Here is a 72,089-nt window from a genome sequence, read left to right on the forward strand (position 1 = left end):
ACAGATGATTGGCAACTTGTTTTTTTTTTTTTTTTTCTTTTCCATTTTTTATTAGGTATTTAGCTCATTTACATTTCCAATGCTATACCAAAAGTCCCCCATATCCACCCACCCCCACTCCCCTACCCACCCACTCCGCCTTTTTGGCCCTGGTGTTCCCCTGTACTGGGGCATATAAGGTTTGCGTGTCCAATGGGCCTCTCTTTCCAGGGATGGCCAACTAGGCCATCTTTTGATACATATGCAGCTAGAGTCAAGAGCTCCGGGGTACTGGTTAGTTCATAATGTTTTTAATCAGAGATTTGAATCACAGAAAAAGCCAGTGAGAACAAAGAGCATACTTCATATTCTGCCCCCACCTACCACCTCCTTTCCTTACATTCCCTGGAGCAAACTGACAGCTGGCGTAGATTGTATCTACACCAGATTTGTTCCTGTAACTTACAATCAGAGGAGCTTCACTAATATGTGGGCTAAAGATGATGATGATAATTTAAATCACTTATGGATTTAGTCTCAATCATTTTAGATATAAATAAAAAGTGATCTGTATATAGTTTGGTATGATTTCAGAATGGGAAAATTAGTGATAATAAATAAATGTGGTGTGAGGGTGAGCCTTGGTGTGAATCTAGAGCACATATGAATGTTGGCCTTTTGATATCTGTTCTGTTGCCAGCTCTGAGAGAATTTGCTTGTCATTTAACCTCTACAAGGCTTTGTTTCCTTAATTGTAAAATGGAATTCATACTTAGTCTTAGGATTGTTACTAACCTACCTTTAGAGAAAGCAGCTAGGCACTCCTTAGTAGTCAAGGGCAAGTTCTGTTAAGGAAAAAAGCTAAACTTTTGCTTTTAATTTTTTTCTGGTTCTGCTTTTGGTTGCTTCTGGAGCTGGATAGGACAGAGTCCAGGCATGAATGAGCCAGAGCCTCCTGAAGGACTTGGAGGGATTTCAGATGTTGGAAGTAGGGATGGGCTGAGGACCTTGAAGGGGAAAAGAGAAAATAGAGTCAGGCAAACACAGGTCAGCTTACCTGAGAATTTTGCTTTTGCCTTCTCCTGGCTGAAAGATGTCAAAGAAATTGGTTGGCAAGATAAAATAACCCCACTTCAGGAATGGCCTCCTACTTGACTAGTCTGAGACACCAAGGCATTTACAGGTCCTGTCTCATTTGTATTCTGTCCCCCTGCTCCATTAAGCCTCTTAAATAGAGGCTCTCAACTCTATCTCTATTGACATTTGAGCCCAGAGTTCTTTGTTTTGAAAGAGTGCCTCATGCATTGCAGAAGGTTTAGCTGCATTTCTGTCCTTTATCCTCCAGGATGACAAGTGGAAATGGCTCAGGCACTGCCAAGTGACCCATGATTGAAGTGGTGGCATATGGAGCCACTCACCCCTAGTGAGAATCACTGTTCTAAGACAATCACTTTACAGAAGATTGGCAACTCGTTTTTAATCAGGGACTTGAATCACAGAAAAAGCCAGTGAGAAGAAAGGGCATACTTCATATTCTCTGTCCCACCCCACTCCTCTTTTTAGAAACTTGAGAAGGTAACTTTACTGCCTTCTGTTCAGTTAAGGGCTTGGACGACTGAGACTTCCTGGTTGGTGATCATTATCCTTCTAGATTCTAACTGTTAATACAGGCTCAGAGATTACCAAGTGTGTATTGAGTGTATTCTAGGGCTGACATCAGAAAAGTTATAAAATGACTACTATCCTAAAGCCAGCTGTAAGCATATCAAACACTCTTAAATTTCTCGAATACCCATAGAAAGCAGCAGACACCCCAGGCAGGTGCCATACTCACTTACTTGTCTTGCTGAAACTCGGTCCAAGAAATCTGACAGGAGTTATGTGACTACATTCACAAGAACCAGAGAAGCCACAAGATACAGAAGCAGTGATCTGGGCACACTGCTTGGATCTGCAGATCAATTAGTGACATCTCTCTGTAGGAGAGGAATCTAATCCCTGGAAGGCAGGACTAAGAAGGAAGAGGAGGCTGGTTTACATTTTCTTGTCATTTTATAGTTTCGGGGAGGGGCTGGTGACGACTTTGCCCATAGAAAATCAGAGCTAGGAGAGAGGGCAAGTGTCTGCTGCAAGAGATGTTTTGTTCTTCCTCTTTTTAGTACAGGTGAGGTGGGGGAGGGGGATGAGGAATCGCGGAGGAGAGAGAGGAGGAGGTGAACACTGGTAAGGAGGGAGAGGAAGAAAATGAGGAGGGGCAGGAGGAAGAAAGGAGGGAGAGGGAAAAATCATTATTAGCACATATTACTGTTTTAAAGAGCGGCGTGGAGCTTTGCTCTGTAAATAGTCAGTAGAGGTCAGGAATGTTGCTCCTTCCGTTTGCTATTGCCCCTACTTACAAGCTGTCAGTGATTTGGTGTTAACAGAGTAGAACCAACAAGCTTTGAAGGCTGGAAGTTCAAGGCCCAGAGCAAGTCTGATGGGTGGCTTCTGAAGAGCTCGGAGGTGATTCATTAAACCTACTCCTTTAAACAGTATTTAACCCAAAGTCTGTGCAATTCCCCATGTGATCCTGAGCAGGGCAGCAAGCTCCATCTGCTCCGGTTTGCTTTGCTTCTGGAGAGATGCAGGAGAATTCCTGCTGATCCTCAATGCGGGCGCACAGCGTGCCTGCCTCCCAAGGGTGGGTGCAGCCTGCTCCCTTTCTGGGGTTCTCACTGCTTTTCAGGTTTTGCTTGTCATTGAGAAAGGCCACTGCACTCGCTGCTGTCAGGCTTTGCTTACCAACTCCTCCCCGTTTCCCACTGAAAATCAAATAAAACGAGAACACCAGTGATTAAATTTATTGCAGCAAACTCTCAAATGGAATGAGCAGGCTCGGATGGAGGGCCTGAGGCACAGCTCTCTGCCAAGTCATCCGCCATCATAGTTCATGCACTTTATAATATCCGTTTAGAGAAACTGTAACAGCCACTCTTTATACTGCCGTTTCAAACAAACAGGCACTACTTTGTTTGGGTTGCTGAGGTTTTTTGAATAGCTGACCTTTATTAAGCTTGTATTGCAAAATACATGACGCTGTAAACCTGCTTCCGAACAATATTAGCTGAAAAACGAATATTTGTAGGAAGGGAATTGATTCTACTATTAGATTAGTCAGCAACTAAAGAACAACTCTGGAGTAAAAAGAAGACTCAAGAGTGAATGCATTACAAACTATATAGTCTGGAAAACACTTGTTCAAAATATGTGCATATGTCTTAGTCATTAAAAACTTAAAAACGTACTGGAAAGTCATGTACCCAAGATAGCTTCCTATAGATAATTAAAATGAGCATTGTCAAGGTCACTGCGGGAGCGTGTGTGTGCATGCATGCATGTGTGTGCGTGTGTGTGTCTGTGTGTGTGTTCGTGCATGCATGCGTGTGCATGTGCATGTGCATGTGTGCGTGCGTGCATGCATGTGTGTGCCTGTGTGTGTGCGTGTGCGTGTGCATGTGTGTGCATGTGTGCGTGTGTGCGTGCGCGCATGCATGTGTGTGCACGCGTGTGTGTTCGTGCATGCATGCGTGTGCATGTGCATGTGTGTGTGCGTGCATGCATGTGTGTGCCTGTGTGTGTGCGTGTGCGTGTGCATGTGTGCGCGTGTGCGTGCGCGCATGCATGTGTGTGCGCGCGCGTGTGTGTGCGTGTATGCATGCGTGTGCGTGTGTGTGTGAATGCATGCATGTGTGTGTGTGCGTGTGTGTGTTCTCTCCACCACTTGGAACATGAGGCTCATACTTAGGCTGTCAGCCTTAGTAGCAAATAATTTTATCACCCTTCTACATTACTTTTTTGAGACAGGGTCTCTCAGAAAACCAGGAACCTGCCATTTTGGCTAGTCTGGCTGGCCAGCAGCACTCTAAAAAAGATCTGCCTGTCTCTGCTTCCTGTCAGTGGTGGTGTGACAGGGGTGTGCTGTATCAGCTCCAGGCATCAAATTCAGGTCCTCTTGCTTTCTGGATCAAGCACTTTAGCTCTCCAGCCTTCATATTTTTCTTTTTGAAGTTAAAAGCCAAGTGTATGACTGAGCCCGGCCACTCTCAGCTCTTTTCATCTATCACTTTACATTTATCAATGTAAGTTCTTGAATTGGAAGTGGATGAACTTTAACATTTAACATTTTAACATTTTCTCATGCTTTCCATGGATAATTGCTACAGGAATAAACATAACACTCACAGACACCATGGCGCTCTCTCTCTCTCTCTCTCTCTCTCTCTCTCTCTCTCTCTCACACACACACACACACACACGTTTCTCAAGGTGTGTGAAACAGTGCTTGCAGTTACATGGAGATGCTAGTCTCAGGCTTTGGTGATTCATATGCACTTCCCCACTTAGCTGCAAGCTGCAGAAGCAGCAGGTAGAGGGGAACCTGCTCAGAGTGGCCAGGTTTTGTTTTGTGTGTCAGTTAAAACAGAAGCCCCATCATTCTGGACTTGGCAGCTTGTTAGTGGGAAAGCCACCAGGAAGCTGGGAGTTGGTAATTTACTGCACAAACCTATTCCCCGATACAGCTACAGAGCAGCAGGTGGTTGTAACTGTAGCAAACAGGAGCTTAAAAAATGGAATAAGGAAACAGAGGAGCTTATTATTATTATTTTTGCACTTGTCACTGTGGCTGAGAATGTGAGAGTGTTATTCTTGTTCATTTGGGTTTTTTCTTTTTTTATTAACATGCATCAAAATGTATGCAGGAAGGCGCCTCCTCCCAGGTCAGTGCGTTAAACATCGAGGGGCTACTCTGTGTTCCAGGCTTGGTGTTGGGGAAACTCATTTCCTGTTTTAGATTTCGGTGTGGAGCCAGCGGTGCATACAGCTTCCTAATAAAGTAACAGAAGCTCTCTTCTAGAGCACTCGACAGGAAAGATTTTGATCATGGAAGGAAGGGACCTTCTAGAAGAAAATAAATGGGAGTGAGAGGTCTAAGTGGAACAGAAGTGTATTTGAAGGCAAAGGTTGTGGGAAGAAAGAGTTTTCAGAGAATCTACTGAAAATTTCAAAGTACATTGAGTTCAAGAGGAAAAAACTGGTGTTGCTTATTCCACGGCTTTGACAGATACTCTCATATTTGAAAACTTCCCTCTATCAACCCATCTTTCTTGAACAAGACCAATCACAAATCCCAACCCTCAATGGAAGATGGCAACTATTTCTTTCTGTTTTTCTCTTTAGTTAATTAATTATTTTATTTATTTACATCCCAAATGTTGCCCCCTTCCTGGTCCCCTCTCATAAATTTCTTCCCACAACCCCCTTCCCCTTCGCCTCTGAGAGGGTGCTCCCTCCTAGGTATCCCCCCCCCCTACCCTGGGGCATCAAGCTTCTACAGAATTAGGCACATCCCTGAGGGATGGCAGACATTTCGTATGTCATGAAGTGAGAGAGCAGAAGGGACAATCACTAACAAGGCATGGAGAAAAGGAGAGGTCGTGAAAAACAAACTAGAGACGTCAGAGTGTAAAAAGACGGCTAGATCTGAAATAACTCCAGGTAATTCAGTGATCCGTTGTTTCAGAGATGTAAGGGAAGCTGCTCCCTATGCGAGTCATACAAACTGAGCATAGTCGTGATTCACCCTGATGAGAAATTTCACAGCAGGCCTCGATAAAGAAAACAAGAAAATGCACCAGGAGGCTATTTCTAAAAGGTTAAGACCATTTCTCTAAATGAATCAAAATGTGATATTCCTAAATGGGAGCCCTCAGTCTATAAAAATGTTATGGGTTCCTACAGTTTCAGAAGTTTAATATGACTCCAACTAAATTCCAAAGATTCCTTTTGAAATTTGTAGTATGTGCTGCCTCACTAGATGGAAAAGTGTTTTTCAAAATCTAAACTCAGATTTTGTGATAGTGAAGTAAAAATGCAGGAAATTTAATGACCAGCACATAAACAATCCTGAAATGGGTACTTGCATGCCCAAGGACTTAGAATGTGATTGACTTCTTTCTAATTAGTGAACAAAAGGTTAGTTAGTTTGTGGGATGTTGGGACAATTAAATTATATATATATATATATATATATATATATATATAATGTATGTTTTAATAGTATACAAGAATTGAAATATACATACTTTGTTAAAGAGTTAGGAATAGAAAAGAATGCTGTGTGAAGAAAATGACCCCCCTTTAACATTTAAAATAAAGATTTGTGGCTTGGTTATTAAAATAATAAAAGTAGAAAAGTATTTCCCGCATCCTGTTCAGTGGGTTAAATCCCTGATACTAGAACAGCACCAACGGATGAGTGAAAAAAATAATAAAAAACCAAAGATACTACCAGAAAGTTGCAAAAGATTAAAGCATTTTTTAAAGCTCTGGACTTGTTGATTTTCAAATTTTGGATAGAGTTTGCCAATATAGTATTTAATATTCATGAGACAAGGAGAAGGAAAAATCTTCTGATTCAGGTTAGTAGTAATTCAGTGTTGACAGGTGTTGGAGAATAACTCAATGTTCACTCATTGTGAATAAGACACAAAACTTGTGTCCAATTCCACCCAGACATTCCTCTTATGGAACTTTAATCTTAGATGAACAATCAAAATTGTGTATCAAGGGGCAAGACAGCAGTAAACAGCACTGTATCTTAGCTATAAAGAGCCCTTTGTTCCAGAAACCCAGGTTCAGTTCTCAGCACCCATATGGGAGTTCACAACCATCTGTATCCCTAGTCCTAGGGGACCTGATGTCCTTTGTTGGCCTACTCACAGGCAAAATATTCATAATATGTAATGCATATGAAATAAAAGCAAAGGGGAAAAACTAAAAGCTATGTATTAACACTTATGAATTAAGTTTTTTCCATATGCTTTTAGAACCTCAGCTAATAAACAGAAATCACTCAAATCTCCAAAAAAGAGAGACTAGATGTATTTTGATGACAGACTATGTATTTTACTGAATAATGCATAAGACTTTAACAACATGAGACAAATAGTTCCTATTCACTTTTTATTGAAAAGGAGGAAGAAGGAAGAGGAGGAAGATGAGGAAGACAAAGAAGAGGAGGAGAAGAAGGAAAAGGCAGCTGGAGACCTGGAGGAGGAGGAAGGGAGACTACAGCACCATCCTAATGTTGAGAACATTGTCAGTTGTGTAAATACTCGTGCACTGATTACTTTTCTCATCGTTATGGCAAATACTCGAAAAAAAGCAATATAGAACGGAGGTCTATCCCAGACAAAGACTTACGGAGCAGTCCATCATTGCGAAGCAGGCACGGCGACAGGAGCATGAAGCAATGACTCACATTATTTTCACGTTGGAAGTCAGAGGAGGGCCAGGCTCATGCTCAACCACTTTCATTCATTTGGGGTCTCCAGCTCACAGATGGCACCGCTCACATTTAGGGTAGCTTTCCCACCTCAGTTAGCCACATTTAGAAACTCACTTACAGACATGCCTGGAGATTGGTCTCCCAGGTGATTATAGATCCTGTCAGCTTGGTGTTAATACTAATTAACACAACTGACAAATCTAGTGATGGACTCACAGAACCGGAAGATCCTCAAGCAGGGCTCTTAAGAAGCAGCCACATTAAACCTATTTTAATTTCATTCTTTTTGTTTTAAAAACCCACAAAGAGAAGATGAAATAGAAAAAACAGAGGCTCTCTCTCTCTCTCTCTCTCTTTCTCTCTCTCTCTCTCTCTCTTTCTTTTTTAACAGCTCAATTTCAGTGACTGGCACAGGGCATTCTTTCAGAAATAATGGCCTCATCTAATCCTCAGAATGGAAATTCTAGGAGCAGTGGCAGTGAGCTTGGCCTTAGGGTCTTACATGTCTTAACTGACTGGGAGAATGGACAGCTGAAGTATCCCAGAAGTTCCCCTCCCCTCCAGCCTCTGTGCTTAGCTCTGCCTACAGTGTTTTAATCCAGAGCCAGGGGAAGTCGTTTTGTCTGCACTGAAACTAAAGGGCTGGTGACACGTGGGACTGAACTTCATTGCCGTGTGAAGGTTCATACCTTGCACTCTCTCCTTAGTCCTTAGCTGCTGTGGCTTTGAGGTGTAGCATTATGTAAAATAGAACAAAAGTACTTTATTCTTAGAGAGTCTGACAGACTGGAGAATCAAAGGGGATGGCAGTTAACATGGACCTAGATCTTTTATCTTTGGATGTAAGACGAACTTATTTAAAAGGGGCTAGGAGATGAATGAGAATTTCCTATGTCCCAAGAGGAAATGACAGGGCTTGACTAAAAATGAGGCATACTGAGAGTAGGACCTGGACAAACAGAGGATGTAAACTCATTTAGTAGATCATGTTCTACACCTTTTTTCCCTCCTCTCTGTCTTCTTTCCCTCCCACCCTCCTATAACATATGTATTAAGCATCCTTGGTATATTACTATACCCCCAGAAACATGGCTTTAAGGTTTCAGACATTTTAGGTCCTATCGGAGCTAGCTGTGATGGTTTATCCTGACTGTCCACTTGGAAGTCTCCAAAAGATTAGCAATCATTATATCTGTGAGGGAGTTTCCAGAGAGGACTCGCTAAAGAGAAAATAGCTCACCAATATGAATAGTACCATCCTATAGGCTGGAGGTCTGGATGGATAAAAACCATGGGGGAAAGCTGAAGTCAGCTAGTATAGATATTACCTGTGCCCATTCTAGCTAAGTTGTTCAGTTGCTGATGAAATCTTAGTGTTGGTTTAGTTTAGGGGCTTGTTTTGTTACATCTTCAAGCCTGACCTTGACCCCAGAGAGTCTCTGGTCCATGGATCATCTTCTGGTGCTGGTGGTAAGTCTGAAAACTGAGAAGGATGATAAAATGTGCCCTTCGATGACCTTACATCTTGGATCTCCAAGAGACTAGAGCTCACATCCAGCCTAAAGCAGAAATGCTGGAACACATGCTAGCTCAACAGATGTACTCAAGGCTTTGCCATGAGAGACTGTCAAAGGGCCAGCCCTTCTGGACCTTACATCACAAAACACAGTCTTTCCCTACCTTCCTGACCTTTGGATTTTACTGAAGAAACAACAAAGGGCTAACACTTCCCTGGAATGGAGAAAGTGAAAGATTTTACTCCCTATATCTGAAAGTTGAAAATTAAGGTCAGAGAAAGAGTGAGAAAAGGCTCTCTATTTTGAGCTCATGGTGAGGCAAGGGCAGCTGATCTGTGAGGTGGGCACTCAAAACCATGCTGCTTCTGACCTTGGCATGTGAAGGCAGACTCTGTGGAGGGAATAATGAATGGCTACACTTGCTCAGGCAGGAAGATGCTTTTCTTCATCTGGCCTACAGTTTATGAGAGGAACATATGGGCTCCTTCTTCAAGAATCTCATTCTTTTCACAACAACTCCCCAGACCCTTTTTACCTGAATTTTTGGATTTCTTTATTCCCGAGACTCAGAGTTTATTGTCTCTATTTTTCATTTCCCACCAGATATTCATCATGTCTTTCTGTTTTGGATCTCTGCAATTTGGTTCTATTTCTGATCTCTGACTATGTCTATTGGGGAGATGAAATTTCTCCTTCTTTTTTTTTTCTGTTCCCTGGAGGTAAGAATTTTAATCTGTTCTCTCTTACTCTTTTTGATCATGAGTGGAATAGCTGCCACCCTGAGTGTTTACAAGGCAGACTCCGATTGGTAGCCAGTACTGTCATTGTGTTCCGAAAAGTCCATGGTACCTGCAGCTCTAGCTGAGGGGCTCATTCTTCCTATGTACTGTGTACCCTGATAACCTTCTCTCTTCCTCCCCCTCCTCCTTTTTCTCCTCTTTTTCTCTTTCTCCTCTTTTTCTCTTTCTCCTCTTTTTCTCTTTCTCCTCTTTTTCTCTCTCTCTCTCTCTCTCTCTCTCTCTCTCTCTCTCTCTCTCTCTCTCTCTCTCTCTCTCCTCCTCCTCCTCCTCCTCCTCCTCCTCTGCTTCTTACTTCTACTTCCACCCCCTTTTCTGGGCCTTTCTCAACGAAATCCTGAACATCTCCATTCGGTGCTGGGAGATTGAGATTGGAATTGTGTGTGTGTGTGTGTATGTGTGTGTGTGTGTGTGTGTGTGTGTGTGTGAGGGAGAGAGAGAGAGAGAGAGAGAGAGAGAGAGAGAGAGAGAGAGAGAGAGAGAATTCTCTGAGTCAGTTTGTATAAGAGAGCTCCTTGTGGACCTTCAGTTTTACACCTTCATAGTATGCAGTCCAGATCCTACCTAAAAGTCTGAGCATGAAGTATTTCCCACTGCTCGCTCTTTCCCATCTTGAGAAATGAGTGTGTGAGCAAAACGAAGCAAGGTGATTTTCAGACTTGCATCTTACAAAGTGCTTTAAATGCTTGACAATGATGAAAGAAGACATATTCCTTGTGTCAGGAAGAGCTGGCCCGAGGCATATTTGTCAAGTAGTTAGCAGTTTGTCAGGGCACTTCCTTCCTTCACATGCAGGCAGTTTCCTAATCCTGCTTCCCATTTTCAGTTCACAGTTGACCCCTTGCCCTAGACTCACTTATTGTCCAACCCCCCCCCCCCGCCCCGAGTTAAATAAGTTCAAGGCTGAAACAGCTAGGGTGTTTAAATTATAGGGTATTTTGAAGCATGCCTTTAGCACCCAAGAGAAATGCAATTCAGAGTACTGTGAAGTTGGGGAGCTGGAGCAGAGGGACCACTTGGAGTTGTGAGTTTATCAGAAAGGGAGGAGACTCCCATTAGAGCTTGCAATAGGTTTTCTTTTTGTTTATTGTAGATGGAAGAACTCCAGAGTCTAACCGAGGGACACCAGGACACTGCTCCTAACATGGAGGATGGCCCATGCACTGAAGACTTTTGCCTTTCTGTGAAGGAATGGTGAGGTCAAACATTTGCCATGGAGACAGTAGCTCACGTGGAATAATCTGGTGTCTTGGCAAAGCCCTGATGAAGGCTTTTTTCTCTGTTGATCTTTTATGCTTCTGGGATGGCCCAACCCTTGACAAAAGAAATCATGTTAACCGAGAGGAACACATAAATAAAAGTCCTGACTAGGGACTGGAATATATGCTAGATCAGAGAGTTTAAAAATGCTGCTGGTTTGAGAGGCCAAATGATTAACTTATAAGTGATCCAACCACACCCCTGGTAGCCACAGCTCTTCTCCTTAGATGAAGGATTCTCCTACAAAACAGCTGTCTGGCAACACCTGAAGTGCTCCTGCTGCTCCTCCCCAACTCCTGCCATTTAAAGCAGGTCTTTGTCCCCGAACCTCAAATCAAGGTAGCTTTAAATTATAGATTTACTTTTATCTGGTGTCTTTCGCATGTCCCCACCATACTGTTGTTCCTTGAACATAGGTTAAGCCACATGGCATGGAATGATCCTCCTGTCTGGGAAACCTAGAAGAGAAAAAAAAATCACCCTTTGTTCTGTGGGACTGAAGGACCTCTCTTCAGAATCATTTCTACTCTGTCTGTGGTATGATATCAGTCTGTTTCCCCTGAAGCACCTTCCATTCAAACCTACAGCAGCTTTTCCGAATTTTACCTGATATTTGGTGACAAACCTGGCTTTGAATCGGGGGCCTTTTAATACTATACACCAATAAGCAACCTGGGACTGTGGGAAAGGGTCCCTTGGTAAGGCAGGGTTACCTGTGGTTGATTATAGGGAATAAAATACGGGCATAGTGGGTTTGAGGTGGCTACTGTGTTGCCAGAGGTGATGTGGAAAATTTAAGTGAAAGAGGTTGTAATGTTTTTAAGTATTTGTTGACAAAGTAAATATGGAAAAGTGTAGGGAAGATGTCTAAGTAGAAATGGGTAAAAAAGATAATGTCTTTTAACTTCAGAATTTTTCCAACATTGGATTTTTTTTTTGTGGCTACTTTTTTCTTTGAATTCCAGTATATGAGAAGTGGATCAATGGTTCATTCTAAGAGAATATTTTAATCAATCGAATATTAGATTTTGTTAGAAATCTACATTGGTATCTCAGTCTCTTAATAGACATTCATTGAGAGCAGTGAACTCAACCAATCCAAATGAATGAGATAGTTGGCTTGTATCTTTAAGGCTCCAACTGCATATGTAGTAGAGGATGGCTTCATCGGGCATCAATGGGAGGGGAGGCCTTTGGTCCTGTGAAGGCTCTATGCCCCAGCATAGGGAGATGCTAGGGCGGTGAGATAGGAGTGGGAGTACCCTCATAGAAGCAGGGGGAGAGGCAGGATAGGGGGTTTTTGGAGGGGAAACCGTGAAGGGGAATAACATTTGAAATATAAGTAAATAAAATAATCAATAAAAAATTGAAGAAAAAGATTGCTGCCTAATATTTTGAAAAACAAAAAGCAACCCCCCCCCAAATCCCCAAACACCAGCTTTTAACATCCATGGCCTGGATATTATAAGGAAAGCATAGACTAACTTATGTCAAAGGGAGAAGGGGTGGTTTGCTGTGCTTTGTTGTTAGTTGTTTAGCTGCATGCACTATCTTGACTGAACTGAGGGCATTCAGACAACTGGTAAAACAGTGTTCCTGATGGAAGGCACTTCCCACAAAGATGAGCATTTGGAGGAACAATAGACTTGAGTTGCTTAGCAATATGGGTAAATGTCATCCGATCCATTTTGGGCCTGAATATAGCAGAAAGATGGAGGAAGAATGAATGGCCTCCTGCCCTGGATATCAATGCTCCTGAGTCTCACTGAACCTACAGCTTTGTACTTTCTCCTCCAACCTTGTAGACATGATGTATTTGTGTGTGTGTGAGTGAGTGTGTGTGTATGTGTGTGTCACACATACATCCATATACCTACCTGTCACCTATCAATCATTTCTATCATGTATCATCTATCTATCCTATCCTATCTATCTATCTATCTATCTATCTATCTATCTATCTATCTATCTATCTATCTATCTATCTATCTATCTATCTATCTATCTATCAATCTATCCATAATTCTATACCTATCACTTCCATAGTTTCTATTATTTTTTAGGCAGTTCTGACAAAACACTTGTCAGCTGTGTCTCTCCACGCACATGAAGTTTGATACCCCATTGTTCTCTAACAGCATGAGTTAGAAAGCCCCATTCTTGTCCAGAAGTTATTCTGCTACCTCATTCCTGGTCAGCATGAAGGAATCTCCTTTCAATTTGTTCTGGACGTTTCTTCTTCCTCCTCCTCCTCCTCCTCCTCCTCCTCCTCCTCCTCCTCCTCCTCCTCCTCCTCATGTCTATCAGTGTATTAGCTGTGACAGGCTAAGCTATGCTTCAGTAACAAACAGTGAAGTGCCCATGGCTATGACAAATCTGTGTCAGCTGGGGCTTTCTTCCGAAAATGATTTGTTCAATAAGTTGTACAAGCTCTGTCATTATCACTGATAAACACAAGTGGAATTAAAAAAAAAAGTGAGCCTATAAGATCAGACTGATGTGGGTTTGACTTCTCCACACCAGTCCATTCCCTGAAAATGCAAAATTTGAGAAGTAAATGATGCATCACCCGGAAGGCTCTTATTTCACTGCACAAATCACAGAAAGTACTCAATGAATGTTACTTCCATTCACCCTCATCTGACTATGTCAGTCAGTGGATAATGAGAACAACGTCATAATTCAATGTGTCTTTATACCTTACTTACATCCCTCTCTCATACATATGTATACATATGACTCAGATATATGTATACATATATACGTATGCCCCATTGTTCTTTACATGTACTTACATACATGTATACATATATATGAGAGTAAGAGATGGAAGGTACCAAAATGTCAGGCTCACTCTTCCAGGTCCACCTTTGTTTTCCCCGCAGATTTAGCACTGAGTAATGTAACCAGAAGCATCCCTGGCCATCAGAGCACTGAGCTGCAGAAATAATCTTGCTCCTCTTTCTAATTAATCTAGCTACTCCTCAGAGCAACTTCAACAAGCAGAAAGAGGAAATGTTTCAATTACTTTTCTCCAGTGCTGTAATCCTTTTGCAAGGGTGTTCCGGTGATGTCTTCTCTCTGCCATCAGACACTGAAAAAATAAAATATCAGTTTTGAATCAACAGGCTGCTTTTCCTCACTGGCAGAGAGGAGAGAAGCCTGCCAGTCTGAACCCAGATTCTCTCAGCAGCAGCGACTTCAGAAGGACCATTTTGCTGTTGAGCTCTGAGGCCTCCTGCCATTGATCTTGTTTCCTGCAGGGCCATTCCTGATCATGACATTTAGAATCAGTGACTTTCCCTTCTGATGATGAGCTTGAACACGCTGTGGAGTGGGAGAGGATGGTCACGGGAGAGGAAGGCTGAACGGCAAAGGAGGAAAATGGGGGAGGTGGGGAAACACAGAGGCAGGGAAAGAAAAAGAAAAAGGGCATGGAGAGGGGGCAGATGCTTGGTAAGCTCAATGCTTCAGCTCACATAAAGATACAAAACAAGCCTGGAGAGATGGCTCAGCAGTTAAGAGAGTTTGCTGCTCTTGTAGGTGAACTGTTTGGTTCTTAGAATCCATACTGTAGCTCACAACCTGTAACTCCAGCTCCAAGGGAACCAACACCTACCTTGCTGTTTCTGTGCACGTGCATTTTCACACACACACACACACACACACACACACACACACACACACACACACACACAATCTTTAATAACTAGAGTGAGGGGAAAAGCCTGACTTAGCTTTGTGGATTTTGAGAGTTGATTCTGAGTCTTTTTTTTTTTTTTTTTTTTTTCATTTTTTTTTATTAGGTATTTAGCTCATTTACATTTCCAATGCTATACCAAAAGTCCCCCTTACCCACCCACCCCCACTCCCCTACCCACCCACTCCCCCCCTTTGGCCCTGGCGTTCCCCTGTACCGGGGCACACAAAGTCTGCGTGTCCAATGGGCCTCTCTTTCCAGTGATGGCCGACTAGACCATCTTTTGATACATATGCAGCTAGAGTCAAGAGCTCAGGGGTACTGGTTAGTTCATAATGTTGTTCCACCTATAGGGTTGAAGTTCCCTTTAGCTCCTTGGGTACTTTCTCTAGCTCCTCCATTGGGAGCCCTGTGATCCATCCATTAGCTGACTGTGAGCATCCACTTCTGTGTTTGCTAGGCCCCGGCATAGTCTCACAAGAGACAGCTACATCTGGGTCCTTTCAGTAAAATCTTGCTAGTGTATGCAATGGTGTCAGCATATGGAAGCTGATTATGGGGTGGATCCCTGGATATGGCAGTCTCTACATGGTCCATCCTTTCATCTCAGCTCCATACTTTGTTTCTGTAACTCCTTCCATGGGTGTTTTGTTCCCACTTCTAAGGAGGGGCATAGTGTCCACACTTCAGTCTTCATTTTTCTTGAGTTTCATGTGTTTAGGAAATTGTATCTTATATCGTGGGTATCCTAGGTTTTGGGCTAGTATCCACTTATCAGTGAGTACATATTGTGTGAGTTCCTTTGTGATTGTGTTACCTCACTCAGGATGATGCTCTCCAGGTCCATCCATTTGGCTAGGAATTTCATAAATTCATTCTTTTTAATAGCTGAGTAGTACTCCATTGTGTAGATGTACCACATTTTCTGTATCCATTCCTCTGTTGAGGGGCATCTGGGTTCTTTCCAGTTTCTGGCTATTATAAATAAGGCTGCTATGAACATAGTGGAGCATGTGTCCTTCTTACCAGTTGGGGCTTCTTCTGGATATATGCCCAGGAGAGGTATTGCTGGATCCTCTGGTAGTACTATGTCCAATTTTCTGAGGAACCGCCAGACTGATTTCCAGAGTGGTTGTACAAGCCTGCAATCCCACCAACAATGGAGGAGTGTTCCTCTTTCTCCACATCCTCGCCAGCATCTGCTGTCACCTGAATTTTTGATCTTAGCCATTCTCACTGGTGTGAGGTGGAATCTCAGGGTTGTTTTGATTTGCATTTCCCTGATGATTAAGGATGTTGAACATTTTTTCAGGTGCTTCTCTGCCATTCGGTATTCCTCAGGTGAGAATTCTTTGTTCAGTTCTGAGCCCCATTTTTTAAGGGGGTTATTTGATTTTCTGAGGTCCACCTTCTTGAGTTCTTTATATATGTTGGATATTAGTCCCCTATCTGATTTAGGATAGGTAAAGATCCTTTCCCAGTCTGTTGGTGGTCTTTTTGTCTTATAGACAGTGTCTTTTGCCTTGCAGAAACTTTGGAGTTTCATTAGGTCCCATTTGTCAATTCTCGATCTTACAGCACAAGCCATTGCTGTTCTGTTCAGGAATTTTTCCCCTGTGCCCATATCTTCAAGGCTTTTCCCCACTTTCTCCTCTATAAGTTTCAGTGTCTCTGGTTTTATGTGAAGTTCCTTGATCCACTTAGATTTGACCTTAGTACAAGGAGATAAGTATGGATCGATTCGCATTCTTCTACATGATAACAACCAGTTGTGCCAGCACCAATTGTTGAAAATGCTGTCTTTCTTCCACTGGATGGTTTTGGCTCCCTTGTCGAAGATCAAGTGACCATAGGTGTGTGGGTTCATTTCTGGGTCTTCAATTCTATTCCATTGGTCCACTTGTCTGTCTCTATACCAGTACCATGCAGTTTTTATCACAATTGCTCTGTAGTAAAGCTTTAGGTCAGGCATGGTGATTCCACCAGAGGTTCTTTTATCCTTGAGAAGAGTTTTTGCTATCCTCGGTTTTTTGTTATTCCAGATGAATTTGCAAATTGCTCCTTCTAATTCGTTGAAGAATTGAGTTGGAATTTTAATGGGGATTGCATTGAATCTGTAGATTGCTTTTGGCAAGATAGCCATTTTTACAATGTTGGTCCTGCCAATCCATGAGCATGGGAGATCTTTCCATCTTCTGAGATCTTCTTTAATTTCTTTCTTCAGGGACTTGAAGTTTTTATCATACAGATCTTTCACTTCCTTCGTTAGAGTCACGCCGAGATATTTTATATTATTTGTGGCTATTGAGAAGGGTGTTGTTTCCCTAATTTCTTTCTCAGCCTGTTTATTCTTTGTGTAGAGAAAGGCCATTGACTTGTTTGAGTTAATTTTATATCCAGCTACTTCACCGAAGCTGTTTATCAGGTTTAGGAGTTCTCTGTTGGAATTTTTAGGGTCACTTATATATACTATCATATCATCTGCAAAAAGTGATATTTTGACTTCCTCTTTTCCAATTTGTATCCCCTTGATCTCCTTTTGTTGTCGAATTGCTCTGGCTAATACTTCAAGTACTATGTTGAAAAGGTAGGGAGAAAGTGGGCAGCCTTGTCTAGTCCCTGATTTTAGTGGGATTGCTTCCAGCTTCTCTCCATTTACTTTGATGTTGGCTACTGGTTTGCTGTAGATTGCTTTTATCATGTTTAGGTATTGGCCTTGAATTCCTGATCTTTCCAGAACTTTTATCATGAATGGGTGTTGGATCTTGTCAAATGCTTTTTCTGCATCTAACGAGATGATCATGTGGTTTTTGTCTTTGAGTTTGTTTATATAATGGATTACATTGATGGATTTTCGTATATTAAACCATCCCTGCATCCCTGGAATAAAACCTACTTGGTCAGGATGGATGATTGCTTTAATGTGTTCTTGGATTCGGTTAGCGAGAATTTTATTAAGAATTTTTGCATCGATGTTCATAAGAGAAATTGGTCTGAAGTTCTCTATCTTTGTTGGATCTGTCTGTGGTTTAGGTATCAGAGTAATAGTGGCTTCATAAAATGAGTTGGGTAGAATACCTTCTACTTCTATCTTGTGAAAAAGTTTGTGCAGAACTGGAGTTAGATCTTCTTTGAAGGTCTGATAGAACTCTGCACTAAACCCGTCTGGTCCTGGGCTTTTTTTGGCTGGGAGACTATTAATAACTGCTTCTATTTCTTTAGGGGATATGGGACTGTTTAGAAGGTCAACTTGATCCTGATTCAACTTTGGTACCTGGTATCTGTCCAGAAATTTGTCCATTTCGTCCAGGTTTTCCAGTTTTGTTGAGTATAGCCTTTTGTAGAAGGATCTGATTGTGTTTTGGATTTCTTCAGGATCTGTTGTTATGTCTCCCTTTTCATTTCTGATTTTGTTAATTAGGATTTTGTCCCTGTGCCCTTTAGTGAGTCTAGCTAAGGGTTTATCTATCTTGTTGATTTTCTCAAAGAACCAACTCCTCGTTTGGTTAATTCTTTGAATAGTTCTTCTTGTTTCCACTTGGTTGATTTCACCCCTGAGTTTGATTATTTCCTGCCGTCTACTCCTCTTGGGTGAATTTGCTTCCTTTTTTTTTTTTTTTTCCATTTTTTATTAGGTATTTAGCTCATTTACATTTCCAATGCTATACCAAAAGTCCCCCTTACCCACCCACCCCCACTCCCCTACCCACCCACTCCCCCCCTTTGGCCCTGGCGTTCCCCTGTACCGGGGCACACAAAGTCTGCGTGTCCAATGGGCCTCTCTTTCCAGTGATGGCCGACTAGGCCATCTTTTGATACATATGCAGCTAGAGTCAAGAGCTCAGGGGTACTGGTTAGTTCATAATGTTGTTCCACCTATAGGGTTGAAGATCCCTTTAGCTCCTTGGGTACTTTCTCTAGCTCCTCCATTGGGAGCCCTGTGATCCATCCATTAGCTGACTGTGAGCATCCACTTCTGTGTTTGCTAGGCCCCGGCATAGTCTCACAAGAGACAGCTACATCTGGGTCCTTTCAGTAAAATCTTGCTAGTGTATGCAATGGTGTCAGCATTTGGAAGCTGATTATGGGGTGGATCCCTGGATATGGCAGTCTCTACATGGTCCATCCTTTCATCTCAGCTCCATACTTTGTTTCTGTAACTCCTTCCATGGGTGTTTTGTTCCCACTTCTAAGGAGGGGCATAGTGTCCACACTTCAGTCTTCATTTTTCTTGAGTTTCATGTGTTTAGGAAATTGTATCTTATATCGTGGGTATCCTAGGTTTTGGGCTAGTATCCACTTATCAGTGAGTACATATTGTGTGAGTTCCTTTGTGATTGTGTTACCTCACTCAGGATGATGCTCTCCAGGTCCATCCATTTGGCTAGGAATTTCATAAATTCATTCTTTTTAATAGCTGAGTAGTACTCCATTGTGTAGATGTACCACATTTTCTGTATCCATTCCTCTGTTGAGGGGCATCTGGGTTCTTTCCAGTTTCTGGCTATTATAAATAAGGCTGCTATGAACATAGTGGAGCATGTGTCCTTCTTACCAGTTGGGGCTTCTTCTGGATATATGCCCAGGAGAGGTATTGCTGGATCCTCTGGTAGTACTATGTCCAATTTTCTGAGGAACCGCCAGACTGATTTCCAGAGTGGTTGTACAAGCCTGCAATCCCACCAACAATGGAGGAGTGTTCCTCTTTCTCCACATCCTCGCCAGCATCTGCTGTCACCTGAATTTTTGATCTTAGCCATTCTCACTGGTGTGAGGTGGAATCTCAGGGTTGTTTTGATTTGCATTTCCCTGATGATTAAGGATGTTGAACATTTTTTCAGGTGCTTCTCTGCCATTCGGTATTCCTCAGGTGAGAATTCTTTGTTCAGTTCTGAGCCCCATTTTTTAAGGGGGTTATTTGATTTTCTGAGGTCCACCTTCTTGAGTTCTTTATATATGTTGGATATTAGTCCCCTATCTGATTTAGGATAGGTAAAGATCCTTTCCCAGTCTGTTGGTGGTCTTTTTGTCTTATAGACAGTGTCTTTTGCCTTGCAGAAACTTTGGAGTTTCATTAGGTCCCATTTGTCAATTCTCGATCTTACAGCACAAGCCATTGCTGTTCTGTTCAGGAATTTTTCCCCTGTGCCCATATCTTCAAGGCTTTTCCCCACTTTCTCCTCTATAAGTTTCAGTGTCTCTGGTTTTATGTGAAGTTCCTTGATCCACTTAGATTTGACCTTAGTACAAGGAGATAAGTATGGATCGATTCGCATTCTTCTACATGATAACAACCAGTTGTGCCAGCACCAATTGTTGAAAATGCTGTCTTTCTTCCACTGGATGGTTTTGGCTCCCTTGTCGAAGATCAAGTGACCATAGGTGTGTGGGTTCATTTCTGGGTCTTCAATTCTATTCCATTGGTCCACTTGTCTGTCTCTATACCAGTACCATGCAGTTTTTATCACAATTGCTCTGTAGTAAAGCTTTAGGTCAGGCATGGTGATTCCACCAGAGGTTCTTTTATCCTTGAGAAGAGTTTTTGCTATCCTCGGTTTTTTGTTATTCCAGATGAATTTGCAAATTGCTCCTTCTAATTCGTTGAAGAATTGAGTTGGAATTTTAATGGGGATTGCATTGAATCTGTAGATTGCTTTTGGCAAGATAGCCATTTTTACAATGTTGGTCCTGCCAATCCATGAGCATGGGAGATCTTTCCATCTTCTGAGATCTTCTTTAATTTCTTTCTTCAGGGACTTGAAGTTTTTATCATACAGATCTTTCACTTCCTTCGTTAGAGTCACGCCGAGATATTTTATATTATTTGTGGCTATTGAGAAGGGTGTTGTTTCCCTAATTTCTTTCTCAGCCTGTTTATTCTTTGTGTAGAGAAAGGCCATTGACTTGTTTGAGTTAATTTTATATCCAGCTACTTCACCGAAGCTGTTTATCAGGTTTAGGAGTTCTCTGTTGGAATTTTTAGGGTCACTTATATATACTATCATATCATCTGCAAAAAGTGATATTTTGACTTCCTCTTTTCCAATTTGTATCCCCTTGATCTCCTTTTGTTGTCGAATTGCTCTGGCTAATACTTCAAGTACTATGTTGAAAAGGTAGGGAGAAAGTGGGCAGCCTTGTCTAGTCCCTGATTTTAGTGGGATTGCTTCCAGCTTCTCTCCATTTACTTTGATGTTGGCTACTGGTTTGCTGTAGATTGCTTTTATCATGTTTAGGTATTGGCCTTGAATTCCTGATCTTTCCAGAACTTTTATCATGAATGGGTGTTGGATCTTGTCAAATGCTTTTTCTGCATCTAACGAGATGATCATGTGGTTTTTGTCTTTGAGTTTGTTTATATAATGGATTACATTGATGGATTTTCGTATATTAAACCATCCCTGCATCCCTGGAATAAAACCTACTTGGTCAGGATGGATGATTGCTTTAATGTGTTCTTGGATTCGGTTAGCGAGAATTTTATTAAGAATTTTTGCATCGATGTTCATAAGAGAAATTGGTCTGAAGTTCTCTATCTTTGTTGGATCTGTCTGTGGTTTAGGTATCAGAGTAATAGTGGCTTCATAAAATGAGTTGGGTAGAATACCTTCTACTTCTATCTTGTGAAAAAGTTTGTGCAGAACTGGAGTTAGATCTTCTTTGAAGGTCTGATAGAACTCTGCACTAAACCCGTCTGGTCCTGGGCTTTTTTTGGCTGGGAGACTATTAATAACTGCTTCTATTTCTTTAGGGGATATGGGACTGTTTAGAAGGTCAACTTGATCCTGATTCAACTTTGGTACCTGGTATCTGTCCAGAAATTTGTCCATTTCGTCCAGGTTTTCCAGTTTTGTTGAGTATAGCCTTTTGTAGAAGGATCTGATTGTGTTTTGGATTTCTTCAGGATCTGTTGTTATGTCTCCCTTTTCATTTCTGATTTTGTTAATTAGGATTTTGTCCCTGTGCCCTTTAGTGAGTCTAGCTAAGGGTTTATCTATCTTGTTGATTTTCTCAAAGAACCAACTCCTCGTTTGGTTAATTCTTTGAATAGTTCTTCTTGTTTCCACTTGGTTGATTTCACCCCTGAGTTTGATTATTTCCTGCCGTCTACTCCTCTTGGGTGAATTTGCTTCCTTTTTTTTTTTTTTTTCCATTTTTTATTAGGTATTTAGCTCATTTACATTTCCAATGCTATACCAAAAGTCCCCCTTACCCACCCACCCCCACTCCCCTACCCACCCACTCCCCCCCTTTGGCCCTGGCGTTCCCCTGTACCGGGGCACACAAAGTCTGCGTGTCCAATGGGCCTCTCTTTCCAGTGATGGCCGACTAGGCCATCTTTTGATACATATGCAGCTAGAGTCAAGAGCTCAGGGGTACTGGTTAGTTCATAATGTTGTTCCACCTATAGGGTTGAAGATCCCTTTAGCTCCTTGGGTACTTTCTCTAGCTCCTCCATTGGGAGCCCTGTGATCCATCCATTAGCTGACTGTGAGCATCCACTTCTGTGTTTGCTAGGCCCCGGCATAGTCTCACAAGAGACAGCTACATCTGGGTCCTTTCAGTAAAATCTTGCTAGTGTATGCAATGGTGTCAGCATTTGGAAGCTGATTATGGGGTGGATCCCTGGATATGGCAGTCTCTACATGGTCCATCCTTTCATCTCAGCTCCATACTTTGTTTCTGTAACTCCTTCCATGGGTGTTTTGTTCCCACTTCTAAGGAGGGGCATAGTGTCCACACTTCAGTCTTCATTTTTCTTGAGTTTCATGTGTTTAGGAAATTGTATCTTATATCGTGGGTATCCTAGGTTTTGGGCTAGTATCCACTTATCAGTGAGTACATATTGTGTGAGTTCCTTTGTGATTGTGTTACCTCACTCAGGATGATGCTCTCCAGGTCCATCCATTTGGCTAGGAATTTCATAAATTCATTCTTTTTAATAGCTGAGTAGTACTCCATTGTGTAGATGTACCACATTTTCTGTATCCATTCCTCTGTTGAGGGGCATCTGGGTTCTTTCCAGTTTCTGGCTATTATAAATAAGGCTGCTATGAACATAGTGGAGCATGTGTCCTTCTTACCAGTTGGGGCTTCTTCTGGATATATGCCCAGGAGAGGTATTGCTGGATCCTCTGGTAGTACTATGTCCAATTTTCTGAGGAACCGCCAGACTGATTTCCAGAGTGGTTGTACAAGCCTGCAATCCCACCAACAATGGAGGAGTGTTCCTCTTTCTCCACATCCTCGCCAGCATCTGCTGTCACCTGAATTTTTGATCTTAGCCATTCTCACTGGTGTGAGGTGGAATCTCAGGGTTGTTTTGATTTGCATTTCCCTGATGATTAAGGATGTTGAACATTTTTTCAGGTGCTTCTCTGCCATTCGGTATTCCTCAGGTGAGAATTCTTTGTTCAGTTCTGAGCCCCATTTTTTAAGGGGGTTATTTGATTTTCTGAGGTCCACCTTCTTGAGTTCTTTATATATGTTGGATATTAGTCCCCTATCTGATTTAGGATAGGTAAAGATCCTTTCCCAGTCTGTTGGTGGTCTTTTTGTCTTATAGACAGTGTCTTTTGCCTTGCAGAAACTTTGGAGTTTCATTAGGTCCCATTTGTCAATTCTCGATCTTACAGCACAAGCCATTGCTGTTCTGTTCAGGAATTTTTCCCCTGTGCCCATATCTTCAAGGCTTTTCCCCACTTTCTCCTCTATAAGTTTCAGTGTCTCTGGTTTTATGTGAAGTTCCTTGATCCACTTAGATTTGACCTTAGTACAAGGAGATAAGTATGGATCGATTCGCATTCTTCTACATGATAACAACCAGTTGTGCCAGCACCAATTGTTGAAAATGCTGTCTTTCTTCCACTGGATGGTTTTGGCTCCCTTGTCGAAGATCAAGTGACCATAGGTGTGTGGGTTCATTTCTGGGTCTTCAATTCTATTCCATTGGTCCACTTGTCTGTCTCTATACCAGTACCATGCAGTTTTTATCACAATTGCTCTGTAGTAAAGCTTTAGGTCAGGCATGGTGATTCCACCAGAGGTTCTTTTATCCTTGAGAAGAGTTTTTGCTATCCTCGGTTTTTTGTTATTCCAGATGAATTTGCAAATTGCTCCTTCTAATTCGTTGAAGAATTGAGTTGGAATTTTAATGGGGATTGCATTGAATCTGTAGATTGCTTTTGGCAAGATAGCCATTTTTACAATGTTGGTCCTGCCAATCCATGAGCATGGGAGATCTTTCCATCTTCTGAGATCTTCTTTAATTTCTTTCTTCAGGGACTTGAAGTTTTTATCATACAGATCTTTCACTTCCTTCGTTAGAGTCACGCCGAGATATTTTATATTATTTGTGGCTATTGAGAAGGGTGTTGTTTCCCTAATTTCTTTCTCAGCCTGTTTATTCTTTGTGTAGAGAAAGGCCATTGACTTGTTTGAGTTAATTTTATATCCAGCTACTTCACCGAAGCTGTTTATCAGGTTTAGGAGTTCTCTGTTGGAATTTTTAGGGTCACTTATATATACTATCATATCATCTGCAAAAAGTGATATTTTGACTTCCTCTTTTCCAATTTGTATCCCCTTGATCTCCTTTTGTTGTCGAATTGCTCTGGCTAATACTTCAAGTACTATGTTGAAAAGGTAGGGAGAAAGTGGGCAGCCTTGTCTAGTCCCTGATTTTAGTGGGATTGCTTCCAGCTTCTCTCCATTTACTTTGATGTTGGCTACTGGTTTGCTGTAGATTGCTTTTATCATGTTTAGGTATTGGCCTTGAATTCCTGATCTTTCCAGAACTTTTATCATGAATGGGTGTTGGATCTTGTCAAATGCTTTTTCTGCATCTAACGAGATGATCATGTGGTTTTTGTCTTTGAGTTTGTTTATATAATGGATTACATTGATGGATTTTCGTATATTAAACCATCCCTGCATCCCTGGAATAAAACCTACTTGGTCAGGATGGATGATTGCTTTAATGTGTTCTTGGATTCGGTTAGCGAGAATTTTATTAAGAATTTTTGCATCGATGTTCATAAGAGAAATTGGTCTGAAGTTCTCTATCTTTGTTGGATCTTTCTGTGGTTTAGGTATCAGAGTAATAGTGGCTTCATAAAATGAGTTGGGTAGAGTACCTTCTACTTCTATCTTGTGAAAAAGTTTGTGCAGAACTGGAGTTAGATCTTCTTTGAAGGTCTGATAGAACTCTGCACTAAACCCGTCTGGTCCTGGGCTTTTTTTGGCTGGGAGACTATTAATAACTGCTTCTATTTCTTTAGGGGATATGGGACTGTTTAGAAGGTCAACTTGATCCTGATTCAACTTTGGTACCTGGTATCTGTCCAGAAATTTGTCCATTTCGTCCAGGTTTTCCAGTTTTGTTGAGTATAGCCTTTTGTAGAAGGATCTGATTGTGTTTTGGATTTCTTCAGGATCTGTTGTTATGTCTCCCTTTTCATTTCTGATTTTGTTAATTAGGATTTTGTCCCTGTGCCCTTTAGTGAGTCTAGCTAAGGGTTTATCTATCTTGTTGATTTTCTCAAAGAACCAACTCCTCGTTTGGTTAATTCTTTGAATAGTTCTTCTTGTTTCCACTTGGTTGATTTCACCCCTGAGTTTGATTATTTCCTGCCGTCTACTCCTCTTGGGTGAATTTGCTTCCTTTTTTTCTAGAGCTTTTAGATGTGTTGTCAAGCTGCTAGTATGTGCTCTCTCCCGTTTTTTCTTGAAGGCACTCATAGCTATGAGTTTCCCTCTTAGAAATGCTTTCATTGTGTCCCAAAGGTTTGGGTACGTTGTGGCTTCATTTTCATTAAACTCTAAAAAGTCTTTAATTTCTTTCTTTATTCCTTCCTTGACCAAGGTATCATTGAGAAGAGTGTTGTTCAGTTTCCATGTGAATGTTGGCTTTCTGTTATTTATTTTGTTATTGAAGATCAGCCTTAGTGCATGGTGATCTGATAGGATACATGGGACAATTTCAATATTTTTGAATCTGTTGAGGCCTGATTTGTGACCTATTATGTGGTCAATTTTGGAGAAGGTACCATGAGGTGCTGAGAAGAAGGTATATCCTTTTGTTTTAGGATAAAATGTTCTGTAGATATCTGTCAGATCCATTTGTTTCATCACTTCTGTTAGTTTCAGTGTGTCCCTGTTTAGTTTCTGTTTCCATGATCTGTCCATTGGTGAAAGTGGTGTGTTGAAGTCTCCCACTATTATTGTGTGAGGCGCAATGTGTGCTTTGAGCTTTACTAAAGTTTCTTTAGTGAATGTGGCTGCTCTTGTATTTGGAGCATAGATATTCAGAATTGAGAGTTCCTCTTGGAGGATTTTACCTTTGATGAGAATGAAGTGTCCCTCCTTGTCTTTTTTGATGACTTTGGGTTGGAAGTCAATCTTATCAGATATTAGGATGGCTACTCCTGCTTGTTTCTTCATACCATTTGCTTGGAAAATTGTTTTCCAGCCTTTCATTCTGAGGTAGTGTCTATCTTTTTCTCTGAGATGAGTTTCCTGTAAGCAGCAAAATGTTGGGTCTTGTTTGTGTAGCCAGTTTGTTAGTCTATGTCTTTTTATTGGCGAGTTGAGACCATTGATGTTAAGAGATATTAAGGAAAAGTAATTGTTGCTTCCTGTTATTTTAGTTGTTAAAGGTGGCATTCTGTTCTTGTGGCTGTCTTCTTTTAGGTTTGTTGAGGGATTACCTTCTTGTTTTTTCTAGGGCGTTGTTCCCGTTCTTGTATTGGTTTTTTTCTGTTATTATCCTTTGAAGGGCTGGATTCGTGGAGAGATAATGCGTGAATTTGGTTTTGTCGTGGAATACTTTGGTTTCTCCCTCTATGATAATTGAGAGTTTGGCTGGGTATAGTAGCCTGGGCTGCAGTTTGTGTTCTCTTAGTGTCTGTATAACATCTGTCCAGGCTCTTCTGGCTTTCATAGTCTCTGGTGAAAAATCTGGTGTAATTCTGATAGGCTTGCCTTTATATGTTACTTGACCTTTTTCCCTTACTGCTTTTAGTATTCTATCTTTATTTAGTGCATTTGATGTTCTGATTATTATGTGTCGGGAGGAATTTCTTTTCTGGTCCAGTCTATTTGGAGTTCTGTAGGCTTCTTGTATGTTCATATGCATCTCATTCTTTAGATTTGGGAAGTTTTCTTCAATAATTTTGTTGAAGATGTTTGCTGGACCTTTGAGTTGAAAATCTTCATTCTCATCCACTCCTATTATCCGTACGTTTGGTCTTCTTATTGTGTCCTGGATTTCCTGGATATTTTGAGTTAGGATCTTTTTGCATTTTCCATTTTCTTTGATTGTTGTGCCGATGTTCTCTATGGAATCTTCTGCACCTGAGATTCTCTCTTCCATCTCTTGTATTCTGTTGCTGATGCTCAAATCTATGGTTCCAGATTTCTTTCCTAGGGTTTCTATCTCTAGTGTTGCCTCGCTTTGAGTTTTCTTTATTGTGTCTACTTCCCTTTTTAGGTCTAGTATGGTTTTGTTCATTTCCATCACCTGTTTGTATGTTTTTTCCTCTTTTTCTGTAAGGACTTCTACCTGTTTGATTGTGTTTTCCTGTTTTTCTTTAAGGACTTGTAACTCTTTAGCAGTGTTCTCCTGTATTTCTTTAAGTGATTTATTAAAGTCCTTCTTGATGTCCTCTACCATCATCATGAGATATGCTTTTAAATCTAGGTCTAGGTTCTCAGGTGTGTTGGGGTTCCCTGGACTGGGCGAAGTGGGTGTGCTGGGTTCTGGTGATGGTGAGTGGTCTTGGTTCCTGTTAGTAAGATTCCTCCGTTTACCTTTCGCCATCTGGTAATCTCTGGAGTTAGTAGTTATAGTTGACTCTGTTTAGAGATTGTTCTTCTGGTGATTCTGTTACCGTCTATCAGCAGACCTGGGAGACAGATTCTCTCCTCTGAGTTTCAGTGCTCAGAGCACTCTCTGCTGGCAAGCTCTCTTACAGGGAAGGTGCGCAGATATCTTGTATTTGGACCTCCTCCTGGCCGAAGAAGAAGGCCCAAAACAGGACCTTTCTCAGACAGTGTGTTGCTTTGGCAGTTCCCAGGTGGTACAGACTCTCACCTAAGCAGACTAAATTCCTAAGTTCCTTGGAGTCCCGGGACCAAGATGGCGACCGCTGCTGCTGTGGCTTAGGCCGCCTCCCCAGCCGGGTGGGCACCTGTCCTCCGGTCCGGACGGTGGCTGGCTGTCCCCGGCCCACACAGGGTGCTGCCTCAGCGCCTCTGTGCTTCTGCCTGTTCCAGAAGCTGTCAGGTTCTCTGGCGCACCCTCTCACCTGTTCAGACTAATTTCCTAAGTTCGGCGGGTCTCGGACCAAGATGGTGACCGCTGCTGCTGTGTCTTAGGCCGCCTCCCCAGCCGGGTGGGCACCTGTCCTCCGGTCCGGAAGGTGGCCGGCTGTCCCCGGCCCACACAGGGTGCTGCCTCAGCGCCTCTGTGCTTCCGCCTGTTCCAGAAGCTGTCAGGTTCTCTGGCGCACCCTCTCACCTGTTCAGACTAATTTCCTAAGTTCGGCGGGTCCCGGACCAAGATGGCGACCGCTGCTGCTGTGGCTTAGCTGATTCTGAGTCTTATGGTTACCATTTTTAGCTGTGTGCTTTTAATTGCCAAAATAACTGTTTTGAGATTTAAAAAAAATGAAAGAACCAGGTGGAATCAAAATCATCATGTAAATATCAGTTATTTTTAGCAAATTTATAAAAATGAAGTTGGATACACATAGAGTCAGCTTGAGAAACAGCAGGAGAAACAAAGCTTGTACGCATTTAGGAGAATTTCTGAATACATATCTTATTAAGGACAAATTTAGTGAGGAATCTTAGTCATCAGGACTATAAACAGAAGGCAAGTTTGTCCCTATGAACAGTTGCCACCAGCTTCATATCACTCCATCTTTTTGCCTTGAAGAAGGATTTCCTGTGGCCTCAGTTTGATTTCCTGATCTCTCAGACACATTTTTAAAGTAGCAAGCCTGTCCTTGATAAGTTCTGTGGGGTCTAGGCTTAATAACTTGGAAACTTCATCCTCTCACATAATTCGGAGGTACTTGCCTCTCCTACTGCTTCCTCATCTCCTTGTGACTGAAGTTGGTTGAGAAGTATGAGGAGGCCCAGCATCAGGGCTCCCATGCACACAGAGATGTTATCTCTTTCTTCCTCTGGACTGGTCTTTATCATTGAGCTAGTTATTTTCCTCTAGGGCAGTATGAGTGGTGGACAAGTCACCCTTTGGAAACTCACTATGACCTTTTGGGGGTGTTAATGACCTTGAGCTGGAGGCCTCCCAGTAGGGCCTTCTGTCTACTGATGCTTAAACATCAGGGTTGAAAGCAGCCAGACCCATTTGAGGACTTTGCTCTCAATAAGGAGTATATTCTAAACTAGAGAGTGGAAAATTTTATCTGTTTGTTTGTTTGTTTTTGTTTTTGTTTTTTCTTTTTCCCTTAGCTGTGTCTTAAAGTTGTCAAAACTAGGAAAAATGAGGAAGGGAATCTGTTTCTCTAGAATTTAATGTAAATGTACTTTTATTCACCTGATATAACTGTTGTCTTGGAGGCTTACTACTCAATAAGCTCACCCTTTCTACTTCTCTCTGAACTCTGGATGGCTGGTTCAACTGAGCTGTTCTGGCTCAAATTCCTCTCCAAGCTGACGGATTCAATCTGGCTTCTCTCAGCTTCTCACTGAATTGCTGTAACTAACTCTATTTGTTCTAATTTTCTTGCTCCTTTTTATTCTCTGGCTTTACCTGCCTCTGCTGACCTGGTCTGAACTGTACGAACTCCACTGCACTGCTCTCAGTATCCTGACTCCCAGCTATCTTCATCAAACTCCACTCCACTCAACTGAACTGATTCCACTCCTCTCTCCCTGCATGACACTTAAGATGATTCTCTTCTATAGTGAGTTCTAAAATTTTGTTCTATATGAAAAGTACGGGTTAGAGAAATGGCTCAGTGGTTAAGAGCACTGACTGCTCTTCCAGAGGACCCAGGGTCAATTCCCAGAAGCCACATGGTAGCTTACAACTGTCTGTAACTCCTGTTCCACCCTCACATAGAGATACATGCAATCAAAACACCAAATGTTCACAAAATAAAAATCAATTACATATAAAAAGAAAAGTAGATTATAATTTTTCCTTCTTATTCTCTGTCCAAGAGAGACCTTTGGCAGATTTAGAAATTTTTATATTTAGAAAAGTTGTTCATGATGTTGTACATCCTTATTTTTTATTTTAAGCATATGCTATCATTCTTTTCCAGTTTTCAATTCAATAATTTAAATAATTCTTTGTTTGATAACATTCACATTTCATATATGATAAGTCTCTCTCTTTTTTAAAAAAATATTTGTTTATTTTGTGTTAGTGCACTGTTGCTGTCTTCAGATAGACCAGAAGAGAACATCTGATCCCATTACAGATGGTTGTGAGCCACCATGTGGTTGCTGGGAATTGAACTCAGGATCTCTGGAAGAGCAGTCAGTACTCTTAGCTCCTGAGCCATCTCTCCAGCCTCCTATTATCGATAAGTCTCTTAAAAAGTTTTTTTTGGTCTCATTTAATTTTAGAGGATAATTGTGGTGATGTTTTCAATTATTTCTTCCATGTTATCTATCCGAAACTTCCGGGATGCTTGTGAATGAGTCTTTTCTTGATCAATTCTAGGGATTGTCTAAATGATTTATAACCGTCATTGCTGACTTAGTAAAGGAGGTTACTTCCTTTTTTCTCTGTCTTTTGTTCTGTGTGTGTATGTGTGTGTGTGTGTGTGTGTGTGTGTGTGTGTATGTACATGTGTCTTTCTACCTTCCTCTCTTTCCCTTCTATCTTTCTGTCTTTGTATTCTGATTTGTAAAGTTTTTACTTAGAGTCCTTTAAAAGAAGGTCCCCTTTTAGGTGGCTGGTGTCTAAGCCCACACACTTACCCTGCTCAGCAGCTCTACTGGAGCCAGTTACTGCTTGCTGATATGGATGTGGTTTTTTTTTTTTTTTCATATTTCCTGGATGCTTGTGCAATTAGGAGGATAGCTATGTTAGTAGTTCTGGCACACAGGTGACACAGAATTCATTGTGCCTTCCCTATCCCTTCTTCTTGACCATTTATGGGGGCAGGTCTTACACACAATCAAGAAGCCATAGGTTGCTAAGAAGCATTTGATGGAGGTTTCATTGATGTCTGTCTGCATCAGTTATGGTAGAATGTGACTTGAATTGAGAATGGAACCTCTGTTCTACTAAGCACTGAACTGTCGGGTTTGTTTGTCATCTAGGCTTAGAGTGATCTCCTCTCACTTCAATAGCTGTCACCAGGCACTGGGACACAGAACACTCTGTGACAGGTAAGCTAGGAGAGCCTTGGTTCTCCTGGCACTGCGTGTTACTGCCATGTGAGCATCAAGAGTACAGACAGCACTGGCAAAGCTCTGGGTTGACACGAGTGGTGACAAGGTTTTCAGGTATCTCCATTTGAAATGTTTCCTAGATACATTTTAAAAGAAACTTTCTATTTCATGTCATGCTTTTGAAGCTTAGTGTTCCGGAATGCAAACATGGATGCAATTTTTAGTTCTAATGAGTGTCTCTGGATTTAGATTCAGCCAAGAGTTTTCAAAAACAAAACAGACCACCCCCCATAAAGAAGCTTAGATTCTTTCTCATTTACTCAGTGATCATTCCTTTGTTTGTTTCTTCCTCCCTCCTACCCTCCCTCCCCTTCTCTCTCTCTTTCTTTCTTTCTTTCTTTCTTTCTTTCTTTCTTTCTTTCTTTCTTTCTTTCTTTCTTCCCTTCCCTTGCCTCCCCTCCCCTTTCCTTCCCTTTTCCTTCCTTCCTTCCTTCCTTCCTTCCTTCCTTCCTTCCTTCCTTCCTTCCTTCCTTCCTTTCATTTTCTTTCAAGCTCTGAATGTTTGAGGCTTCTATTTAGATATATGGCCAAATGTGGCTGACAGCTGCTTTCCCCAAACTGGGCTTCAGCAGTGGAAAATCTGCCCAGAGAAGAACTGGGCAGATTTTTAGCTTCAGGGTAATCCCGGGGCAGCTCACAGCTCTGTCTCCTCAGAAGCCCGCAATAGGAGGTGTATGGAATGGTCATCAAATGCTGCTTCCTAAATGATTTTGTGTCATCTAAGAGCAAGACAGACTTTCAAGAGAGACTTTCAAGGGGCCAACTCCAGAGCATTTAAAAGCATGGCCTATGGTTTGGTCTCAATTATAACTGCTGAGAGATGGGGTTGGCAAACTCAATCACTTTTGGAAACCTAGCTGGTCCCAGCAGGCAACTGTACCTTTTGGCTTAAGTAGCAGTTGCCTGATGTGTTTCGAAAACCACCCAAAGTTAATGAAGTCACAGTGTTTTAAGTTTTGGAAACAATAAACTATTAAGGAGATAAAATGGTATTCTATTTCTTTTGAAGGAAGTAGATGCCTGATTCTGAAAGTAGCACATTTTGTTATTGTTGTTATTGGCACTGTGATAGAACTTTTTTTTTTTTTTCAAAGTGTAATGATCTTTTCTTAGGCTGGGATTTGGAGAGGGCTTTCAATTGCCCTTCTTTTTGATCATCGTAATGGAATAATTACCATATACACTTGAATGTTCTATTTATGCTAATGCATTGGTTATAGAGAATGATGCAACACTGTGCAGATTACACTCTGCATTGAGCTTGGGAAAAAGGAGGCTGCGTTGAAGTAATTTCATCTAGTTATTTTTGTAATTATTTCCTCTTCGTTAATGCTTCTTGAGAAGCCATATTCAAAGCTGGTATTTATTGAACAAAATTGTTCTTTCTTGGGCTGGTTCATCATTCATAAAGCCCTCAAGGCCAAAAAAATATTTAGTGTCAATTTTTCAGTGTTCATAAGTGGGTCTATGTTTCTTCTCTTGGTAAAAAATAAGTTAAACTAAGTAAGTTAGAAATTTATTTTTCTGTTAGTTTTAAATGTGGAGATGAGCCACTGTTCAATGTAGGAAAAATGCCTCTATTTTATAAGTCATGAGCAATATGCTATCCTTCTAATTGGTTGATCAAGATTCTACGCCTTCTAATCCTAATGTTTTACTAGTTTGCTCGTTTTTGGTTTGTTTATTTGCTTTGCTATAAGGTCCCAAAATGTTGTGTAGCAATTCTCCTCTAAAAGGAGTTGGGGACTCCTAACGACTCAGGATGGATGTAAAGCTTATAGGATCAACATAGCCTTTCCCCAAGACGATACAATCAATAAAGAGTGCTATAGAGAAGAGACTGATCAACTGAGCTGCCCAAAAGTCACATGGGGAGCCCTAGGGATGCAGATTTTGAGCGTCAAGAGTCTCCATCTATCCTTAGTGACCTTTCAACCCTGTATCATCTCTGTTCTTATAAGTAACCCCTCACTCATACATTTAAGTAACTCAGGCAAACCCATTGGTTCACCAAGTTATTCTTTGATTAAATAATTTCTTTGGGTTTTGGTACTCTTTTGGGGATGAGTAAACATTTGTTTATATCTCTCCAGGAAAAGTCGAAGAATATATATTATCAGGCTGACCTTAAACTAGTTATTAAGCCAAGATTGACCTTGAACTCATAATCCTCCTGCCTCTGCCTTCCAAATGTCCATGTGTGAACTATTACATTCAGCTTCTGTGACTCAACCATTGATTGTATCACCATGCTTAGTTGCCAGCTGACTTTTAACATGATATCTGAAAGTAATATAAGCAAGCAGGTGGGTAGCCAACCAACTAACCAACCAACCAACCAACCAACCAACCAACCAATATTTGTGTAGGGCAGAAAAAGTAAGGTGAAATTTGATCAGCACATGGTATTTACATACTAATAAAAAGCTAAAAAGATGATAGTCTCTGTATTAACTTTAACCCCTCCTACAGAAAACATCAAGCAAGAGGGGTGGAAAGAATGTAAGAGCTGGAGGATGGGGAAGATTGCTGTTCAATAAGTGCAGGCCTCTGAACCTGACAGGGCCTGAACCTGAACCTGCCACTGTTGCACGTGAACTCATAGCAGCTCTGGTTTCCTGTATGATACCTGCACAAGATCAAGCCAGTTAAGAATTCCAGCATGTATGGGAGAGGGGTTCCTGACACCCTCTCCTAGCTGAGGCATTGTTGTTTGTTGATGACTTCTGAAGGAGGAAGAACAAACTTACTTTGTGAGGGTGGTCATTGGTAAACTAGCTATTCATGTTACTGTGGATGATCCAACACCCATGGGCATATCCAACACTAATGGGCAGCACAAATTGGATTCAGTGACTTATAACACAAAAGAGAATATGAAGTTGGGAGTGTGATGTGTTGGGTGGGGCCCAAGGGAGTTGAGGAAAGGAGTAGGGGTGGATAGGACCAAGATACATTGCATATGTGTGTGTGTGTGTGTGTGTGTGTGTGTGTGTGTATACACATATATATTTCAAATAATAATTAAAGTGGTCTCTAGAGGTGGATGTATCACACATGCTTAAAATTTGTCCACTTCAGTAGCCAGAACTGAGATATTTAAACTATACAATTATAAGGAAAATAGATAAACTTAGTCCCATCCCTCTCCTCCACTGGGGCAGTCATGGACTAAACTAGAAAACCCAGGGGTTCCTTTAGGGTAGAATGCTTATTGACAGTCATCCTCAAACACTTGGATGGTACCAGTGGAAATATCTTGGGGGAAAAACCTAAGTAAGTTGACATAGGGTTATTGTTGATCTGCCCCTATGGCTGGCCTGAAAGAATGTCTCCCTTTGTTCTCTGTGGAAAGACATTTCTTCTTCTATGCCCATAGTTCTTATGTGTTCTATTCATAGTCTCCCAAGCAAAAGCCTTAAAGACAAATACCAATGCTCTCCAGGAAGGTTAACAGTTGAGCTAGCACTATATAGTAGAAAAACTCATATGTTAAAATCAGAAGCATATTCTGGCACTGCCACTCATTATATGGGCAAATACGAGGTGAATATCAATACCCAAGCTGAATATCCTGGCTTGTATTTTTCTACCCGAACATGAGTTGTAATACCTCACTATGTGTTTATGTATGTACATTAAATTGCCTTATGCTTGTAAAGGTGAAAGTTATTGACTAAAAAGAACCCTTTGTCTTTCCTTACTAGTCATGTGCATGTTAGCAACTGCATTTTTATTAGCAGCTGGTCTCTGACAGCGCGGGGCCCCCTGTAGAAGTGACTGCTGATGGATACATTTTGATAGAGGAAGGTGGATTTAATTCTAGGTTCTAGAGGGGTGGGTTTCTGAGAGGACTGTGTGTGCTGGGGTGGATCAAGCCTAGGCTAGTGTGAGGTAGGATAAGAACTCCTGACTGGGTACAGTGCGGATTGCATTTATTTTTACATGTTATCGTGGTGCTTTTTTTTTTTGTGTGTGTGTGTGTGCTCTAAAATACAAACCACAAAATTTGCTTTTGTAAAGCCTCCGTTAATGGGCAAAACTGCCATTGCCTTTGGAGTGGACCTCAGTGTGCATTTGCATAACATGAATGTCTCAAGAATCAGGGTGTGCTATCAGGCTTCTCTAAAGAAAAAGAATTGACAGAATAAATATATACTACAACAGAGTTGCTCTACATTAGCTTACATCATAGGAGCTGAGTAGTCTAATAGCCAGTCCTCTAGTCCTACATTGTATGAAGGAAAGGCTGAGAACCCCAAAGATGTTCAGTCCGTGAAGCTGGATGCCTTGGTTACTGCAATCTGATGTGGAAGGCCTTGATGATTCTTGGAGAGCCACTGGTTATAATCTGTGTTGGAAGACAAAAGAAACCATGATGATGGTATCAGAACATGGTGTTAGCTCCAGCAGTGACAACTGGACAGATGTTTATCAACAAGAAGTAAAGGCCGGCAAACAAGTTGCACTGTCTATTCTGGCTTGCCTTAACATCTGGCCAGTTACTTAAGGTGCTGCCCACACTTGAAGATAGACCTCCTCCCACACTCCCAGTTTATCCTTCCTGGGAATTCCCTTAGAACCTCACACAGAGGTGTGTCTCTTAGTTGATTTAAGAGCTCATCAAATTGACAGAAACAACAATCACAGTATGATTCAAAGCATCAAGGAGAACAGTTAAATGCTTTTTAATAACAAAAAAGCTTTAATTTTTATCTTAGGTGTTTTCTATCAGAAGACAGTCTCATCAAAATATCATCAGGTTAGGGCTGAAGAGACGGCTCAGTGGTTAAGAGCACTGAATGCTCTTCCAGAGGACCAGGTTCAATTCCCAGCACCTGCATGGCAGATCACAACTGTTTGTACCTCCAAGATCTGACACCCTCACCCAGACATATGTGCAAGCAAAACACCAATGCACCTACAAAATGATAAGAAAAATCAACAGGTTATATTTAGGAGTATATCTGTATATACAAATATATATTATATATTATATATATTATACACACATGCATACATATATATGCATATAATAACAACTGATGAAAAGAAAGGAATGGATATACAGAGGGTTTGGGTGGATGAAAGAGAAGGAAGAAACAGTAAGCAAATAGCAATCTCAAGAACAAACACTCTCACCCTTTAGTCTGGAAAAGGACTCAGTCATTGAGAAAGGATGAGGTCTGTTAAGCACTCAGGAAATCACAAATGAACCTCAGGACAGCACTGAATCTATAGTCTCCTTTCCTGAAATGTGTAACAGTGGGTCTGCTCGCCCTGGGTGTGTGGCAGTGTCCCTTGGATTGGCAGTGTTCTGAGAGTTTGCAAGGCTGAGATTTAGCACTGAGTTGGCTCTGAGCAGTTATTTCCCTGCAAAGTGCTGTTGCTGAAGGATTGCTCTCTTCTCCCTGCTTTCCCGGTGCATATCACTGCTGTGTTGAGAGCAGCCAAGCACCCAACGCTCACTTACTGTGTGCTTCAGAGTCCTGTAAATCATTTGCTTGATAAACTAGAACATGCGGACAAGATAGACACCCTGGAAAAAAGCATGCTGACATATGAATTTTGCTTAGGAGAAGAGTTTCCAGACCTTGAGTCGCATTGTTTCATTGTTTAAAATCTTGTATGGGAGTGCCTAAAATTTATTTAAGAGATTAAAAGAAGGAAAAGAAAGAAATATGGATATATATCTTTAAAATCTTTTATTTACTCATTTTGTTTGTTTGTGTGTATGTGTGTGTGTATATGTATATGTGTGTATATGTGAGTGTATGTGTTGCGTATATGTGTGTGTGTATGTGTGTGTGTTTGTGTGTGTGTGTGTTTGTGTGTGTGTGTGTGTTTGTGTGTGTGTGTTTGTGTGTGTGTGTACAGTGCACATATGGAGATCTGAGGTCAACTTGGAGGAGTCAGTTCTCTCTTCCCACCACGTGGGCCAGGTCATCAGTCTTTGTGGCAAGCGCCTTTACTTATCAGTTAGAAGCTATGTATTTTATCGTTGCTATTCTGTAATGGTGATGCTCTCAGTGGCAGCCTTGCTGTCTCTAAATATGGATTTAAGGAATGGAGTAAGACGGCCATCAGCAGGAGACATAGAGTATATTTTAAAAATTACTGACACAAGACACTATTTATGGGGCTACAGCTGAGAAAGGAAGAGAGGGAGGGTTTTTTTGAAGGAATACGTTTAACTGTCAACCCCTACCTACATGTGTTACAAGCAGTTCTTGGTACGAAATCAATCCCAGGGGCGTGTATTATAGTCATGTTGGGTAAATAAAATATTATGGCTATGAAAAGTCATGTGACTTTTATGTGGAGAAATAAAAATGACCTACTGTTTGCTATAAATTGGGATGCAGCCATCATGGGAAACAAATGTTGGGTGAAGAAATAAAACGCATGTAATATATAGGCACAGATTTTCACACTTACATCTTTGAGGAAGTTGACTTTGAGGGGAAATGGGGATCAAGTTCTGAACTTGGGGCTAATTCTAGTGATTTGTAGAACTAAAAAAAAAAAAATACACATTTTCAGCTCCAGAGAAGCAAAGTGTTTCATTTCTTTCTTTTTCACTCTGTTAAGTAGGGAAGCAGTCCATACTGGGCCTGCATTTAAATATATTAAAAATTCAAAGGCATCAAATGCCAAACATATGTTCTGGATCAAATGGAAATTTTGACTATGGAGAAAGTGAAATCTTCAAAATAGTTCTTGTGAATTGACTGCTACTGTACTCCATAGAGAACAAGGACAAATTGGGCACCCTCAGCTCTGATCTTTTTGCAAACTTTAAAAAGAAAAAAAATTCTGAAGCACTTTTCTTCATTGTGTTTTCCCCTGAAGCACCTCCCAGCCTCACAGATTCATCTCTACTCACAGCCACAGTTTGCACGGTAACTATTAGCTTAGTTTCCATCAGGCTTTGTTTTTTGTTACTCCAGTATTTGCTTTCATAGTGGACATCTTTGCTAGTTTTTAATTGAGAGCTTCATGGAGTAAATTCGGCGGACTCTGAGTCTAGCTATCAGTTCAAGGAGCGCATGGCGTGCCTGTTCCTCGGGATGCTGTGTTTACTGTGCTTATTGCTAGCTTGAAGATTTTGACATCCACTGTCAACAGAGTGGGGATGGGGGCAAGAATACTTATAAAGTGAGAGAAATCTACACATTGATAATGTGCTTCTTGTTTTAAATGTTTGCACATGTCAGAGGAGTCAGGAAGCACAGACTGTGTGTGCCTGTGCAGGTGCACATGTGTATAAAGGACATGTCAGTTTTGTATGTTGTTCTCCAGAAGCTGTCACCATTCCTTTGAGACAGGGTCATGGGGCCTGCTGCTTCAAGTAGGCTGGCTAGTCTGTCTCTTTTGGCCCAACACTTGGATTACAATTGTACACCACCATGCCTGGTTTTTCCCCCTCATGTGTATTCTGGGAATTGAATAGAGGTCTTTATGTATTGTGGCATGCACTTTGCCAACTGAGCGATCCTGGCAACCCATATTTACTTTGTGAAAACCGTGGTTGGTACTTGGTCTGGTTGGCGTGGTACCTGATCAAACATTGAGATGATTTGCCTTAAAAACAGTTGCTGGCTTATGAACTTGTTCAGTTACACACACTAATTAAGAAGTCATCAAGCAGGACATTATTAGGACTGGGAGAACAAACAGTTGAGATCCTTGCATGTCTTCAAAATGACTTCTGACTTTGAGGCTTTCCCCAGTCCTGACTCAGTTTCCCTCATGGACACTTTCAGTTCTGCCCAGGCCCCCATCTCCACACACATTGGCACACTGCTGGGACTTCCCTTGGTGCATCTCAAGGGGTTGGTATTCAGGTTGCATTATGTTTCCTTTGTCTTCACCTCAGGTGGGTAGGGCTGATTCATAAAATATTGTAAAATCATAGAAAGAGTGGACTAGGCCAGATGCTTTGTGGCAGCACTCAGAATGTCTGTGCTCATCCAAAGGGTTGGAGAAGGGCTCTTGGGATAAAGGCAGTGAGCATTTTCTACAAATCCCGGGAGAGAGGTGCCTGATGCATCATCCAGTGCCATTGTTTTGGGTATCTTTGCTCTGGGTTTAGCACTGTACTAGCCACCTTTACATTGCAGTGATGAGATACTTGGCAAGAAGCTTCGGGGAGAAAGGGTGTATTTCAGCTTGGGATTAAAGAGGATACCAACCATTATGCCACGACAAGAAAAGGCATGACACAGGGACACAGGGCATATAAATCCTTATCCTATATTGAACACAATCAAGTGTTGTGGATCTCCCACCAAACACTACTGAGACAGTCTGTGAGACAATTAAAAATCTTTTGTTCAGCTGACTGGTGACTACATATGGGTACTAGGGACCCAAGTGCAGTCTTGAGCCTATCTCAGGGTCTCTATTTAAACAAAAAAACCACATACTAGCTGTAATGTTTCTAAGGTTAACTTTGTACAGCTGCAAGCTAAGCAGATAGTTAAAACACCAAAGTATAGGATTAGCAAAAATAGCAAGGTCAGGCTGATCATTACAAAGAACTCTCATCCTTGAGTGTTCGTCTTGGAATTGTTTTTCTTCAGCTTCCTCTTACAGTTATGGTCACTTTACTCAGCAGACAAAGTTCATGTGAGGTACCAGAATGAAGTCTCCATAGTCAATTTGCAGCCCTTGCCACATAAGAATGAAGCAGTTTGCTGATGAAAATTTTACCTCTAGTAGCACCCACGAGTTTCTGATGTGCTCACGAGACAGTCTTTGATAAAGAGGGATCTAGATTTTTTTTTTATTACTATCTTCATGTTTCCCTGGACGGAGACATCTACTTTCCTACCTGTAGGATGAAGGTGATACTGGAGTGATGCTTCTGCCTCTTGCTGTAACCTCTTCATTTAGAAGTGAGACTGATGAAATAGCTAACTTCTGTTGGACCTTGTTACCCTGGCAGTGAGGCAAATGCGTGGAAAAGGCAGTGCTTTCCTATGGGCCCTGCTCTGGCAAACTCTCTGCTTCACTGAACAGTTCTGGGAACAGGCTTCATCTTGCACTTTGATCTCAAAGGTGTTTGCTATTGTTGTTATCATCTCTGTTTATGTTCTTGCCTTCCTGTCAGGAATGGGAGGGGAGGGAACTGGTCCTCCCGAGTGTTCAATGCCCAGGAGCTACCTAACAAGTTCATAGGACTCATTGCTACTGGTATCCTTTCAGGACTAACCTGAAGTCATTCCTGGGTCACAAGGTCATAAAAACCATTTGTCAGAACAAGTAAAAATTGACTCCTCATTCCTGCTCCAGGGCTGATGAGTCAGATCTTACAGGGATGAAAACTCAGGACTGTCCTGGTTTCATTTCTGTTGCTGTTAAGAAGCTACTCTGATTACTGGACTGACAATCAGGGAACCTGTATAGGTCTGACCTAGGTCCTCTGCAAATATGTCATGGTTGTATAGCTTGGTGCTTTTGTGGGACTCCTAATAGTGGGAGCAGGGGCTGTCTTTGATTCTTTTATCTGCTTTTGGGACCCTTTTCCTCCTAGTGGGTTGCTTCATCCAGCCTTGATATGAAGGTTTGTGCTTGGTCTTATTGTAACTTGTTATGTCATGTTTGGTTGATGTCCCTTGAATGCTTATTCTTTTCTGAAGGGAAATGGAGGAACAGTGGATCTGGGGAAAAGAGGAGGTGGTGGGGGCTGGGAGGAGAGGAGGGAGGGGAAATTGTAGTTGAGATATATGAGAGATGAATAAAGGAAATAGGGAATGAAGGAGAAGAGGAAGAAGAAGAGGAAGAGGAAAAAGAAAAGGAAGACTGACAAAAAAGAAAGCTGTTACTTGACTCACAATTCTGGTTTACAGTCCATCAATTTGAGGAAATCAAAGCAGCAAAACCTTGAAGCACGAGTCACATCACACCCAGTCAAGAGCAGAAAGCCATGAATGAAAGCTTGCAGACTTTCTTGTGCTCAGCCCTGTCTCTCCACTTCCACAGTCCAGGATCCTGGACTGGGGACATCGCCACCCACTTTCAGACTGGGTTTTTCCACATCAACCAATTCAATCAAGCCCTCCAGACCCACTCCCAGGCCAACCCGATCTAGACAATCCCTCATTGAGACCGTCTTTCTAGGTGATTATGGGTTGTGGCAAGTTGATAAACTGAAGGATCCTATAGTTGGAGGAAGTCCTTCAGGCTGTTTGCCAGGCCAAGCTTGGGAACCTCTGGTGAGGCTTTTCTCAGTGCCTTCCCCCACAGCCCGAGCCTACCTTTCCCCTGTCATTCTTTCCAAGTTGCTGTTTAAGAATCCATCAGTACAATTCACTTTTGTGGTACGATTTGTTTTATACACGACTTCCCCCAAAGAGAGTGCTTGTCTACGTTAACAAAGACCTTCTCAGTGTAATGCTACCATCAGACTGCATGGGACAGTCATAGTGGACCTGTGCTTTAGAAGGTGAGGGCCTGAGCTTTCTAAACTTTATTTGCAGAGACAATAATCTGAACACACCTTCAAACGACCTAGTTCTAAACAGAATGCTTGGCATATAATGATGCTGCATTTCTGTATTATTAATATATTGTAAAAGCAAATATAAAACCTCAGCAAAACCTCCATAACTTATTTCTGTATTTGCTGTCACACTCCACAAGTATGTTTGCCTTAAAGGTGAAAACCAAATTGAGACAGAACAAACATAAAATAATTAGCCAGTGCTACAGCTTTTTTTGTTTTAACTGCTAAGGGTCTTCATAAGAAGATGGGATATTGCCATTAGTAGAAACAGTATCACCACTATGTACCAAAGAATAGCTCAATCTTCCTAGCAGGATTCTAATGTAGTAGATACTATAGTATCTACTATAGTATATATAGTAGATACATAGATATTATACACACACACAAACAAACACACATACACGTGTGTGTGTGTGTATGTATATATACATACATATATGTGTGTGCGTGTACAAACACATGTACACACATTTTTTCCAAATGTCACCTTGTTAGTCAAACAATATCATATGGATGACTGAAGGGAAACAAGCATGAAGATCTACTGTTCCTTTGGGCCTGGAGAGACGACTCATCAGTTAAGAGACTTTTGCTGCTCTTCTCTAGAGTTCAGTTCCCAACACCCATTATCATGGGCTCACAACCTCTTGAAACTCTAGCTCCTAGGGATCTGGTGTCCCCTTCTGGCTTCCACAGGCATTTACACCCATGTCTCATTACTGATGCAGATGCACACACATAAAGAAAAATAAAAATGTAACAGAATGATTCTCAATACATTTAAATTTTTTTACTTTTTAAGGTTAGAAATACTTAAGTGTTGTTTCCTTTCTATTTTATATTCAGTGTTCTTTGGTTCCTTCGATGATTATCCGTGATGGTTTGGTAAATTTAATAGTGAAAAAGTAAAAAAGAGTGGGGGCAGGCACCAAAGTTAAAAGGAGCAGATCTTGCTCAAGTTGCTGCCCCCTGGAGAGTGCCATTAAGCCATAGGCATGAAGAAACCACTGGCTGAAGAGAACGAGAAGTCTGTCCTTTTTTATCAGATCACTGTAGCTCTCTACTTTGGCAAAAACCAGATAAACAGCCAGATTAGCCAAAGATGCCACCAACACAATGTATGGGAAGGCATAATATAGGAGGCCTCCTGCAACTGCTTGCAGCACGGTCAAACCCGGGAAGAAGTAGAGGGCCGCATACATGCTTTCCAGCTGGTTTGACACGTATAGGTGCCACTGGATCTTCTTTACCAGTAGTGGTCGAAGCAGCAGCATCAATACTAAGCAGAAAGCGTAATAAACGAACACGATAGTGTACAGAGGGTACACGGCTTCCTGAGTGCAGTGCACGGTGGTGATGTAATCTGGACTTGGATTGTAGAGCATCGTGTACCAATCTGAAAGCATCAGCACCCGACATGAGTGGATGACAAGGGTGCCGACAGGATTGCTCACAAGTAATGTGACCACAGCTGCCATGCTGCATTCTAATAGCGCAGAGACTTGCTGGAAAAACACACCTCTGGAATTACTATTCTTTGCATTCCATTGAATGCAGAGCAAATGGGAAACGAGAGGAAGCATCGCCATGAAGCCAAGGTAAAGCCAGTCATAAAGTTCCGGGGGGTCCGTGCAAGGCTGACAGTACTTCTGGTCATTTGTTCTCTGTCCTCTTGGGCACGCCCCACACTCTCCATAGATTTCAGTTGAGCTATTTTTAAACAATAGAGTCTTCCCACAATAGAGTCCAAAGCATGCCATTCAGCCACACTAGGTTTCTAAGATCAACGGATGTTACCACAGCACGCTAACGGCTAAGCATCAACGGTCCATGTGGCTCTGCCTCCGGGTATCCTGGGCAATCATTCTGAAGCCCCGCCCCTGCTCCACCAGGGTCCTAACCCCCTCCCCCATTCTTCTTTTGGGTTCAAGTGCTTGGTCCTGACTTCTTTGCTTAGACTCCCAGGGGTGATCTGTTTCCTGGTCTAATTAGGGTTCATTGGGGCTTTTGCGCCCAAAGAACTAACACAGGCCCTTGGAGTGTATTTCAGGTGTCAGATTTTTCTGCTCTTGCTGCTGGTCTTAGCACGAGAGAGGAGATGAAATGTAAATTTAGACATGGCTGAGAAACCATAGTTCCTTCTTTTGAATAGATTGGCACACAGCAGAAGATACAGGTGACAGGCCAGTGTCTCGTGACACTCATAAATTTATCAGATCCTAAAAATTCGCATTCTAACAGGATTATTTTAAAGAAGCTTAGCTTTCTTTGGGTGCATAATGTCTTAATCTTTCATCTTAAGCATTCATGTTTGATAAAAAAATGATTTCTCATGTAAATTCATGTATTGTAATTCAATCCTCCCTACACTCTCCGGATGGAGCTACGGAATGCTACTCTCCCCTTTGCTCTTGAGAAAGGAGAAAAAAATGCAGCACTGCCTTATGGTGGATGAGTTCGCCCAGAACCTGAACAAGTTCTTTTATATATTAGAAGCCTTGACATTGAGTCACTTGTCCTTCACCTAACAAGTTGCTGTTCACTTTTGAAATACACACACACACACACACACACACACGAGAGAGAGAGAGAGAGAGAGAGAGAGAGAGAGAGAGAGAGAGAGAGAGAGAGAGAGAGAGATATTCAACTACATTCCCTATATTTTTCATCCTTCCAGGGTAGTCTCTCTTTCACTTCCGGTGTGGTTTCTGGTCCACCCTGTTCCTCATCTGAGCTTTTTAGAGTACATATTCTACTCTGGTGACCTCATGGTCTTGCGATCCACAGTTACGACACTGCTAGGGGTGCCCAGGATGACAAATGTGAAGCCTGGCTATTGAACTTTCTAATACTGACTAAAAAATTCCAAAGGGCTTATAGTTTGTCTTTGGCTGGTAGCTACAAGCTAAAATTAGCAGTGGTGTAGTAGCTACAGTGTATTAGCCCCGCGAATATTTTGCTTTCAGAGCGACATAGGACACACGTCTTCTAGGCATTTGAAGAGAGCATGATGAGAGAGGAGCTCTGACTGGCTTGTTCTGCTGCTGCTTAAGTGGGTCTAGTTGTCACAGGATCGGTGCTATTCAGTAGCTGGTGCCTGCCTGGCAAATGATAGATGCTCAGTCTGAAAGCCGCAGATGCAGCATCTTACCTGGAAAGAGTCTGCGTCTGCTGGGGACCAGTCGATGACGTCAGTAGTTGCTGCTTTACTGTGAGTGAGAAAGTCAGCGGCAGGAGGCAGTCAGAGCAGTTTTGTGGTTACTTCTAACCTAAACTCAAGATTCTGCCCTCAGAAGTTAGTTTCTTTGATGCGTTAGGAATCTTGGATTAAGATGGAGAAGTTAAGCTGGCAATGTAGCTCATGGCAGCGCACTAGCCTTGCACGTGCTCAGAGGACCTTGGGTTTCATGTCCTGCACCTTCCCACTGCTGGCCAGACACACAAGTAAAGTGCTTATGCTTCTAATTATGTCAAATTGTTACTATTTTCTCCCACAGATGAGTGAATGCTGCGTGGTTATTAGATATTAACAACATGTCGAGGGCCACAGCAGCAACTTGAGGTTAAATGGGAGATGGTTAGTGTTAGTTACTTCATTCTAATAAGTCCCCCTCCCCATGCTCCTGCTTTACACTTTCAAAGTAGGCAGAGTGAGTGTAGTTGCCTCATGTCCAATCTAGAGTCAATGCTTAGAATGAGATCCCCAGTGGCCCAAGACATAGGCTGGACACGGCTCACTCATCAGCAGTTGTCTTAGCTCTTGAGAGCGCCGTGCTGGGTTGTAAGGTACCGGAGAAGGTGAGTTACCTCCATTGATTCAGAGATTTCTTTCTTTTAAAAACACGGGTTTGAATGTTGCAACAAATTGTTGTGTATGACAAACTTTATGAATATGCTTCAAATGTTAAAGTGTTTTCTATTCTTGTTTTTTTTTCCCCCTGAGCAGAGATATTTCTGAAAGTACCTCTTAAATAAAGTTCTCTTTCCACAGAAAACAACTTGGGACATAGACTTTTTTTTTTTTTTAATTTTATTGTATGGTATAAGGGATGCAGAAAGTAACACAGTTATGTATACCATTTTAAATTTGTTCAGCTAATTAAAACTTTTACAATATCATACTTGGATGCAAAGTACAATGATTAATTACATTCACCCCCATTACTCTATCTCATCCCTTCCGTGATGATCCTTTTCCTGAGCTAGCCCCACACCATTCATGTCCTTTCCTTTCCTTTCCCTTCCCTTCCTTTTCCCTTTCCCCTTCTCTTTCCCCTCCCCTCCCCTTCCCCCTTCCCCTCCTCTCCTCCCTTCCCCTCCCCTGCCCGTCCCTTCCTTAACTCTTCCTTAACTCACAGTTATGGCTGCTGTGTATTCAAAATTGTGGCCACCATGTTGAATCCAGAAATCAGTGCCCCACTGCACACTCGTCCTCACCCGCTAGTCCCTGAGCTCTTTCCACTCTTTTCTCTGTGATGTGCCCTGCGCCTTGGAGAGAGTGACAAGATGTCTTGTTAGGGGCCAAGCCACTTATTCTCAACTCTTTGATCAGTTATGGTCCCTGCTTTTACTGTCATTCACTTTCAGAAGAGTCTTCTCTGACCAAGGCTAATAGCAGAGTCAGTTTTGATCAATACGCAAGAAGGGCAAAGACTCTAAGAACTGTAAGAGATTTGCTAGGGCAGCCATTGTGCCCTCACAAACTGCCTTCTTTCAGGAAAAATAAGTTTTACAGAAATTAACTCCTTCATACCCTGCACATCACTTGATAAAACACAGCTTGCAGAAGTGTTCAAATAGTCACAGCGAATTCTGCAGAGCCAGAATTGCAAGCATGCACTCTTTAACTTACACGGGAATTTAAAATAAGAGAAAATGCTTCTAAGGAAAACAATCAAACAAACAACTTAAGATCTCCTGATGGGCCCATAATTTAAGGAGAATTTAAGAGTACTTATGAGTTTCTCAATCTGAAAGGAGGATAGAATTCTATGTATCAAGACTTATGGACTCAAGCCAAAGTATTATTTGGAGAAATATTTATAGTTTTCATTTATTTGTTAGAAAAGAAGAAAGAGTAAAATCAATGTGCTACCCAAAGGAGAGTCTAACTTTTTGGCAGAGCAACCTGACACTTTCATCACGCATAGTTCATGTTTGACAGCTGTACAGCCCAATTACAACAACAACAGCAGCAGCAGCCACAACAACAACAGCAACAGCAATGCCACTGCTTTAAGTAAATTTACAATTGTGTGTTGGGTCACATTCATAGATAGCTATTCTTGGCCTCATGCAACTCAAGGGCAGCAGATTGATCATGCTAAGTTTTCAAGTTAAGAACTTGAAATAGGACAACAAAAGACATAAAAAAAACCTATATGTAGAAAATATTGATACAGAGACAAACCAAATGAAGTTAATAGAGTTTAATGAACAAATTAAAAACGCAGGAAATAAAAAGTGAAAATGAGTAGTTGAAATAAAATCACTGTTCTAGAAATAACCAGTAAAATGGACAAAATTTCAAGATAATCAAACTCAGGATAAAAATGTTTATATAAATAAAAGAACAAAAAAGGGGGGATTTGTCTAACAGTAAAATAGATGTTAATGATGGATGTAGGGAGGCTCAGCCTTTGGTCTGCGGATGGGAGGCCTCCATAGACTCTATCTCAGTGAGAAAACACAGCTCATGAAAATGATGACAGTAATTAAAGACTCTATCGTTCACAATGACCTATTGATACTCAATAGGAATAGTCATCGTCTTCACTGTTAAAGTCATGTCCCTCTCAGTCTTTACTGCTGCCTTCAACCCCACATAACCTTGAATGAATGGATGAGGCCACTGCCCCACTCAGCACCCAGTGAGGCAGGGTAAGACGCAGGTCACAGGAACCAAGAGCTCCAAAACCCTTCACGAAGGAGCCTGCTCCACTTGAAAGAGTGGGAGTGATTTGATCCTTAGGGTACCATCAGAAATGACCAGATCCTTTTGTCAGATAGCATCAAGCTAAGGCACAGTAACAACTGGATCAGTAGTGTAAGCATGCTTATAATCAGAACAAGCCTTGAAGGCCAAACGAAAATATTCTCCATCCTTTAAGTTAATTAACCAGGCAGCATCTGGCAGACAAGTTTTGTTTGTTTGTTTGTTTGTATGTAGCCTTGGCTGTCCTGGAACTCCCTATGTAGACCAGGATGGCCTGGTACTCAAAGAGATCCACCTGCCTCTCTCTGCCTCCCCAGAGCTGGGATCAAAGGCATGCACCACTAAGCCGGAGATGATAGATACCTTGGTCAACTTGAGACAGTGCAGTATCACCTGAGGAGAGAGTTTCAAAGCAGGATTGTCTAGATCAGGTGGGTCTGAGGGCAAGGCTGTGGGAGATGGTTTTTCTGTGGCCATTGATACTGGAAGGCTCAGCTCAAAGGTCCGCAGTGCCTTTCCCTTGGCTCTATAGTTATATAAGAACAGGGAAGCAAACCAAATAGTAAGCATGCATGCATTTATCCTTTCTTAGATGTGATATGGGTAAGCTGCTTTAAATTCCTGTCTTGACTTTCCTGCAATGATGAACTCTCATCTGCAATTGCAGGTCAAATAAAAACTTTAAACCCTTTCCTCTGGTTGCTTTCTGTCAGGGTGTGCTATCATAGCAGTGCCTAGGGAATTGTCCAAAAACAATACAGCGACCAACTGCTATTTAGTGGAGCCTCTCCAGCAGGGAGCAGCACCAAATGAAGCTATTGCTAACCTAGAGATAGGGAAGACCACAGAGAGCTGGGGTAAAATTACTCTCACCTCAGGGTGAGCAATACAAAAGGCTTTACTCTGGAGGACATAGGGAAATAGGCTTTCCTAAAATAGCTTAGCTAAATTAAAAAAGGAAAACAATTCCCTAACCTAGAGCGAGCGTTGGAGGAGAGGGAGTCAATATCTAGAGTTATTAAAATGTATTAATTAAAATGTACTGTGTTCAACAACAACAGCAACAACAAAAACACTGGCAATGAGAAGAGGATGTGACCCAAACCCAGGAAGAGAAAAACAAAATCAAACCATGTTCTGGAAATTGCTGTGAAAGGAAACAGAACTCAACAGAGAAGCTCTTGTAAGAATATAGGTGAACAACATATTTGTGTCTTTCCACATGCTGGTATTTACTGAATAAAGATTTACAAGGTGCAGTGGATTTGTGGGCGGCAGTTTGCCAAGTAATCCCAGACAGCCCTGGCTGAGGCCAACACCACTCTTTTATTCCAATCTTAATTACAAATATTCATTCTCAGAGTATATATTATGCAATAAATCTCTCTTTACACACCACACACACACACACACACACACACACACACACACACACACACACACACACACACACGTTATTGAACAGTTACAGGATGGTTAAAGGCTGCATCAGAGTTTGTGAAGTTTTAAAGAGCCCCACCCGGATGTCAAAGCTAGGAAACTGAGAGACACAAGAAGGGAGATGTTTGAAAGCTGGGGACTTTATGAGATGCTCCTATAAATGGAATACAGTTTTATGATAGAGGCTTCATGCGGTGGCCATCTCTCTTGACCTTCTGCTGTCTTCCTTTTAGGAGTTAGTGACATTTGATTTACCATCTTGGAAGGGAAGCCTCGCCAAATAATGAGCTGGCTAATGCTGTGACATTAGGCTTTCTGAGGTTTCAAAGCTATGAGAAATGCACTTTTGTTCTCCATAGGTGACCCAGCATCATGTTAGGGTTTGAATATTTGTCCCTCAAAAGGTTAATGTGGTGGAGGAGTAGTTCTCTTGATTTGAAAAGTGGTTAAACTTATAATAGTTAGGGCCTGCCTCGAGACATTTGTGTTTGGAGGTATCGCCTTGGGAAGAAATTAATGCCCAGTCATGCGAGTTCAGGTCCTTGGTTATCAAGAAGAAGATGACAGTTGGGCTTTCCCAGCTCACTCCCTGGATTTTTCTCTTACCTTGTGACTTTCTTCCTTCATCCATGCTTTGCCACCACAGGATGCTATCGTCTGCAGGACCCTGCTGCCTAGAACCTGTTGGTTGTGCCATGATTGTAGATCCTAGAACTGCCAGCTAAATGAACTTGTTTCCTTTGTCAGATAGTCAGGTGTTTGTTACACACACACACACACACACACACACACACACACGACCAAGGAAAGCTTATAAAACATCCTAAAGTAACTTTCCTTTTTCTTTTTGTTCTTTATTCTTTTGCATAAGAGAACACATTATTTACTTATTTAAACCTCACTAGGGTACTTACTGATTGAGGGAAAATGTAGACTGTAGGTGTTTAGAGGTTAGGGTATTAATAATTAAGTCATAGCATGAAGAAGAAAAGAGGAAATGAAGTTTGAATCAGAAGGGAAGAATGAGTGTGTATTGTAGGGACGAGAAGTTACATAGAAAGTCCTCCAGAACAGGTGCAGAGGATGGTCTGATAAGCCCATTCAGTCAAGGCATGATAAATCAAAACAATCAAAATATAAAAATAACTCCTACTACTAGTTCTCTTCTTCTTCTTCTTCTTCTTCTTCTTCTTCTTCTTCTTCTTCTTCTTCTTCTTCTTCTCCTTCTCCTCCCCCTCCCCCTCCCCCTCCCCCTCCCCTCCCCCTCCCCCTCCCCCTTCCTCTCCCTCTACGACTACTACGACCACGATATGAACTCAGTCAGTGATCCCTCCTGCTTGGAAGATATACACTTTGTCTCTCCCATTGGCTGTTTTTTTTTTTTTTTTTTTTTTTTAATCAATCTGACAGCTACAGGAGCACTGTTGGCCCATGCAATTCCAGCAAGTGTCTTGCTGGGAATGACCCAGCCTGAGACCCTCCAGCTAGTTGCACTGTTTGTTCTAGCATGTGGAGGCTTTCTGGGACTGATGCTCTGAGTGGGTGTGGAAGGGCCGCCTCCTCTTGTTTACCTTCATCACTTGATGTTCCCATCATACCGAGAACCTGCTCAGCTTTCGGCAGCAGAATTCTCCCATTCCAGTGTGACTGTCTTGTGAGTGGTGCCCATTCTGGTTGTTCAGTCCAGGACATGAAGAGTCTCCACAGTAGACTGCTAAGCTGCCCTTCTGTCTCTGTCTCCTCAGCCTGTGCTACTCTGCTCAGAGTACATCCAGTCTCTACTGAAGACTCAGGTTGGCTGTATCTCTCCAGTTCCTTGTTATCTGAGAGGAGAGAACACCTTCCTGACAGCTACTACTGACCAGTATTGTACAGCCGGACACTCCTAGCTTCTTTGTAGATGAAAATTTGACCTAGACCTATTCTTTCTCTTCCTCCTCCTCCTCCTCCTCCCTCTCCACTCCTGGCAGATGTGGCTGCAGAAGTAGCTAGATAGACTCTCTGGGACAATGGCCAGATTATCACCTCCAGAAAGCAACCACTCTTAATAGATATCTAGTGACCATTCTTCCCACCACCAGCAGAGTCGTTCATGGGAGGAGCAGCATCAATTGTTAACTGATGTAGGAGGATCTGGACGACTGAGGGCTTCACCAGGACATAGTGGTCTTCAGCTGGAGAAGAGGTAGCTAAGCATGATGTCCAAAGGAACCACCAGGAAGCAGTCTTCTATGGTTTCTGCTTCATGTTCTTGCCCAGACTTCTCTCAATAACAAACTATGACCTAGAAATGGAAGCCATATAAACCCTTTCTCTAAAGTTGCTTTTGCTCAGAATGTGCTTGTCAAAGCAATATAAGGAAAACTAGGGCACCTGCAAGCTGTGTGAATGACAATCCCTCTTACCTTCCATCTCCCCTTGAATAAAGTAGGGTCAGTCATACACATGTAAGTAACGTGTGTCAACCTCTAGCAAAATGCTGTATATAGTAGGTGTCCACTAGCAAGGAGCAACACTTTATTGGACGTTACTTAGATTTATAATTATTATTTTACTCCCCCTGGGATCATAGCATGTTTTAGAGATGAAATTATTTTCCCAAAGACTTCACTTCCTCCATCCTTCCTAAGAGAAGGGAACTTTTCCAGCTGTGGGGCATGTGATGCCTAATTTATTTCTAAGTTAGTACAGGGCAATCCTCTGAGAACTCAGGTGTCCACTGGATGAGTAAGGTGCTCCAGAAGTCCTTGTCTGGCTTGAGAACACCAGGGAGCAGTCCTCCTGCTAACTGCTAACTGCTAACTGCAGGTATCTGGGGAGGGCAGCTGAGAGCCTGCTGCCGCTGCGGTAGGTCTGCTCTTAATGTGTTTCCACCTGCCATTCACCCTTTGACCATCTCACACCCTCTACTGCAACCTCAGATGCAGAAAGTCACTCTGCTTATCTCATGGCCAACCACAGGGGATAGAGTTTGCAACTCTGGGATTTTTTTTTCTCCATGAGTATAAAGCAGAAAGATTGACATATTTAAAAATGCTTTTCTAAAATTGTGTGTGTGTGTGTGTGTGTGTGTAGGTCAGAGGACCACTTGTAGGAGTCAGTTCTATCATCCCACCACATGGGGCTCAGGGATTGAACACAGGTCATCATACTTGGTGGCAAGCGCCTTCATCTGTAGAGCCAGCTCGCTGGCCTGGAATGGTTCCTACTATATTGACACATGCCCTGCTGGTCCTCCTGGTAGATTTTATGAAGATTTTATATATGAGGCATTCACATATGGCTGCCAAAAAAATTAAAATTCATTTATGTTATAGGTGAGAGAATCTGGTGATTTGAAGGTAGTGTGGCAAGAAAGTGAAAAAAAATCTTTTGCCAAGAAATTAAGAATCAGAGTGTGGAAGGGATTCCATTAGCAGCCCTGAGTAGGAAGCTGCTCCAGGACTCACTAGAAATCGAGTTTGCAGAGGTCCTGGAGGGAAGTTTGGATATGGGTTTCACTTTCTTTTCTGTGTCATTGTCCTTTAACTTATGCAATGTGCAGAAAAGAATGGCACCTTAAAAAATCTGAATAAATGTCTGATTCATATTTATATACTGCTTTCTCCACAGTAGACGCTGAGCCGTTCAAGGTCAACAGTCCCCTCTGCACACTTTCATGGTCATCCACACATGTGGCTTTGCAGGCAGCTTTTACTGCAAGCCGAGTAGGCTTTGTTAAAAGCTCAGCCTAGAGCCCTGTCTCAGTGACCATGAGATGCCCACAAACCCTGAGCCACTGTTCTGCTAAACTTCACTTGTGCATGCTTATGATCTTGGAGGAACTGGGGCCCCATTGAAGCAGGATTAGCAGAGAAAGCTGCAGTGATGACTGTACCATCCAGTGCCCAAGGCTGCCATCAATATTTCATCCTGGCACTCTCCCACTGAGTGCAGACAAAGCCTTTGCATTCTTCCTGAAGGGTTGCTCCAGGCAGCCTCTACCTGCTGGTGGGAAATGGCAACCAAGGTGACATCCTTTGTCCCCCAGATCCCCTGAGCCAAGGGTGTCCTCCAAGTCTCTTCACTAATATTTAATATATTCCCTTGTTTCTGAGTTGAGTTCCCTCTGTCTATTCTAGTAGGATCGTTTCCAAATCTGAGCTCAGTTAGTGGGTTTTCTGCTTACTATGCATTCACGTATCTCAAGGTGAAACAGTTTTCACTGAACAGTTATTTTCTTTTGCATTGGCTGACCTCAGCATCCTTGGGTGTGGATGAATCTGACCTCAGCATCCTTGGGTGTGGATGAATCTGACCTCAGCATCCTTGGGTGTGGATATAGATTCAGTTTACTTTTTTCGCTCCAGACAGAAAGTGTACTTGAATAGCGCTCTGCTTACCCACTTCTAAGAGATATCATCTCTGTGAAGGATCTTTTCTGTCTCCCCCAACTCTTTCCAGATTTACCTGATAAGGAAGCTCAGCTTTTCCTCTTCCTGCTTCTCTTTTGCTACCCATGTGGTTCTCAGAGAGCCTGTAGGAATCTGCTCAGTTCATTATTTGTCTTGTTTTCTGAGATGGGGTCTCACATAGTTTAGGCTGGCTTTGTTCTCATTCACCCTCCTGGTCCTTCCTCCAGATTGGCAGGATATTACCACACCTGGATTTTAAATGTAAAAACGAAATTAAAAAAAAAATAAAAGGACATGACTGCTTTTAGGTATAGTGGAGGAAAACTTTCTTATAATTAAAATGAAGAGCATAGCCAGATGCAGGGACATCTTAGAGAGTCCAGAGTGAATGTGACCAGACTGAGCTGGGCTATGTAGGGAGAAGAGTGAGCAGACAAGGGAGAGCCAGATGAAGAGGCTAGGAAAGTAGTGAAAAAGTCCAAAGTGCAGCTGGTTAGGGGGAAGGCAGTCCAGCCTCTGGGCTGGAGAAGTTTAGGGTGTGCTAGCCAGGAGGGCCCTGTAACAGGTAGGGACTGACAGATGCTGGGAGATCTGGTGGTTCGTTCCTCTTTGATAAGTTTAGTAGCATCACAGCCAGGTTTAAGACTTAATGGCTTTATATGGTGCTGGGGATTGAACCAGGCTTCCAGGAGGAGAGTAGAGATGTTTATGTACTGAGGATGGTATTAGACATACAGCAAGGCTCAAAAAAAAAAAAAAAGTCCATGGGTGACTATACATATACAGACTCACAGCTTATTAGGTTGGCTTTCATATACACTATTTCCTTATAAATCTTCAAAATGTCCTTGCAAGCTAAGCAATTTCTGGAAGAGGACTCTGAAGCTCAAAAAGGTTAGGTGTCTGTCTATTCTGAAGATGTATATCAAGGAAGAGGTGGCTCTGGGACTCAAACCCCACTCTTTGCCCTCTAACTACCCCTCTCCTCCTTCCCCCAGTAGCGCAGTGCTTTGCAGTTGTGTGTGGATAATGTACCACTCATTCACTACGAAACTCCGACTTCACATTGTGTGTCTAACTAGATTATAAGCTCCCCAAGAGTAAAGTAGATGTGCTGCCTCTAGCTTCCCTTCATCTCTTCTTTCGTTATTGCAATAGGCTGGCAATTTTAAAATTGTATGTTCTGTATTATTTGATCACTGAGTGCCACCAATCAAAATTTAGTGTGAGGTCAAAATTCCTAGTTCTGCTTTGACAAAAATCTTGATTTGTCTAATGGGATCATTAAAAAGAAACACGAAGTATATTCAAAAGAGTGTGGAATCTTAGGCTGGAATGACAGTATTTGAGCTGCCTGAACACTTATAAAGAACCATTATGGGAGCTGGTATACTTATTAGATCTCACAAAAAGTTCTGTTAGTCATTGTAATTGAAAATGATGCCATATCATCTGCCAAGAATCACAGATGATCAAGTGGGACAGAATCTGCTTAAAAAAAATTCCTCACACCAGGAGACGGGTCTCGGTTTTGTGGAGGTCTCTTTTTCTTTCCGACAAGGATTTTTCCTCACTTCAGAATAATAGTTGGGTTAATCTGCTCTGCCTCCTTGACCTCAGCTCCACTCACTGCATTTAAATGAAGCGAAAGCTGTCTTCTGGGTTATATAACAATTCTGTGCTGAATCGTGTTGCTGATTGGCTATTGTCTGATGATGAGGCTGTCTGATTTTGTTCTAGAAACATGTCACTGGAAAATCATATTATCATTCACCAGGAGCCTGGAGGCCAAAGCTTGCAATGCTAAGTCTTATAAAAATCTCAGGCTCTCTGGGCGGTGGTGGCGCACGCCTTTAATCCCAGAATTTGGGAGGCAGAGGCAGGCGGATTTCTGAGTTCGAGGCCAGCCTGGTCTACAAAGTGAGTTCCAGGACAGCCAGGGCTATACAGAGAAACCCTGTCTCGAAAAACATAGAACAAAACCCAAAAATCAAACAAACAAAAAATCTCAGGCTCAGCCAAAATATTACTCCCTGATACTTGAAATATATTTTTCTTTTCACAGACTTAGATTTTAATTAACACATAAAATTATATATTTATAGACTACCTTGTGATTTTAAAATAATTTTTAAAAAGAATTTATTTTTATTTTATGTGCATTTGTTTTGCCTGAATGTATGTATTTGCACCAAGTGTATGCAGTGCCAATGGATGCTCGAAGAAGAAGACATCAGATCCCCTGGAACTTGAGTTACAGAGAGTTGTGATGCTGAGATTCAAACCTGTATCCTCTGAAAGAGCTCAGTCAGGGCTCTTAACTGCGGAGCCTTCTCTAGCCCCATTTAACAAATACGAAGTGGATGCTCACAGTCAGCTATTGGATGGAACACAGGACCCCTAATGAAGGAGCTAGAGAAAGTACCCAAGGAGTTAAAGGGGTCTGCAACTCTATAGGAGGAACAATATGAACTAACCAGTACCCACTAGAGCTGTGTGTTTAGTTGCATATGTAGCAGAGGATGGCCTAGGCAGCCATCAATGGGAGGAGAGGCCCTTGGTCTTGCGAAGATCATATGCCCCAGTACAGAAGAATGCCAGGGCCAGGAAGTGGGAGTGGGTGGGTTGGGGAGCAGGGTGGAGGGAGGGTATAGGGGGCTTTGGGGATAGCATTTGAAATGTAAATGAAGAAAATATCTAATAAAAAAGAAAAACAAAAGAAACAAAAGAAAAAATAATATTGCTTTTATTTTAATTTTGTGTGTGGCACATGTATGCAGGTGCCCACAGAGGCCAGAAGAGGGTATCAGATTCTCTGGCACAGGAGTCAAACTCAGATTCTCTTTGAGAGCACAAGTGCTCCTAACGTCTGAGCCATCTCTCCAGCCCCCATGTGATATTTTACACTGTGCTTATTATCTAATGTTCGAATCTGGATAAATACATCTATGTCCTTAAATATTTATACTTTCTTTGAGAAAGCATTCTAGTCATCTCTTCTAGTTGTTTTGAAGTATACAGCATGCTATCTTTATCCACACTCAGCCACTGTGAGGCAGAACACCAGAACTCTTCTCATAACTGTAACAGCGCTCATCCATCAACCGTTTCCCACCCCACTCTCTCCTTATCCTTCCTTGCCTCTGGTAAGCATTATTCTGCTGAATAGTTCTTTTTTTTTTTTTTCTCCTTGAAGAAAGCCAAAGAAGCTTAATCAAACCTGTATTCAATTAATTTGCATGCGACTCAGGGAGGTTTCCACAGTTATTGATGCTGCGGAAGGCATCGGACTAAGAGCCAGGCTATAAGGATAAAGGAAGCGACACGCCACACTTTCAAGTAGCTTAGAACTTAATTTGGAGTTCAAGTCAATGCATTTTAAAAGGCACACTCTTCAAGAGACGTTAAACCACAGGGCTATGCAAAGCAGAGAGCTTGCAACCAGCATGACAAGACTGATTTCCTGCGGAAGATAGAATTCCAGTGAGTCCTAAGTGGGAAACTGGTGTTCGAGAGGTAAGGGTGAGCACAGGTGAAATCACATCTGAGGGAAAAGGGCCAGCCCCACTCAGCTTACCTACTGTGGGCAAGGACAGAATGATGGCCCTGGGTGTGCTAGTGATTGGTGAGGTAGAGGATTATTGTGTCAGGCGTGGAATCTTTTACCAGAGGATATCATTATTATCACCATCATCACAATCACCATCATTACCATCACCATCATCATCATCATCATCATCAACTTTTGTGCAGTCCAGGAAACTGAAACCAGGGTCTTGAACATGCTAAGCAAATGCTTTGCCATCAAGCTACGTGCCCAATCCACCCAGAAGACTTTTTTTCCTTTTTAAAATACACTTTAAAATATTTTGAAATGATAATATAATTACAGTTCCTTCTTCCATTTTCTTCCTCTAGTCCTTACTATGTGTCTCCCTCAACACATGCTCTCTGTCAAATTCATGGTTTCTTTTTCTTCAACTGCTGTTACAAATATTACTTAAATATATAAATACAACCTGCTCCGTCTGTGTATGTTTTGGGGGCGGATCACTGGGGATCAGATAACTAATCAATGTGCTCTTCCCTGGGCAAGGCTCTTTCTCCCCTGTTCTCATCGTCCAAGTCTGGCCGAGAGATGACCTGAATTCTAGGTTGGATCTTTTTCTGTTGGTGCCTTAAATCCAGTCTCTGTCCTCTCAGCTCTATTCCTTCATTTCTCCTTAAACGCTGCATATCTATGACCTTAGCTATCCCTTGTGAGTATTCTATCTGTGTTTGTATGTATCGCTGGTGTCAGAGCTTTGTACATGCTCGGCTTCCTATATACATGCAAAGCTCCCCTATAACCAATGACCTACCTTAGGATTTTTGGTGACCAAACTATGATGCTTTCCAGCTGTTCTGAAAATGAGGGTCAAGAGTTGCAGCTAAGTCTTCAAAGGCCAATTCAGAGGAAAGTGGGGTCTTGCATCTATAAGCCTTTAAGCTAAGCTTCTATTAACATATAACTAAGTCCTTTCTTAGAGGCCTACTGTTTTCAATTAGATTACAGTTTGCAAGCACTGGCCTGTAAAAATAGCCTTTCTGGCAAAAATATCTCTTTTGCAATATAGTTGATTATAATCAGTTTTTACTAATTTGCCACAAAGTCAAACCTATCTTGTTTAAAAACAAAATCAAGTGTGACATTCCCTGCACATGAGATGCAGTCATTATATTGGGAAAGTTGGGCTGTTCAGCCAGAGTGGACAGTGATCATATCTCCCCACATTTCTTCCCTCAACTCCCTCCATGTACTTCCTACTGTGCCTCTCTCAATTCACTGTCTTTGATAAGGCACTAATTGTAGTCAGTGCTTGAGTGTGGGAGCCATCCACCAGAGTACATGGAAACCCATTAGCAGTCACATCCTCCAGAAAGAATGGTTCTCCCTCCCTAGCAACTATCCTCTACCAATAACTCCTCAGCGGGGGGGGGGGGGGGGGGGCTACCTTATCTCTCCTGGCTATTTTCTTCTTTTTCAATTTAACACAAGCTGGAATTATCTGGGAAGGGGAACTTCAACTGAGAACATGTTTCCCTCTAATAGGCCTGTATGCAAGTCTCTGTGTGTGGGATTTTCATAATTAATGATTGTTGTGGGAGAAGCCAGCTCCTTGTGGTACAAGAGAGAAGGATAGACATGCCACAAGGAGCAAGTCAGTAGGCAGTGTTCCTCCATGGAAGGAGGAATACTTCTTCAGTTCCTGCCTCTGGGTTCTGGCCCTGAATTTTCTGGATGATGGCATATAAACTGTGTGGTGAAGTAAAATTTTTCCTCCTAAGTTACTTTTGGTCGTGTTTTCATCTCATCGACAGACCTCAGACTAAAACACCTGTCTATGCTGGGAGTCTGGCTGACTTTTGCATGTGTAGTAGCAGGAGCTGCTGTGACAGATTTATAAAATCAATCTCTCCCTCCCCCTCTTCCTCCCCCTCCCCTCCCCGGCTCCCTTCCTCTCCCTCTTTGAAGTAGAGCTGGCTATCTTGGATCTCTCTATGTAGACCAGGCTAGCTTCAGATCTACCTGCCTCTGTCTTCCAAGCGCTAGGATTCAAGGCATGTGCCACCATGCCTGGCTTCAACCTTGCTTTTTCAGCTCTAACTAGAATCCTTCTTTTCTTCCTTTCCAGATTTGAGGTCAAGAACTATGTCTTACAGTCCCTCCAGTGTCTCCTCCTATAACTTAGAATAGAAGAAAGCCTTAATTATTATTTCCAGGCTGATGAAAGTATACCTAAGAAATTTCTAGGCTAAAACCTCTTATCAGTGAGAACCCATAGAGGAATTGCAAAAGCAATAGATGATTTTGGAACTCTGTAGTTGTTGGAACTACAGACCAGGCTGGTCTCGAACATGGAGATTCACCTGCCTCTGCCTCCGAAGTGCTGGGATTAAAGATGTGCACTGCACTTCTGGCCGGGAGGGATCTTTCTAAGGACTATACACAGTGCTGGGTGTAGCTCAGCATGGCACATTTAATTCTGTGCATCCTTTAGATCCCATCCTCAGGTCAAGTTTGCCTTAGCGGCTATCAGGGTTTGGCAGTTCCTGCTTGGCATACCAGACCCTTCTTGGTCACAGAGCCTCACACAGGTGACTGTTTTGATTGGCTCCTATGCCTCTCCTTTGTCTAATAATCTTGAAATCATGATTACCAGGTCTAACCTTGTGTACTCTGTGCTAAATACTGAGCTGGACACACCCAGCGCATACAGGATCAGAAAGGAATGAAATTGAAAGTCAGACAGAGGCGGTTGTCTGTTTCAGACTTTGAATTTAAATGCATGCACTGAGCTGGGGGATTTGCATAACCATTCCTGTATTGTTTCTTTCCAGGCTTCAGTCCACAGAAGATTGTGGTGGACTGGTGTAAGTCAGAATGCTCATGTATGTGGAAGCATGCTAGGTTATTACAGAGATGAAGGGTAAGAGCAGCTAGTGTAATTGTTCTTGATGTATTTAGCTGATGCATTTAGCCTCTGAATTCATAGCCCTAGGAAGTGAATTGAAACTCTGGGTGGAAGACGAGTGGTGCTGTCCCTCAGTCGGCTTGTGTGTGTGAAGCTTTTGGTCTTCTCAATTTGAAAGCAATCATTTTATGATGACTTGAACGGCTAATTAGTCGGAAGGTTTTATGTTCAAACACACTGAAAAAAGAAAAAGAAAAAAGGAAAGGGAAACAGTTGAGAGAATCAAAGTGTTCTTTTCCTTTCGGTCAATATTTGGAATTCTAGAAAGATTACTGAAGGTATCAGAACTAGCTGCCCTACAAGTTAGATTTCTGTGCATACATGGAGTTTTTGCTCTTAATTGGATGCTTTAATGAATTTTTGTCCATGTAAAGGATTTGCTCTGCAAGTCCCACACCCTCCTGCCTGATTAGCCTTCTCACTTTCCTTTGGATTGTCTTCAGTAGCATCTATAATAGCTCAGTATTTCCTTTAAAAAAGATTAATCTGCATCTGTCTTCCAGGTAGTACTTTATGTTTTGCTCTCAAAAGTATCTAATTCTCTGACAGAAACTTGTGGACTAAGAGCTCGGCTCCACTTAGGTCAGAATCAGGATTGACTCTGGTGAGTTTAGTCTTAGAACCATAAACAGAAATCTAGGCTTCTGAAAGGGCTTACAGAAAGGATATATGATTCATAGCATAGCAGTGTCACAATGCAGGAACACACACTGTCACAACACAGTAACCTTGTGTCACAGCTAAAACATGAACCATCCCTTACACCTTGTGTCCTAGGGAAATGGTGGCTATCCAAGGGCTCTGAGTTTATCCTAATTCCTTGATGGAGCCATAGGATGGCTTTGTTGGGAGGTGCTGAAGAATAGGAAGTAGGTTTTGGATGGAGGAAGTAGGTCACTGGCTTGTGTTCTTGGGGCTGTACCTTGCTCTGGTCACTTCCTGGATTTCCCTCTCCTTTCCTCCTGGCTCCTGTGATGAGAGCCACACCACTCCTCCATGCCCTCTGCACCACGTTTGACTGATACCTACAGAACCATGATCTAAAAGAAACCTTCCTCTCTGAAGTTGCTCTCCCAGAAATTTGGCCCATGATGAGAATAGTACATACCCTGTGAGGAGAAAGGGAGACTGGACTTACCAGCTGAAGATAGTCTTAATGTATTTCTGTTGGTCTAACAGACTATCTGATAGAACAGTTCTGGCACCTGGCAAGCCCAAGAGCTTGGTGCTGGCCTGTGCTCAGCCTCAGCTGAGGTCTCTCTGCTGCTGCTAGAATAGTAGAAAAATGGAAAGACAAATGGCATATTCACAATGGCAAAGCATGAGGGACAAAGTTATTTATACTAGCCTACTGTACTGGTAACCAGTCTAGTGGAGGAGGGGGAAGAGATAGAGATAGAGATAGAGAGAGATAGAGATAGAGATAGAGATAGATAGAGAAATAGAGATAGAGATAGGGAGATGCAGATGCAGATGGAGCTGGAGCTGCACTCAGTGATGGAGAGGGAGAGGGAGGGGGAGGGGGAGGGGGAGGGAGAGGGGAGAGGGGAGAGGGAGATAGATAGCTCACATTGCAAAGGCAATCCCTCTTACTGGTGCTGGAGAGACGATGATTCAGAGTGCTTGCTGTCCTTGCAGAGTTCGGTTCCTATGTCAGGGGGTTCACACACACTGTCAGTCCATCCCCAATGCCTCTGGCCTCTGAGGGCACCTGCACTTAGATGCATATACCCCTACCCTCAGGACTCAGATGCATATAATTACAAAGGAAGCAAATATTTATAAAACAAGAAATCCTGCTTACTTATCAAGTGTCCCTTAAATCGTCCATATACTAATATCGCAACAACAACAATCCACTTTCAACTTGAATTTTAGACAGTACAGAGTTTAAACTTGACGAAACTGAAGACTGTGTGAGGTGTAGTTGATGAAGGGACACAGAAATGTTCAGTTCTACCCAATGCCTTATTTTAACAGTGTGATCAAAAATGATGATCTTAGTATTTTTCTTCTGTAATTATTTTTCTTACTCTGGCTACGAGAATCTCAAGGTCCAATGAACATTACCTAACTAATTGGTTTCTATTGGTGTTTAAGAACAGGTGCCTGTGGAGAGCCGTGCCATGAGCAATCGCCATTATAAGATGGAGCTGGCTTCCACTGCGCCTAACTAACAAGCCTTATGCGCAAGTGCAAGAGTGAACTCACGCCTAGTCACTGCCCATCTTGCGGCGTAGTAATGGGGTGATGGGTGAGCAACGAATCAGGAGCTGTCACGCCACATCAGGTGCTGAAACGTCACGCTGTGGGCTATATAAGCAGCGCCATTTTCCCGGTTTGGGGTCTTCCTCCTGAGAAGTAAGCAATAAAAGCTTTGCCGCAGAAGATTCTGGTTGTCCTGAGTGTGTTCTTGCCGGCAGGGACAAAAGCTCGGGCGATAGGTGCCTCAAAGAAACCATAAGGCATTTTCACTTCGACTGCTGTCCTCATGTTTTACTCATTGTTCCTCCCCGATTGCTCAGGCTCCTTTCTGTGGAATAGATTTACTGGTTACATGTACTTCATCAGGTCTGTAGAAAGGTACAATCCACACAGGCACAGCTATGGGCTGCTCCATACCCAGTTTGTCTCTGGTTTCCTGTCTTTTAGAGGCACTTATATAGCTCTAAGAATGTCCCACAACCAAGGCATTTACCCTTCACAGCATAGTGATATGCATAGCTTCACAGACGATGAAGCGGGCACAGTGAGAGTTAGTGACTTGCTCAGCTAAGAACTGGCTAGTTGGGATTTGAAGTCAAGCAAATACTGTGTAGCACCGCTACATCGCTTTTCCATGGGAATGAGTATCACGTGTGTTACAGTGTGCGAGGCATAATTTTTCCTTTTACTTTCCTGTTATTATTTCAGACTCAGGTTAAAAGCTTGCTAAGGTTCTGGGTATCCTCAGAAGGTTGAATGAAGGAAGCAAGGCTTCCTTAATGAAGAGGCTGGGATAGAGCACTGGTTCACTCCTGTTGCTGTTACAAGATGCTTGAGACAGGGTAACATTGTGAGTAAAAGAGGCTTATTTAGCTTAGTATTGGAGGACAAGAGTCCAAGCTCCACTGGCTCCATTGGTTCAGTTTCTGGTGAAAGGCTAATTGGAAGATGACATCACAATGGCTGGTGTGTGTGTGTGTGTGTGTGTGTGTGTGTGTGTGTGAAGAGGGGTTCATATCTCTTGTGTGAGAGCTCAAGGTCCCCACTAGAACTACCATTATCTTTTCAGTCATCCCAATGACATAAGGACCTCCCAGTATCTCTGTATCTTAAAGGACCCTCCACATTTAGAAGCTTGAACTGCAGATCAAGCTTCCAACAGATAGACCTTTGATGGCCAACCCACACCTAAGCCACAGCAGGCAAGATGATCCGACTCAAGAGGACATGAACTATAACATGTTATGTCAATAATCTCTGCCTTTCCAGCATCACTCCGAGCTTCTTTAATGTGAGCATGCAGCACAACTCTTAGGGAGAAGCCAGTTTCTTTGAGTTCTTGGAACATCACCTAGGGAGGTGCATGGACCTGACAATTTACTTTCAGAGTGATGATCACACTTGGACTAATCCATCAGTCAGCAAATGATCCCCAAAGATTCATGGAGATTGAACGTAGTGAAAGATCAATATCATATTTCACTGTGCTGGCAATGGGTGTCTGAGATGGCTGCAGGATGAGGTGAGATGAGTTATTGGATAATTGTGTGGGTCCCCTGTGGAGTTATTGGGATTCATCAGAAATGAACCAGGAGCTTAATATTTTGTTGACCATAGACCCAGGATGAGATAAAATGTCTTTCATTAGATAGCTGCAAAAGTATAACTTGTGAAGTGTGATATAATATTTTTGGATAAAAATCAAAAGCTTGTATATTATGGTGATAATTGATTGATTGTATGATTAGAATCCATGCAGCTTTTGGTACTTTTTCAGATGTTTGATACTCTACTCTACCCTGGTATGTCTTTCCCATGTTCAGTGCAGCATTTCTGGAGCAAACAGCTTCCATAGATGCATTTGCCCCTCTTTTGTTAATGGTACTGGAACATAAAGTTCAATTATTTAGCAAATACTCATTTTATACTTACCAGTTTCTGTGGTGAACAGAATCAAGGAGGTACCTTCCCAGTCACCATGAATCTTGCAGAACTGTAGAACCAGAAGAACTGAATGTCTTGGAGCTAATACACTCCTGTGAAATGATTCCTGTGAAGAAGAGGAACTAGCTGAAAGGGACCTGGGGACCTCTGCTATTGCTGCTGCTGCTGCTGCTGCTGCTGCTGCTGCTGCTGCTGCTATTGCTGCTGCTGCTGCTGCTGGTGGTGTATGTGCAGTGGTGTGTGTGTGGTGGTGTATAATAGATATGGCTGAGGAATTCTCTTCTCATTTCAGGGTCTGGGAACTGACTCAAGACCCCTGCTAGGAATAACAGGAGGACTGTGTTAGTCAGGACAGGATGCTTCACTTCTTAGTAACAAATCTTACCCAGGCCTTACAGGAGTATTGCACTTAAGGCTTTTTCCTGCCACATGATCTATTTTTCTAGCTTTGGCATTTGTTCCAGAGCTTCTTGATGGTTGAACACCTGCTGCTGAGTTTCCAGCATTAGTCATCAAATGCTCACTATTTATTGGTCAGAGCTGGTGCACCCAGCTTCCGAAGAACCAGAGATGAGCTAGAATACTACTTTGTGCTCTGAATACAGAGATTTTGGAATATTTCATGGACAGCTTTAAGAATCTGAAGTTACTGCAGAATCTGGAGAAAGGAGTCAGCTACTACAGAGGAAGAGATGATCCTCTGCTCAGCAGCAGGAAAAAATGTTGAGAGCAAACAAATGAACATAGAAAGGGTCAAAGCGCAAATACTCAGATTCAAATCTCAACTTGGCAGCCTACCCAACAGGTCTGAATTAGTTTCTTTATTAAGACGACGTTTCTTTAAGCCTTGTTGATACTTTTCTTATACATGTGTGTATGTGTGTGTGCATGTATGTTTGAGTAAAGTATATGTGCAATATGTGCAAATGGGTGTGTAGACGAATGGACAAACTCAAGTGTTGTATGGGATCCGCCTTGCTTTTTTGAGACAGGATCTATCACTAGCCTGGAGCTTTCTGGGTTGGCTAGGCTAGCTAGCCAGTGAGCCCCAAGGTTCTGCTTTCCCCTGCATCCCCAGTGCGGAGAGTGCTAGCATCACAAAGGCATGCCACTTTCCTTGGCATTTCTATACGGGTTCTGGGGCAGAATTCAGGCCCCCATCTTTACAGGGCAAGCACTTTATCAAAGGTACTCTCTCCCCAGCTCTCATGACTACTTCTGACCACCAAATTGTAAGCATTCAATGCTCAGTTTCATGAGTGTGTTCTGAAAATGCTCAAATGTTACGTGATAATAAGAACTAGGGATATGAATTAGGCATGGTGGTGATCACCTAGAATCCCAGTACTCAGGAGGCAAAGACCTGTAACTCTATATAAATCCAAGACCAGCCTTGGTCTACACAGTAATCCAGGCCAGTCAAAGCTACATAGTGAGATGCTGAGAGAGAGAGAGAGGGAGGGAGAGAGAGAGAGAGAGAGAGAGAGAGAGAGAGAGAGAGAGAGAGAGAACAACTTTTTCTGTTTCCCTTACTTTCTGGAGTAATTTTTCATTTTCTACCTAAGCAGTTGTGTTTTCTCCCCAGGAAATGAACAAAACAGCTCAAGAGAGTTTCCCTGGAATAGTAGCAGACGAGATGAGACGACACGGGGGAACACAAGGCAAGATGACCGTAACTCTAATCCAGAAGCTTCTTTGTTCCTGCCAGAAGTGTTTGGGCCCGTTAGAGGTACTTTGCCTGTGTGTGGTGATGGAGACACACTTTTGGCACTTGGTAAGTGTTAGGCAGACATGCTAATCACCCTGCAATGCCCAAGAGACTCTCACACAATAATGAGTTGAACAACCCAAAACAGCAGTGATTGAGAAGCGTCAGAAGGGGCAGGAACAGCTGGGTATAAAACCCCTGAAATGGTGTTCATGCCTCTCAACAAAATGGCTAGGTTTGTGAAGCCTAGGGACTTCTTTCCTAGGCAAGTATCCTTGCAAACCAGTGATTGGTCAGTTAAACACAGTGCGAGGAAATGCGCCAGTTGCTATGTCCTTACTCATGCCCCACAATATTCTTTTAGATAGCTAGAGGCTTACGTGGAAGGTTTAGGTGAATTCACAGATGACAGCACACATACATATAACTATCACTTATCAGCTCAAATAACCTGTAACTTAAAAGGGAGCAGATAGGGACATCTAAGATGTGTTGTCACTACTGTTTCTTGGTGCCTTGATCCCTAGCAGGACTTCTTCCGAGAGGTACATACAGAGCCTGGACTTAGGCTGTTCATTGGTGGATGTAAGCTCACAGTTTGCTTATCTCTAGTCTTCTTTTCCAAGTCTACAGTTCCTTAATGTCAGCCTCAATTATGATTTAGTAAGGGACAGTGTGGCAGAGCCCTGAGCAGACTGCAGTTCCTCTGTCCTTTACAATCCTGCCTTCTTTATCACCTGAAACTTTCACCTGGGCCGCCTGCTTCTTCTGAGGGATTTTAACAAAAGGCCGGGAGAAATTTATTATGCAAATGGGGTAGAGGGTAAGGTGAACAGAGATAAGAACCTACAAATTCTACATACAGTCAGTCTGGCTGCAAAGCTTGCTCAGAAAATACCAATTGGTTCCAATAAGATTGAAATCTTAGGGGAAAATTTGAGCATGATGTGGAGTCTTTTGAATTGGCTTGTGCACAATCAGCAAGGGAATGAACACAGAAACCATATTCTGCTTTATTGAGTGGCAAAGAAAACATAAAGTGTCTCTCCCAGCTTGCCAGGCTTGTTAAAAGCCATGTCCACCTACATCTGCTCTCTGGGCATTCAGTCTGATTCCAGACAACCTCCAGACTATGCAATCTTTCCAATACTCAAGATCACAGACAAACTCAAGTCTCTCTCAAGGTACAGAGCTCAGTTTGCTGCAGTAAACAGCTTTCATAACACTTGAACATGTGCAAATCTGTTGTCAACTTCATTTGGTCCTATCTCTTGTTTATATGTCACCCACATCATTTCAAATGTCATGTTCCTAGTCTCGTTTTCTCCTCAAGCCCTGTAAATTTTTATTACGTATTTTTTTCATAGTATGATGATTGTTTTAGGAAGGCATATGTCAAATTGTAACAGGACTGATGGCATTTTTCTTCTTTTGCTATCCAAGTTTAATGGTCAGTTAAAATTACTTACAAAGAGGAGAATGTGGGACATACATTTTTATCTTGCTCACGGTAGCAAAACTCTTATTCAATAAGAAGTTGTAAAAGTCTCCATCGAGACAGGACTAAAGGCCGGGAGAGTTGGCTCTGCAGTTAAAAGTACCAGCTGTTCTTGCTGAGGAGCCACGTGCGAATCCCAGCATCCGCATGGGGGCTCACAACCACATGGTGGTTACTGTGACTCCAGTTCCAGGGATCCAACTTCTGTTCTGGTCTCTACTGGCTCCTGCAAGTGGTACACATACATATACTAGGTGCATACAATAAACAAATATTAAAAAGAGACAGCGGCAAAGATAAATTGTAGGGAAAAAAAAGCTGCGTATCTGTACATCAAATGAACATGAACTTACTTTGTCACGTTATTCCTTAGATCTAATTTCATAAATCTTTTTGATTTGAACACGGCAGGGGAGAACTAAGCCTTCCTCAATGCTGTGTGTCCTCCATGGCTTCATCTATTGAGTATTTCTATTCTTTTTGATCATTTTTTATTTTTGTCAAGGCAGTAATTTCTTTATGTGTATGCATAGAAAACAAATTATAAAAAAAGCAACTTAGCTCCTTGGGTCCTTTCTCTAGCTCCTTCATTGGGGACCCTGTGCTCTGTCCAGTGGATGGCTGTGAGCATCCACTTCTATGTTTGTCAGACACTGGCAGAGCCTCTCAGGGGACAGCTTTATTGGGCTCAGTACCCAAGGAGTTGAAGGTGTTAGCAGTCTCATAGGAGGAATAACAATATGAAGTAACCAGTACCCCACAGAGCTCCCTGGAACTAAACCACCAACCAAAGAAAACACATGGTGGGACTCATGGCTCTAGCTGCATATGTAGCAGAGAATGGCATAATCGGTCATAAATGAGAGGAGAGACCCTTGATCCTGTGAAGGTTCTATGCTCCAATATAGGTGAATGCCAGGGCCAGGAAGTGGGAGTGGGTGGGTTGGTGAGCAGGGGGAGGGGGAAAGGAGATAGGGGATTTTCAGAGGGGAAACTAGGAAAGGGGATAGCATTTGAAATGTAAATAAAGAAAATATCTACTTAAAAAGATAATTAAAAAAGCAACTTAGAAATGTATTCTAAACATTAACCAATGAGTCCACACATAATAGCATCAATGGCATAGAGCCTTTTTAGTTTTAGAATAATACTTAAAATCAATCCTTTGCCTGAATGTAACAAAACAAGTTTTGGAATAGCCTTTGTGAAATGAGGTTCATTTAGAGAAAGATAGAAAAATTAAAGAAGTAGGAACCAGGGCTTACAAAAGGGCTTTTGGAGTCTTTCTTCCAGCTTAGTCACCATGTCTGGTCTCTTTATTCCTGTCCCTTTCTTCTGTCTTGAACATCTACCATTTGAACAGTGTGAGCTATGTCCTCATAGTCTACCTCTAAACTCTTAGAGGAAAATAGAAATGGAAGACTAGAGAGATGGCGTATTTAGAGAAGTACTTGTTACACACAAATGAGATCCTGAGCTCAGGTCCTCAGCACTCCTGTAGAAAGCTGAGTGGAGGAGGATATATCTCAATCCTAGAACTAGGGACGGAGAGTCAGGAGGATCTTTGGGGATTACTGGTCAGCCAGTCTAGGAAATCAGTGAGATTTAGGTTTAGTGAGAGACCTTGTCTCATAAAAATAAAGGTGAAGAAGTGATTGAGGAAGACATTCAACATAGTCCTCTGCCTTCCACAAACCTTTGTACATGCACACAAATGTATATCACACACACACACACACACACACACACACACACACACACATGAGAGAGAGAGAGAGAGAGAGAGAGAGAGAATAGTATTAATTCTCGTGAGAGCTTACAATTGTAAATGACTTTTCAGGAGTCACAGGAGTAAACTTCTAATGGTAGAATTTGAGACACTGAAGAGAGTTCTGAGTTTTATCTAGAGACTAAAGGTTAATTAAAATAGAAGTTGTATTTGAGGAAATTCATATCTAGAAAAACACACATTACTGATAGAATAAAGGCAAGTGGAGACCATCAATTCTAAGCCTTTGAATGCTTCTCAGATACCATCTTGGTGGTATGGAGTGAAGATAACTAGAAAGTCCAGGTTTCAATGTAAGCTGAGTGTTTTTCTTTTTTCACTTGCCATTAACTATCAATCACTTTTTATCGAGGAGTAAGGCCTCATGAATGGTGTGATGGAATATCGACTGTCTGACATTTTATAGGTCTTGTACAGATAATCACATCTACAGTTCATGAGTGTCTAAATGGCAAGTGGATTAGACTAGCAATGGTAATTCTATGGGCTATTTTAGACTAGCAATGGTAATTCTATGGGCTTTTGTGTACACTAAGCTTATAGTATATTTGGGAGTGCTGAAGGTTAAACCTGTTCATTGCCAATGGGGAATTCTCAATACCAGAGCATCTTGAGGTTCAGGAACTAGGAAGAACTGTAGAAAGCTGAAGCTTGGGCTAAGGAGAGCATCAGTAGGGAGTTCCTGTGAATGCTATGCACTGTAACTCTTTGTGGGAGCTTCGTGGCCTTGGTGCTGCCTGAGGCATTGGAAGGGAACATTACTTTATGATGAATAGTCATCCTAAAGAGATGGGATTCCATCTGACATAGTCAGCAAGAAATCTTTGATCTATTTGCAAAGATCAAGGACAGAATCAAAACTCTCTCTATGGAGGTCAGAGTTGAGTGCTTTGTGCACAGGATGCTAGAAGATGTGCCTCTGACTATAATGAGGGTAGTGTCTGAGCAGGCTTTGTGACATGCATATTCTTAACACCAGTGCTGTGCAGATATTTATTCTGAATGGAAACATTCCCTCTTAGAGGGAGGCTCCTTAAGACTCATCAAGTAACTTACAAGGCCCTCAAGTCTTAGCAAGTTGTGAAAATTGACAGGATTCACAAGGCTTCTCTTGCCAGGGAGAGAAGACCCTGACCAGCTAAACTGTCTACAAGTTGTGCAGGAAGCTAAAGAGATAGAGCTTTGTCAGCCTTGAGTCGGCACTCATGCTGGGATAGGCTTGTCAGTGGCAATGCTGAGTCATTCATTCTCCCAGGAGCATCCCTCATTTATAGTCCCGGAGCTAAAAGCAATAAATGGACTGGCTCAGCAGGCTCTGCTTGGCTGGTGTTGTTTCCTTGCTTTGCTGTTGGTTCTCCACCTGTGATGAACAGACATTTGTTCACGTCCTTCCAGGAAAAGTCACATAATGACAGGTGCTGTGACAGGGTATCTTTTTAAAAAATTTATTTCTTTATTCACTTTACATCCAGATCACGTTCCCTTTCCCTCCTCTCCTCCCAGTCCTACCCTAACTTTCCCTCTCTCCATTCCCTGTATCCTCCTCTGAGAAGGGAAGACCGCCATGGGTGCTAACCTGCCTTGGTACATGAAGGAACAGCAGGACTAATCAAATTCATTCACAGGGTGCCCAGAAGCCCACAAGTGGGTACAGGGCACAGAACGTGGGCCTGCACCACAGACTCTGGAACTGACTTCTGATGCTGTCTATTATGTCTATTACTAGCTGGATAATTTTGAATAAATCCCTAAGATATTCTGCGTTTTCATTTTTTACGTGAGATACTGATTACATTTTAGCATACTTGTATTGCTCATTTATTCATTTGTTCACTAAATATTCATGGAATGGTTGCAATGTGCCTGGTACTGGATTTAGATACTGTGTCTAACAAACAAATATCACTGTCTTAATAGAGATTATTTTAAATAAGGTATTGTATAAGCACACATCATATTTTAAAAGTCATAATGATGATGATGATTGTGATGTTATACTAATAAACACAACTTCTTAGTGTTTAAGACAGCTGTGTTACCCAACCCCTGACTATCCCTCTAAGCATGGTGAATCTACAGCATCAGCATTTTCCTTCCCTTGGAGCAGAGATCCCATTTTCTCTGTCATTCTAGACAAGCTCTGTGCAGTTTTAGTATTCATAATTGTCCCTACACAAGCTCCCAGAGCCCCCAGGGCCAGGCGTGCCAAGGTCTTTAAGATGCACCTCCTTTCACTCTCTGTCACAGGCAAATATGTCATTGATGTGTAATTAATGATGAGGGAGTCAGGGGCCCAGCATTAACACACACCAATCAAGGCCTTGTCAGCCTGGGAGGTGTTGATGGGATTTCTGTTCTTTTAGCAATATTTATTGTTACAAAATGCTGTGCAGTCTAGTGGGGAAGGGAAGTGCCTCACAGCACTGGTGATGCGTCTGTTTGTAGCCAGCTACAGAAGCAGCATCAGCTGGATCTTGTGACTAATTCAGGACTCTGCAGGCTGAAGTAGATGAGGGAGCTGGAGGGAAGGTCCTTCTGATTAAAATGTGTACGGCATGCAGATTCCTTCTGAGTGAAGATTTAGAAATTTTTGTTCACTCCAGCAATATGATTTCATTGAGCATTTCATTGGGTATCCAGCACCAAGCTTGGCCCGTAGGCAATCGAACATGATGTGCCTTTTGAGTTCAGCAATTTCACATTTATTTGATGGAAAACACGAGATCTTAATTCAGGATCCTTCCCATGGCATGCCTTCTAAGTACTCAACTTTATTTTCCTGCCTGTGGTTAGATCGATACAACAGTGGGTCACAGCATGTAATTCCAGCTCCTGACATTTGCAAAGAGACAGTGAAGAACATGAAGAAGGCTCACGTCACCGTCACTGCCTATCAACTTATCTTTGTCTAGGGAGACAGAAAACTCTCACACCCAAGTTATCTGAAGTGGACTTATTACTCACAGAAATGCAGCAAGGGGTCATTGATGTCTGGGATGCCCAGCAAGTCCACCTCTAAGGCCCTGAAAGACTAGCTAGGGTAGATAGACTTGCCTCCAAGGCCATGTGCATTGCAGACAAAGGAATGCAGAAAGCATCCTGCTTTAGGCCTCTCTCCTGAAGAATAGCAG

The 72,089-nt window shown here is 42.1% G+C and overlaps 1 protein-coding gene and 1 long non-coding RNA gene across 2 annotated transcripts; both read right to left on the reverse strand.

Moving 5' to 3' along the window:
- Positions 1-10,690: 10,690 nt before the first annotated feature.
- Positions 10,691-44,747, reverse strand: 1700065L07Rik (RIKEN cDNA 1700065L07 gene). Its single transcript, NR_108032.1, has 5 exons — positions 44,682-44,747; positions 35,206-35,368; positions 13,909-13,974; positions 11,243-11,338; positions 10,691-10,934 (listed from the first exon to the last, which is right to left on the reverse strand). It is a non-coding gene; the product is annotated as an RIKEN cDNA 1700065L07 gene (long non-coding RNA).
- 4931417E11Rik (RIKEN cDNA 4931417E11 gene) lies at positions 42,299-43,393 on the reverse strand. Its single transcript, NM_025737.3, has one exon. It carries the CDS (start codon positions 43,288-43,290, stop codon positions 42,373-42,375), a length of 918 nt encoding a protein of 305 aa, NP_080013.1. The 5' UTR covers positions 43,291-43,393; the 3' UTR covers positions 42,299-42,372.
- Positions 44,748-72,089: the final 27,342 nt, after the last annotated feature.

The sequence above is a fragment of the Mus musculus genome, chromosome 6, assembly GCF_000001635.26.
Source record: "Mus musculus strain C57BL/6J chromosome 6, GRCm38.p6 C57BL/6J".
Classification (NCBI taxonomy): Eukaryota; Metazoa; Chordata; class Mammalia; order Rodentia; family Muridae; genus Mus; species Mus musculus.

What these genes read in the sequence shown, in the direction of transcription:
- 4931417E11Rik (NM_025737.3), bottom strand. Translation starts at nt 43,290, where the DNA reads ATGGCATGCTTTGGACTCTATTGTGGGAAGACTCTATTGTTTAAAAAT.